Source organism: Silene latifolia, chromosome 6 (assembly GCF_048544455.1).
Source record: "Silene latifolia isolate original U9 population chromosome 6, ASM4854445v1, whole genome shotgun sequence".
NCBI lineage: Eukaryota > Viridiplantae > Streptophyta > Magnoliopsida > Caryophyllales > Caryophyllaceae > Silene > Silene latifolia.
Genome location: NC_133531.1, coordinates 98,191,285 through 98,263,373, shown reverse-complemented (window position 1 = coordinate 98,263,373; position 72,089 = coordinate 98,191,285).

Here is a 72,089-nt window from a genome sequence, read left to right as displayed (position 1 = left end):
TTCCTTCATCATTTAATCAAGTTATTGTTCCTTCCGAACATAGGAGGTCAGGTAGGGTTAGTCACCAACCCGATCGATACGTGGGCATCGTCGAGTTAGATGACGAATTGGACATCTTACTTTTAGAAAGTGATGAAACCGCAACCTACAAAGTTGCAATTTCTAGTCCAAATTCAACTTTATGGCAAGAGGCCATGCAATCCAAAATAAAATCTATACATGAGAATCAAGTATGGGACTTGGTTCATATGCCTAAAGGTGTGAGACCCCTTCAATGAAAATGGATCTTTAAGGTAAAGAATGGTATAGAAGGACATGATGATGTCTATAAAGCGAGGCTAGTTGCAAAAGGTTTCACCCAAGTTCATGGTTTACACTATGACGAAATCTTTGCCCCCGTAGCCATTTTAAGATCAATTCGGATTATGTTAGCGATTGCCGCATTTCATGATTCTGAAATACGGCAAATGGATGTCAAAACCGCCTTCCTAAATGGGTATTTAGAGGAGGATGTTTATATGGCACAACCTAAGGGTTTTGTACATCCTAAAAATCCTAACATGGTATACAAACTTAAGAGATCCATCTATGGTCTTAAGCAAGCATCAAGAAGTTGGAATCATAGTTTTGATCATGTTATAAGAGAGAATGGTTTCACTCGAAGTGTCGAAAAACCATGTTTATACATGAAGTTTAGTGGGAGCAAACTCATCTTTCTAATCTTGTATGTAGACGACATACTTATCATTGGCAATGATATACCAATGCTTACCCCAAGTAAGGGGTGGCTAGGGAATCATTTCCAAATGAAAGATTTAGGAGAGGCACAATGCATATTGGGTAACCGGATCTATTGAGATAGATCTAAGAGGATATTGGCCCTAAGTGAAGAGTCTTATATTGATAAGGTTCTTCAATGTTTCAACATGGACAAATCCAAGAGGGGTTTTATCCCGATGGGTAGTGGGGTTACATTGAACAAGTCTCAGTCACCCACAGAACCGAAAGATGTTGAACACATGAAATTGATCCCTTATGCGTCCGCCGTGGGATCAATCATATATGCCATGATATGCACTCGTCCCGATGTATCGTATGCTTTGAGCATGATAAGTAGATATCAAGCCAAACCAGGTGAGAGTCACTGGATAGCCGTCAAGAATATCCTTAGGTACATGAGAAGAACTAAGGATTCATTCTTGGTGTTTGGAGGAGATTCCGAGCTAAGTGTGAAGGGTTACACTGACTTAAGCTTTCAAACTGATAGGGATGATTTGCAATCCCAGGCTGGTTTTGTTTTCATGATTAATGGTGGTGCGGTTAGCTGGAAGAGCTTCAAAGAGTCGGTCATTGCGGATTTTACGACGGAGGTTAAGTACATTGCAGCATCTGAAGCTGCCAAGGAAGCTGTGTGAATTAGGAAATTTTTGGAGGAGCTAAGGATAGTTTCTACCGCCAAAGATCCTATCACGATCTTCTGTGATCATAGTGGTCCAATCTTTCAAGATAAAGAGCCCAAGTCTAGTAACAAGTCTAGATACGTACTTAGAAAATTTCATGTAATTAGAGATTTCATTGAAAGGAAGGAAATAACGATTTGTAAGGTTGTGACGGATGATAACATTGCTGATCGTTTAACCACGCCTTTATCGCAAGTTAAGCATCACCAACATGTTATCTCTATGGGTCTGAAACACATGCCAAGTTTGTATTAGATTATAAGATATGAAATGAAAAAATTTGTTTTTGGTTTATATATAATAATCGCATTTATCATTTGAGTTTCATTATTTAAACTCATTTATTTATTACTTTGTTATATACAAATGGGTTGTTGAGACAATATTGAACAACATTGAAGTGAACTCGATTGACATAGTATGCGCCCCTAGTTACTTATAGGAGGTGACATCTTGAAGTGACTAGAGTTTGATGTGATTCATGGCAAGTTCAAGTGCTATAGGGTCAAACGGGATGACTAGTCGATCACATAGACAGACTATATGAGACACTATGTCGGGCAGTGACCGCTTATAGAATTCTGGAAATTTATAAAGCCTGGTCGTGTCAAGAGCTACTATAGTATTCTTATGAGTCAATTCTTTTGACTAGAGACTATTCGCCCAACTTGGCACAAGTTTTTGATTGGCTTTGATTTATACTCTACGACTGTCGTAACTGAAGTCAAATGAGTATATTTTGGGTCATGATGAACTGAGGCTATAGGAAGGGAATAGTGTGATAGGAATTGTCCACCCCCTTGTCACGGTTGTTTGAAATCTGAGGGCCACTCGAAGAGTAGTGAACTGAAAATGCGTGGCCACGCTCGGAGGGTATCTACGGTAGATAATTCCGGTCAGACAGTTATTCTATAGATCGAGGAAACCACTCAAGATATGATCAAATGCAAGTACGACCTGCAAGACACCTTGCATTGAGTGGGAGATTGTAATAGGACAAGAGAATTGGTGACGCACACTTGTCTCGGACAAGTGGGAAATATTTGGAGTATGTGTCCTCAACAATAGTGCGATCACATCTTTAAAATCTGAAATTAAGAATACGTAAGAGATGATTCATTTATATAGTCAACTGATCAACATTAATTAGTAATGATTGGCTAACTAGAGTTTGACATTACTGTCGTTTGACGGTGGTGATCAGTTGATCCCTTAAGGTCACACCTATAGGACAATTCCCTTAATAGACTAGTTGATTAATTGTATATCGATACAAGTTAATAATTTCCTTAAATTTGAAAAGTTTATTTGTGAGTGAGAATTTTATATCTTATTGTAATATGATTAATTATGATTTATTTTAGTAATTAAAAGATTTTATTACTAAAATTAATTATTGTTTAGGAAACAATTGAGATATGAATGAATGCTTAATTATAATTACAACACGTTGTGAATTATATTAACATGACCCATTTTATTTATGTGATCAAGAATTACTAGACAATTTGTTATATTTAATTTAATTAATGTATACAATGATATTTATTTGATAAATATGCATTAAATTAATTAATAACATGTTACATACTACATGTGACTGTTGGAGTTAGTGTTCTCCATAATAGTGCGTTTACATAATAAATCTCATTAAAGGAATATCATCAGGATATTTAATTATTTGATCCTCGTCAGTTGATTAACCTAAATCGATAACGGTTGGCTGACTAGAGTTTGACTTTATTGTCGTGAGATGACGGTTATCAACTTACTCCTTTCGATCACACCTATAGGAACGAACCCCAATTGATAACTAATTAATTGTATGAGATACAATTTATTTAGTGCCTTGATTTATAGACTAAAAGGTTAGTCGATTATTTTTTAGAGAGATTTCGAGTTGCGAACTCGAGTCACGACAGTTATTATATAATTATGCGATAATTGAATAATAAATTTTGAGAGACGCGTGATAAGCCCATAATTATATTTGTTTTTATCCCATATCCGTATATTGTTAGTGTCGTGTTTCGCACTATTTGAGCTAAATTATTATATATTTGTAATTTCGATATTTAATTACTGATATTATTATTTTAAATCTAATGGAATTATTTAGTGTGTTTTGGTATAGCAGATTACAAGACGGAAGAGAATGGTTCAAAAGTATGACACGAGTACGTGTAAAACGGACCAAGGAACAAAATAAGAAATAAAGTATAGGAAATAAAGAAACACACAAGCAGGCACGTACGTAACAATTAATTCACGTTCGGCAGCCCATGACTTTAAAAATTGGGCGAGTGTGTTTGGGAATTAGACAAAGAAGCAGCGAAATAGACAAACACGAAAGCTACTGGAATACGAGGAACACAACGATGGAAACCCCAACTCCGTCTTGGATTCTCAAATTAAAATCTCTTCCCGTATTTCACGCACAAAATATATCACTTGACAAAATCTGATACCGAATCTCTCCAAATATCAATCCCAACTGAAGCTATAAATAGCAAGGCTTCCGTCAAGAGCAAGCGGCGGAAGCAATTACCCACATATTTCCCAGAAATTGAGCGATAAAGTGAGATGATCTTCTACCTAAACCAGGAGACGAGAGTAGAAGGAGAAGGTACTCCGGCGTGGTCTTAGTACACGGCAGCGTAAAGGCGGATTCTAGTTCAATTGGAGGTGCGACATCCGAAGGTTGTGCGACGGATTCCGGGCTATAGAATAAGTTCTCTTTACTACTCTTGTACCTAGTTTATGGTTTAGAAATTCGTCATATAATCTTAGTACTTTATACTGATATTTGTTATACGATTGATTTTGAGTAATTAGTATTTAAGTTTTACTATTTTAATGTCAAGAGTCAATCTTTCTCATAATTCGTTATCTTATTGTGATTTTTGATTGTATCGTATGCTAATTACGTAAGTTAGGCTTAGTTAAATTTGCGTAGTACCAGTAGCAACTCATTTGAATTGGTCTCTGCGAACTGGGATTGATTTATGTTTGAGGATAAAAACTTAGTCTATTAATTTCTAGGTAGTGACGATACCCAGGGACTAGTAGGGTTAATTATTCTTCGCTCGTAATGCGTCTAATCAGGTTTTTGGTAAGGTGCGACAGACTTACATTGATTGGTTAGTTAAGAATCAGCTTCGGCTTAGTTCAGGAAGATTGTAATCTAAGAGGATATATGGAATATTAGTTATCTTAAATTCCACAGTTAACCTATTAATTGTCTCAAGATTTTACGGTACCAACTGTTAGTAGATTGGACTAGATTAACTAAATTTGAATTATGTTGGGAACTTGTCTTTCACGTGCTTCATACTAGCTTCTTAGTATTTAGTTTTAGTTCAACTAGTTTTTATTAGATCAAAACTATAAACAAACTCATCCTTATTCGTACATATTGTTAATAGCCGTAAATATGTAAATAAATGGTATATATGTAAGCTAGTGAATAATAGTACTATATAGTTAATTAGGTTTTCCAGTCTCTCCGTGGGATCGACCCTACTTATCCTTTACTATGTTTCTATTTTTGAGGTTAAGATAGGTTTATAAATTATTAATTTGTATACGCTAAACGACTCGTACAAAATTTTGGCGCCGTTGCCGGGGATCGAACCTGGGTTACCTGCGTGACAGGCGGGAATACTTACCACTATATTACAATGACATATTTGCTGGTAGTTCACAAGATTGTGCTTGAGGCTGAATAGATGAGCTGATTTAGGAAGCTAGTTAGTAAGACGTTTGAGTTGCCTATTTTGGAAGGAGCTGACTGATATTTAAGATAACTCAAACTATGTCGAGCCACGACATTAAACTAAGCGCTTCTTGGAAGGCAACCCAAGCTTAATTTTTATTGCTTTCATGTGTGTGTAATATTTATTTGTGTTCTTAGTTACTTATTCGAGTCGGCTTAAGTGCCTCCCTGAGTTTCGCGACCTTTGTAGGGGGATGTTAATAGTGTCGGTTGCAAAAAAAAAAAAAAAAAAATTAGGTTAAGATTAAAAATAGTTGTTAGTATTTTGGGTATTTCGTTCCTTCATATTTCACATATCTTGGTCGAGTGATTCTATTTTGCAGGAATGAAGATGTACATGGCTCTTAAATTGCTTATGGATTGTTGATGAATAAGGGCACTGCTGCCTCCCTGCAAGCTCTAGTTTGAAGTCAAAATGTCATACTTGAGCTGAGACAATCACCTAGAGCACATACATTCTGAGTCTGAGCTAAGTACTGGAAGCTGGTTGTAAATGGCTGACATTGAAGAAACTTTAACAAAAAGCTGGCGTCTTGCTGCAAGTCACCTATAAATTAAATCTGCTAAGTACCTTTATCCCTCTTATTTTTATTCTATGTTTAATCTCATCGAGGATGATGTCGAGTTTAAGTGTGGGGGAGAGGAAAGCTAAAATCTATTAAAATTGGGTATATTTGAAATTTTTGCTGCTGCCCGGTCAGTGTTTTAGCATGAAATTTGCTTAGTCTTTGATCTGTATTGCTAAGAGTCGAGTCTGAGGATGTTTGGCGTTAGTTGTTGTTGCTGGAGTTTGTGCTGTGCTGATATTGGAGTCTGACAGGTTGCCATATATATTTTTGTTGCACTTTCAGGTGGTTAAATTTTTGGATATGTCCGTTATTAGGGGAGGTGCTGTCAAAATTTGGTCAGAAATTGCTATTTGACAAGTAAAAAAGACCTTGTTTTATTGGACTAACTAGACTAGGAGTCGTCGACGAGCTCTAATCTTAGAATTTTTGAAAAATACTAACTTCTAAAACTAATTTTACTAATATTGGTATACTAAAATAAACGTTTTGAAGTCGTGTATACATGAGTTTTTCCTCCATTTTGAACTTGGATTGATTAATTAAGTGACATACATATTTTAAGTCTCCTTTAAATTAAAATTATAAAGCACTTATTTCGGCTATCTTTATTACACTTTTCGTTGACTCTAGAGTGTGGGAGCGTTAGCCGGTCTTAACCAATTTACTTTCATAGGTGACTCCTCATGAGGGCTTGATCCGGTCGAGGTCGTCACTCATCCAATCAAACACATTTATAATACTCAACAAACAACTAGTTAGCGGTAAGTCGAGGTCGATCCATGGGACGGTGTGCTTTGGGTTCTAAGTCTATCTATCTCAATTTATGCCAGTGTCACGATTTCTTTGGGTTTGTAGTTGTGTCTAAACTAATGCGAGCAATATAGTAAAACAAACAATAAGAGGAAGGATGTAAACAAATGGTTAAAAATGCTAGGATATCATGGGGTCATAGGGGATTCATGGTGTTGATCATACAAACATGTTTACAATTATAAGCAAGCAATTAGTGTTGTAAGGCAACCGAGTTGGTTTATGTCTTACGGTTCATAGGAAGAGTTGGGTCCCGGAGCCGAATCGATTAGATTGTACGACACCTACAAGTCGACTTACTTTCCTCCTATTCAACTTCTATGCATGGTCTAACAAGACTCGAGTTGGTTTATATCTTACAAGTCAAGTTGAGTAGATAAGAGATGGTTGTAAATGCAAGGATTCATAGGCTTGGCATTTCATCAAACATAACATGTGCATAAAGTTGACATCACAACAAGCAAGCAATTTAATCATGTGAACATATTAGATTAAGCATGAATCAATCCCATGATGGTTTCCCTTAATTACCCACTAATCCTAGCTAAGTAACTACTCACTCATCATCATGGGAAACATGTCATTAATGGTGTCAATCATCACAACAAGTATGAACATGATGAAGAAATGAACAATAAAGATTAAAGAGTAAAGTAATTATACCAAAGTTGAGATGATCCAAATAATAAAGCAAAGAATAATAGAAGAAACTTGATTGATTGATGGAAGGTTGTCAATCTCCCAATAATAACCCAATAATCTTCAATTACCCAATAACAAACTTGAATAATAAACTTGAACAATAATTAAGGAGAGATTAATGTGTAATTTGTGGAAAGATTGAAGATTAATCTATTCTAATCTACTCCTAATCTAATCTAAAGAGGAATTTCTAATAAAACTTGATTATATTCTCATAAAACTTTTTTTTTTTATTATTACAAATGGGGTATTTATAGTGGAAATTAGGTGGATGCATTAGGGTTAACTAAGGGCTAAACTAGTAATTACACTTTTTAGATTGAGCAAGGAGGAGCCGGTATTTTTCGAAAGAAGGGCGTCTTTCACGGAGCTTTGAAGAAGACGAAAATGTGCTGGGATGGAATCCGGGCGGATTGATGTCGGGACGGGCGGATTGGTGAAGGGGAAGACGAGCGGATTCAGTTGAATCCGGGCGGATTCTGGCGGTGCAATCCGAGCGTCTTTGGAGGAAACCGCTCGGATTGTGCTGTGAGGAGACGGGCGGATTGGAGACAATCCGCTCGGATTGTTCTTCAGCAATAATTCTTCTTCTTTCCTTCCCTTTTGTTCACTTCCATTTTATTGTTGTGGGAGTGGTCTTTAGTCCTTGCTTCCTCTTCATACTAGTCCATCTAGTATCGTCAAGTAGCTTCTGAGTACGCACGAAAGACGGGAATTTCCGCCTTATTATCTCATTTTCTACAAAACATATGAAATGCGATAGAAAAGCAAATAGGAAGGTTTTGACGGATAAAATGGCCATAAAATATTATAATAGTATGCAAAATAGGCTCAATTAGGGGACTAAATGTGCGCAAATAATGTTCACATCAAATATCCCCAAACCGAACCTTTACTCGTCCCGAGTAAAGAGGTGAAAAAAACTAGACCTTTATTTAAACTAACCTAATAACATAACCGATATGAGACAATCAGCGGGTCTCACTCCGCCCCTTCAACTCACAACAAGACAACCATGAGGTAGGATGCCTTCTTGCAAGGCAAGGTGGGTCTTGCCAAAATGGTGACACATCCAATCATTAAGCACACAAAATCAAGTAATGGATGTATCTACAAAAGAATAGCCACTTTCCTCATCTAAGTGGCGGAAATTATCCACAAGGGAAGCAATTCAAGGGTACACACTCCTTCATAGATGCAATTTCTTCAAACTACTAAGCCTAGAAGGATACCAATAAATCACCTCCAAATTGTGTCAAGCTAGGGAACCTTTGTCCTCAATCGTTAAATGCTTTTGTCAAGAGTAGACTCCCTATGATGTTAGAAACACTGGAGGATCGCGGAATTCCCCCTCTTGCCTAGACAAGAAGAAGGGTCGTCCCCTCTCTACCATGCACAAAAATGGATACGATGGATAAAGGGATCGATAGATATTTGAGTTTCACTTTTGGAGTTTGCTTTTGTTTTTGTTTTTCCCCCCAATTTCTTGTGGCATATAACATTTGAGAACACTTTCTTTTTGCCATTTCTTTTTGAACATTTTCAAAGTCACCCCATATGTAGGGAGGGTGCCTTATTTTTGAAGCTTTAGGAGTCTATTTTTGCTCCTCTTTTCTTTTGATGCATTTTGCAAACTTTTTTCACTTTTCATTTCATTGAACTCAAGTTGATTTCTTTTTGTGCCCATTCCCTTTTTGATGACAAAATGTATGGTAAAACATGGATGAATGATGGATGCATGGTTTCAAGGGTCACCTTGGAATAAACGGTAGCCAAGGAGTTATCACACCACAAGGTACTCTTGACTAGGCCTTAATCCATGGGTCAAAGGATACTAGCATGACACATCCTAGGGTGTTTTACAAGTATTCTAACAAGCAAAGTCTTAAGAACAAAAAGCATCTACTAGGGCCTATATACACTTGTCAAGCTTCCCAAATAGACGGTTTCGCAAATTTTTTCTAACATGCAAACTACATGCCATGATGAAACTAATATTTATACATCCTAATGCATATGATTCTACCAACTAGTATGACATATAAACTAAATGCAAGTCCTAAGTTCACATTGTTTATACCGCATCAATCAAAATAAAGCCACATAGTCATTAACATAAAGAGGAAAAAAGAGATTGGAAAGATCATACCATGCGGTCTTCAATATCCTCATGTCTCGGATGTGGCGTAGTCAATCAATGTGAAAAAGGATGAACAAACACAATACAAAACAATATATACAAGTCTACACTACAAAGGAAATGAACTTGTTTTTGGATATTTCAATTTTTCAAATTTTTATGGTTTTTGTTTTTATGAAATTAAGAGACATATTTTTGTGATTTTTCGAAATTTATCAATTTTTATGCATTTTTGGAATATAAATTCCCATCCCCCACTTTATTTTGGACATTGTCCTCAATGTACATGTATGAGTAGGAATGAAGAAGAAATACATGTTTTTGGATTTTTGATTTTTTTGAAATAAAGTACAAATGCAATGATATGGTATGAATGAATGCATGCTCTAACTAAATGCAATTCTATATGACATATATAACAAATGAATGCAATCTAAACTATACTATACGATGCATGATTTAAACTATGGTCACTTATGATCAAACCTCCCCAAACCGATTTAAACACTATTTCTAGTGTAGAAATGAATAGGATTGGTCATTAGTGACTATGTATGAATTCTAGTCTATATGCAACTATCTACATGAATCATGTGAAATATATTACAATGCAACTATACTATATGAACTAACTAATGCAAATGCAAAATGAAATATAATACGAATGCAAGTGAAAGCTATACGAAAATGCAATGTATATACAAAAGAGAGGGAGAAAGATGGGTATCATACAAATGGAGGTGGTGAGGTAGGCCTCTTTCACTCGTCATCCTCATCATCTTGATCATAGCCATAATGATGAGAGCTCCCGGCTTGATCATACCCTCTTGCTTGACCCCAATACCCTCCTTGGTCAAATTCTCCTCCTTGCCCCGAGTACCCTCCACCTTGGCTAGAATGCCCTCCGTCCCCTCGACCCCAAGCTTGGTCCCCTTGATTTGGGAACAAGAGCTTCGGTTGTGCCCAAGAGGGCTTAGGACCATTAGGGTCAATATACCCTTGTTAAGCCATGTTATAGTATTGGGGGTAGAGGGCCAAGTAGTTGTCTTCCCTCCTTTCATGTACCCCTAGGTCCACTCTATTCATGAGTGCCATCAAATCATTAATACCCGGGTTACCGGGGATTGCCGGCCGAAATTCGGTATATGGAGTAGGGTATGGCGGGATAGGCACGTAGGAAGGTGGGCGAATAGGCCTTCCCGGTGCTCCACGAGGTATTTGGCGGTGCGGATCTTCCCTTCGAGGGGGATTGTCAAGAATTTGGATATCAAGGAGGTAGCTTGGTGGAGGAGAGTATGGACTCAATATTGGGTCAATGCCCGGTATCTTCCATCCTTCAAGGATCATTGAAGTGCATCCCTTGGTGTGCCACTCTACACTCCCATCTCGAGTGTAGTTACACCATCGGTGACTGTGGAAGATGGTGTGCTCATCAATCAAAGTCCTCCCCTCAAGAGGAATATAGGTTCCTCGGGCATTGAACCCGGGACAAAGGTGGTGGGCCAAAATGGTAATTAGACCTCCCATCACGAAGGTTTTTAGTTGGGTGGTCCCTTGAGCAAAATCATGGAACCTAGTAAGTATCTCAAGTGGCGTATTAAAGTTATAACGCCTCACCGCTCGAACATTCAAATAGGACTCAAGAAAAGTTAAGTCGATGAGAGTACACCTATCTTGTTCGTACCTCCCATTGATGCAACCGGCTACAAAGCGCTCGGTGAATCGAATCACCGGATGTTGGATGGCAAAGGTATAGCAACGCTTTATATGGGTAAAGTCCTTCCCGGAGATAGCCTTCCAAAGAAAGTCCACACCAAAATTATCGGGCTTTTCGGTATATTTGGTGGGTACTTCAAGACCGAAAACATAGGCAAATTCCTCAAGCGAAATACTATGGTCTAGGTTGCATAACCTAAACTCCATGCCCACATTGGTGTGGGTATTTGCCACAATGCGAAGGCTACTCAAGAATTCAAGGATGAGACTAAGGTAAGTCTCTTCATGGGCATGGAAAAGTTTCCCAATGCCAAGGCCATTAAAGAACATCTCGGTAGGGTACCTTATCTTAAGGATTTACAACACCCTAGTGTCTACGAATTGAGTGGGTTCGTACTTCTTACCTAGTAGCTTGACAAAGTTTTCACGGTGGTCGTCGGATTCAAAGAGCACCTCTTGAAAGTGGTTGAGTTGTTCAATCCCTCCCCTCATTAAGGGTTGGGAGCTCCTTGGTAGCACTATCTCTCACGGCGTTGAAGAAGTTGATCCCTTGCGCTTCTTCCCAATTGATTCAACCAATTTCTTGGCCTTTCCTTTGGTGTTCATCAATGGTGCCATTTTGATATTGGTGATGGGGGTGTTTTTGAGGATGGGAGGGTGATTTTGAGGATTGAGATGAGTGTTTTAGGGTTTGATAAGGTGAGGAAATGAGGGGAAAAGGGGGGTGATTATATAGAAGAAATAGGGAATCCGAACGGATAAGGGTGGGTCAAACCCGTTTTATCCGAAAGAACAGGGCAATCCGAGCGGATTTCCATCGGGACGGGCGGATTGTGGAAGAAGAAGACAGGCGTCTTTGCTCGAATCAGCACGGATTCTAACACAGCGATCTTTCTTGACTGAGAGGTGGGAAAAGACGGGCGTCTTGCGTTTGGGACATGCGGCTTGACTGGGACGGGCGTTTTGCTCAGAATCCGCCCGTATTCAGGTGCAGCACAAAATCTCGTTTCTGGGCGACACACGGGACGGGCGTCCCGTGAAGAAAACAGACGTATTGTCCAGGACGGGCGGATTCTGCCGAATCCGCACGTCTTCCTCTGCAACGTTAATTAATTTTTCTGACGTGGGCCCTGGTCGGGCGTCTTCTTCTCGATCCGGGCATTTTTCTGCCTCTTTTCTTTCTTTTTTCGTGAAATAACACACCCTTTTCACCGATTTTCTCTTTTTCCTTATCTTTTTCTGAAATTTGCTTATAAAACATGTAAGATGACTCTCTCTCTCTCTCTCTCTCTTCTCTCTCATGCAAGAAATTAAATGCAAATGAAATAATGTACAATATTATACAAAGTAAAGGGTCCAAAAATATCTTACAAATGGTGGTTTGAGATAGGACTCCACCAAACTAGTCCAATTTGTAAAAATTCTTATCCATAGAGCTCAAAGCTCTTAATAAAAGATCAAAAGCTTGTGAACAAGCTCCAAATAAGCACAAGTACGGGTTGCTCAATTTGAATATGAAATTTGGCCAAGGAAGCTTGTGAAAAGTTATTTTCCTTGCTTTGCCCTTAGCATTAGAGCTTTCCCGGTGCTTCAAATAGGTAAACCCATGATTCTTGTCAACACTAAGCATGAAGTGTGGTTCATTTTCATCCGTGGACTTCCACTTACCAACTTCTTCTTCAATTTTGGTGATGATGATAGCATTTCGATTTTCAATCCTTCCAAGTTAGAAGGAGAATTTTCATGACTTTGATGATTGGATACCATAGGAGTTGAGATTGCGGGTGCCAAATCTTCACAAGTAGCCTCGCGAGCAATTTTCTCCTTGAGCTTTTTCACCAAGTAGCTCTTGTAAGAAACTTTGGCCTTTTGAAGAAGGTCTATCATATCCTCTTCAATGATCATTGGCTCCATGATAGGTGTCAAGTGGTCTCCATGAGGAATAAAGGAAGGACGCTCTTCTTCATGATAGGGTATCTCAAATGTCTCAAGAATAGGCTCCTCAAGCAAGGTGATATTGTGAGTCTCTCCTCTAGGTTCATCATCATTGTTGCTATCTTCATATGAAGCATAGATGTGGGCTTCATGTAACTCCTTTTCCAACACCTCAACGTTCACATCAAAAGACACACTCTCATACTCACAAAGGTTAAGAGTATTTGGCTCATTTAATCTCATGTCTTCATCATCAAATACCATACTCTCATACTCACAAGAGCTCAAGGAACTTGGCTCTTCCCACTTCTCATCTTTCATATCAAAGGTCACTACTTCAAATTCGCATTTATGCTCAATGTCCAAAGAACGGTGGGGAGTGATTGCTTGGGATTCTTTTAATTGGGCAATTTGAATCCCTAATTCCTCTCTTTGGATAACAATGTCTTTAAGAACATTATCTTCTTTTCGGCTCTCTTCTAGCATTTGTTTGAAGAAGTTTTGTTGATCTCCCATCATTTGGAGAATCATGTTTTGAATGGGTTCATCTTTTTTGTTGTGGGTAGGTGTGAAAGTGGTTGTATTGTGGCAATTGAAGTTCATTGTGAAATGGGTATTGGGTGGGTGGTTGTTGTTGATATTGGGTGTGGTGATTTTGGTGGGAAAAATTGGGGTAGTGGTTAGGATTTTCGTTGTACAAATAATAAGGTAGGTTTGTGTTGACTTGCTCCTCAAACTCCCCATACCCATAGTCATACTCAAAGAATCTACCACATACTCCATAACACATGTCTTGAGTCATCATAACTAAGACAAGGAGATAACTACAAACATGGAAACTACACGAAAATGGTAAGAACAATCCTTGAGGAACAAGTTCCTCAAGGTGAAAGCACAATCAAAAATAGACAAACAAGTAAGAACTTAATCACATAGCACCATCCCCGGCAACGGCGCCATTTTGATCCGGTCGAGGTCGTCACTCATCCAATCAAACACATTTATAATACTCAACAAACAACTAGTTAGCAGTAAGTCGAGGTCGATCCATGGGACGGTGTGCTTTGGGTTCTAAGTCTATCTATCTCAATTTATGCTAGTGTCACGATTTGTTTGGGTTTGTAGTTGTGTCTAAACTAATGCGAGCAATATAGTAAAACAAACAATAAGAGGAAGGATGTAAACAAATGGTTAAAAACGCTAGGATATCATGGAGTCATAGGGGATTCATGGTGTTGATCATACAAACATGTTTACAATTATAAGCAAGCAATTAGTGTTGTGAGGGAACCGAGTTGGTTTATGTCTTACGGTTCATAGGAAGAGTTGGGTCCCGGAGCCGAATCGATTAGATTGTACGACACCTGCAAGTCGACTTACTATCCTCCTATTCAACTTCTATGCATGGTCTAACAAGACTCGAGTTGGTTTATATCTTACATGTCAAGTTGAGTAGATAAGAGATGGTTGTAAATGCAAGGATTCATAGGCTTGGCATTTCATCAAACATAACATGTGCATAAAGTTGACATCACAAGAAGCAAGCAATTTAATCATGTGAACATATTAGATTAAGCATGAATCAATCCCATGTTGGTTTCCCTTAATTACCCACTAATCCTAGCTAAGTAACTACTCACTCATCATCATTGGAAACATGTCATTAATGGTGTCAATCATCACAACAAGTATGAACATGATGAAGAAATGAACAATAAAGATTAAAGAGTAAAGTAATTATACCAAAGTTGAGATGATCCAAATAATAAAGCAAAGAATAATAGAAGAAACTTGATTGATTGATGGAAGGTTGTCAATCTCCCAATAATAACCCAATAATCTTCAATTACCCAATAATAAACTTGAATAATAAACTTGAACAATAATTAAGGAGAGATTAATGTGTAATTTGTGGAAAGATTGAAGATTAATCTATTCTAATTTACTCCTAATCTAATCTAAAGAGGAATTTCTAATAAAACTTGATTATATTCTCATAAAACTTTTTTTTTTTTTATTATTACAAATGGGGTATTTATAGTGGAAATTAGGTGGATGCATTAGGGTTAACTAAGGGCTAAACTAGTAATTACACTTTTTAGATTGAGCAAGGAGGAGCCGGTATTTTTCGAAGGAAGGGCGTCTTTCACGGAGCTTTGAAGAAGACGAAAATGTGCTGGGCTGAAATCCGGGCGGATTGATGTCGGGACGGGCGGATTGGTGAAGGGGAAGACGAGCGGATTCAGTTGAATCCGGGCGGATTCTGGCGGTGCAATCCGAGCGTCTTTGGAGGAAACCGCTCGGATTGTGCTGTGAGGAGACGGGCGGATTGGAGACAATCCGCTCGGATTGTTCTTCAGCAATAATTCTTCTTCTTTTCTTCCCTTTTGTTCACTTCCATTTTATTCTTGTGGGATTGGTCTTTAGTCCTTGCTTCGTCTTCATACTAGTCCATCTAGTATCGTCAAATAGCTTCTGAGTACGCACGAAAGACGGGAATTTCCGCCTTATTATCTCCTTTTCTACAAAACATATGAAATGCGATAGAAAAGCAAATAGGAAGGTTTTGACGGATAAAATGGCCATAAAATGTTATAATAGTATGCAAAATAGGCTCAATTAGGGGACTAAATGTGCGCAAATAATGTTCACATCAGGGCTTTAAGTTCTTGACCTCAATTCTATCCGGTGCCCGAGTGATTAGACCCTTAGGGGAACCCAATCAATGTATTGGGAGAATGCCTAATGACTTGTCCGGATGGGCGGGATCCATTGGTTGAAAGCTCGCTACAAGGGACACTAGATATATCCACGGGTACGGAATGTGGATGGTGGAGATTCAAAAGAAAGGAATTGAAAAAAAAGTCAAAACAGAAAAAAAAAATATTAAAAAAAAAAAGATTAAAAAAAAACGATGAAAATAAAATGAATGAAAGGAAAAGGGCGTGGACAATGTGATGTGGTTGTGGAATGTTGGTGGTAAGTTAATTGATGTATGACGGATAAACTTGAATGCTCGGGAGAACGATCCTCGTAATATGTACAAGAAATTAAATCCCCTTTCCCTAGGACCTTAAATTGCTGAACCTCTCCTCTACGAGTTGATAAACTTGCACATGCGCACGAAAATAGTTGGACCGAGGGTATTTCAATTGCATTTATTTATCATTATAATTTAGAAGCGGTTTAAAATACTTATGTTGGCTAATTAGTTGATTGTATAGTTTGGAGTGGAGGGAAAATTTGGTATATGTTGCTTTCTAATCTAACTACAAATGTTTTCCGTTGACTCACTAACTTAAATTAAAATGATTTCTAAAAAGGTTTTAGTTTGTCGTCGATAAATCTTGTCTTGGTTATGTCTAAAATCTTGAGGTTGATAATTTGCTTATAGCTCATGATTTGTTATTGTCGAGGGCGACAATAAGCTAAGTGTGGGGGAAATTGATAAGCCCATAATTATATATGTTTTTATCCCATATTTGTATATTGTTAGTGTCGTCTTTCGCATTATTTGAGCTAAATTATTATATATTTGTAATTTCGATATTTAATTAGTGATATTATTATTTTAAATGTAATGGGCTTATTTAGTGTGTTTTGGTATAGCAGATTACAAGACGGAAGAGAATGAGCCGAATGAACCGCTTAATAATTCAAAAGAATGACACGAGTACGTGTAAAACGGACCAAGGAACAAAATAAAAAATAAAGTATAGGAAATAAAGAAGAACGCAAGCAGGCACATACGTAATAATTAATTCACGTTCGGCATGTGACTTTAGAAATTGGGCGAGTGTGTTTGGGAATTAGACAAAGAAGCAGCAAAATTGACAAACACGAAAGCTACTGGAATACGAGGAACACAACGATGTACCGTCTTCGATTCTCAAATTTTATCTCTTTCCGTATTTCACGCACAAAATATATCACTTGACAAAATCTGATCCCGAATCTTTCCAAATATCAATCCCAACTGAAGCTATAAATAGCAAGGCTTCCGTCAAGAGGAAGCGGCGGAAGCAATTACCCACATATTTCCCAGAAATTGAGCGATATAGTGAGACGATCTTCTACCTAAACCAGGAGACGAGAGTAGAAGGAGAAGGTACGCCGGCGTGGTCTTATTACACGGCGGCATAAGGGCAGATTCTAGTTCAATTGAAGGTGCGATAACCGAAGGTTGTGCGACGGATTCCGGGCTATAGAATAAGTTCTCTTTACTAATCTTTTACCTAGTTTATGGTTTAGAAATCCGTCATATAATCTTAGTACTTTATACTGATATTTGTTATACGGTTGATTTTGAGCAATTAGTATTTAAGTTTTATTGTTTTAATGTCAAGATTCAATCTTTCTCATAATTTGTTATCTTATTGTGATTTTTGATTGTATCGTATGCTAATTACGTAAGTTAGGCTTAGTTCAATTTGCATAGCATCAGTAGCAACTCATTTGAATTAGTCTCTGCGAACTGGGATTGATTTATGTTTGTGGGAAATAATCTGTATACTTCCCTTAAACTAGAAGGATTATAACGAATTTAACAATGATAATCAATGGTCATAAACAAAATACATAAAGAAAGTATAAAGGATTTAGAATTAACCTTCGGTCCTAGCAAAATTGCTCTAAGAACAATATCAAATTTGATATTCGCCTATTAGTTGCACCCAAGACGATATGAGATATGCCCCTTGATTATGCTAGAAATCGATCTAAAAATTTTCTGTAAAATTTAGTTGTTTTTGTGTTTTTCTGATGAGAGAGGAGGCTAGGTCAAGAAAAGGAATTAGAGTAGAAATAATTCTATCCCTTTCTTTTATACAGACCGAAATTTGGAGTCAATTAGGAAAAGAAAAAAAAATCCTTCCTAATTTTCGGCCAAACTGACCGAAATAAGGAGTATATTCTTCTTATTTTTGGTCTTTCCAAAAATATATAATATGTGTTGAATTGTCATCTAGTGAGGATCGAACCCAAGACCTCTTGGTTTGTGTACCCTCACTATTACCACTATGACACATTCATCTTGTTGATATTAAATATAACTGATTATATTTAATTACGAATTAACAGATTAATTCGTCCAAGCTAACATTATATACATTTAATTAAATATAACTTATTATATTTAATTTACTTAATTGATTAATTAATTGTCTCAACTAATATTATTTAATTTTCATTAAATAATTATCTCATCAACATATTGACTAACTTTTTAGTCATATTGGGCATCAATGTGATTATATTTCTATAACCACATTTCTCAAACACATCCTATAGGTGTGACCTTTAGGGACCAGTTGATCACCGCCATCTGTATGATAATAACGTCAAACTTTCTAGCAAGCCAACCGTTATTAGGTAAACGTTAATCAACTGATTAAATATACGAAGTATACCCTTGTGAACCTGTAAGAGATTTACAAATGTTATCACACTAATTTGTGGAGGACACAAGCTCCAACTACCTCCCACTTGTCCTCACAAGTGTATGTGCGATAACCGATTCTCATATCCTATAAACTTTTTCCCACTTAATGTAAAACAATTTGCAAATCAGAATTCACAAAGGTCGTATTTTACAAGCGATCATTATCAAGAGTGGTTTCCCCGACTAGAGAGTAACTTAACTGATAAACGAATCAACATTCGAGAATGGCCATGCATTTTAGTTACAACTCCTCGAGTGGCCCTGAGAAATAACTATACCTGATAAGGGTTGGATATTTTCTTCAACTCGAATCCTGCAGATGTAAGCACAGTATGAAATGACCCAGAAAAAAATCTACTTAGCCTCCAGTTACGGCAGACCGTGAGAAAGAAACCAAAGTCACCCAAAAACTGCCTTAATCTCAAAGGACAGTCGATAGTCAAAAGAATCGACTCTAGGAACACAATGGATGTCCTATCCATGACCTGGCACCAAATGTTATTAAACATTTAGGACTCCATTACGTTGTCACAAAAAGTTGTCCTATGAGGTATCGTCATAATCTCGCATCTGTGATCGATCAATCAACTGTTTGACTTATGGCTCGTTGAACCCACCATCAATCGACTGCACAATATAATAGCCGGAGTTATCAGCTCACATTGGCAATTACGGACCAAAACAAATATAATGTAATTCAGTTCACTTTGTGGCGTTCAATGTTGTCAATACAATCCACATGAAAAACAAAATATTATATATATAAAACGATGAAGTTATAAATAGTATATGAAAAAGATAATGTATCAAATCCATAATCAAGTACTACAACTCAGGAACATGTTTAATTCCCATGTAATTAACATGCCCTACATGCTTATCATAATTCAACGGTTTGGTGAGAGGATCTGCGATGTTATCATCCGTCGCAATCTTGTCAATCACTATCTCTTCTTGCTCCACATAATCACGGATCAGGTGAGCTTTCCGAAGTACATGTCTAGATTTGTTGCTAGACTTTGGCTCCTTAGCCTGGAAGATGGCACCTATATTGTCACAATAGATGGTGATCGAGTCATTCGAACTAGGAACTACCGAAAGCCCTTGTAAGAATTGACGCATCCATATCGCTTCCTTTGCTGCCTCCGAAGCGGCATAGTACTCGGATTCAGTAGTAGAATCTGCTACAACACTCTGTTTGGAACTCTTCCAGCTCACCGCAGCACCATTAAGAGTGAAGACGAACCCGGACTGAGATTTTGAATCATCTCGATCCGTTTGGAAGCTAGCATCTGCGTAACCGGTTGCGCATAGCTTAGTATCGCCTCCATAAGTCAATACCCAATCCTTAGTCCTCCGTAGGTACTTGAGGATATTTTTTACTGCTATCCAGTGTGTTTCACCTCGAGTCTTTTGGTACCGACTCGTCATACTCAATGCATATGCCACGTCTGGACGTGTGCATATCATGGCATACATGATCGATCCTATTGCAGATGCATAAGGAACACGACTCATGCGCTCAATCCCTTCAGGCGTCGTGGGTGATCGAGACTTGCTCAACCGCATCCCGTCGTCATAGGAAGGTTCCCCTTCTTGGAGTTGGTCATTTTGAACCTCTCAAGAACCTTATCCAAATAAGACTCCTGACTAAGTGATAACGTCCGTCGTGATCTATCTCGGTAGATACGGATTCCCAAAATGCGCCGTGCCTCACCCAGATCTTTCATCTGGAAATGGTTCTTCAACCATTCTTTAACCGAAGACAGGAGAGGTATGTCATTCCCAATCAAGAGTATGTCATCGACATACAATATCAAGAATACAATCTTGCTTCCACTCGACTTGATATACAAGCATGGTTCTTCGACCGATCGAGTGAAACCATACTCTTTTATCACTTGGTCGAAACGATGATTCCAACTCCGAGAAGCTTGCTTAAGTCCATAAATGGAACGCTTAAGCTTTCATACTTTCTTAGGATGCTCAAGATCTATGAAACCTTCGGGCTGCACCATGTACAACTCTTCCTCCAAATAACCGTTTAAGAAGGCGGTTTTCACATCCATTTGCCAAATCTCATAATCATGAAATGCGGTAATCGCTAAGATTATCCGAATGGAACGTAGCATGACTACAGGTGCAAAAATCTCATCATAATGCAACTCTTGCACTTGAGTGAAATCTTTTGCCACAAGTCGTGCCTTATAGATATCTGGTTGCGCGTCTACAGAACGCTTTATTTTGTAAAGCCATTTGCACTGTAGAGGTTTTACCTTTTTAGGTAAATCAACTAGATCCCATATGTTATTCTCATACATGGAGTCCATCTCGGATTGCATGGCTTCAAGCCATAGCTTTGAGTCGGAACAGGTCATAGCACCTTTATAGGTTGCGGGTTCATTACTTTCTAGAAGTCAAACGTCATTCTCTTCGACCATACCAATGTATCTGTACGGAGGATGAGAGTCTCTACCCGACCTCCTAGGTTCCTCAGGAGTATTAACCGTATCATCAGTTGGAGGAACCACTTCCTCCATCCGTTCCTCGGTCGTTGGTTCTGGAATCTCCGACATCTCGAATGTTCTATTACTCGTCTTGTTCTCGATAAATTATTTCTCTAAGAACGTCGCACTAGCCGCAACAAAGACTCGATGTTCGGTAGGCGAATAAAAGTAATGACCAAATGTTCCTTTTGGATAACCTATAAAGTATGTCTTAACCGATCGCTGGCCGAGCTTATCCTCGTGTCTCCACTTGACATAAGCCTCGCAGCCCCAAACCCGAATAAAGGACAAGTTAGGGACCGTTCCCTTCCACATTTCATATGGAGTCTTGTCGACAGCTTTAGACGGACTTCGGTTAAGTATAAGAGCGGTGACAAAGAGCATAACCCCATAATGAATCGGCACTACCGTGTGACTCATCATGGATCGAACCATATCAAGTAAGGTTCGATTTCTCCGTTCGGACACACCATTCAATTGAGGTGTTCCAGTTGGAGTTAACTGCAAAACGATTCCACAGTCTTTCAGATGTTGATCAAACTCATTTGAAAGATATTCGCCACCCCGATCTGAACGGCGTGCTTTAATCTTTCTACCCAGTTGGTTCTGTACCCTATTCTGGTATTCCTTGAATTTCTCAAAGGACTCACTTTTATGCTTCATTAAGTAGACATATCCGTATCTACTCAAATCGTCCGTGAAAGTGATAAAATATCTATAGCCATATCTAGCGGTAATTGACATAGGTCCACATACGTCCGTATGAATGAGTCCTAATAGGTCACTAGCGCGCATTCCAACACCTTTGAAGGAAATTCGAGTCATCTTGCCAATGAGACATGATTCACACGTGCCATATGTAGAAAAATCGAATGCGGGAATAGTCCCATTATCGACGAGTTTCTTCACGCGTTTCTCATTTATATGTCCCATTCGACAATGCCATAGATAGGTTTGATCTTTGTCACCAACCTTTAATTTCTTATTATTCATGTGTAATACTTCCGTGGTTTGATCTAAGATATAAATTCCATTCATGGAAAGCGCGCTTTTTGCCATAAATCATTTCATTAAAAGAGAAAATACAACTATTATCCTTTATTGAAAATGCAAAACCGTCTTTAGCAAGTACGGAAACAGAAATAATGTTCTTAGATAAACTGGGTCCATAGTAACAGTTATTTAAAAATAACTCAAAACCACTAGGGAGTTGGATTACATATGTTCCCTTCGAGGCAGCAGCAACTCGTGCTCCATTCCCGACTTGCAGGTCCACATCACCTTTTTCGCGAGGTATGATGTTCTTTAGGCCCTGCAAATGATTACACAGATGAGAACCGCAACCAGTATCTAGTACCCAAGTTCCGAAACTTGCATGGTTAATCTCAATCATATGAATATAAGATGACATACCAACAGGAACGACGCGGCCTTCCTTGATGTCCTCACGGTAGACGGGACAGTTCCTCCTCCAATGTCCAGTCTTGTGACAATGGTGGCACTCTACGTCACCACCCTTGCTCTTTGCCTTGCCCTGTGAGCCACTAGTCTCACCAGGCGCACTCTTACCGTTTCCTGGCTTTTTGAACTTTGGCTTACCTACAGCTAGGTCGCCATGAGCCTTGCCCTTACCTTTACCCTTGTTGGAAATCGTGAGAACATCCTGCTTCATACTCCCACTCAATTTCATATCCTTCTCGGTCTGTACGAGAAGGGAGTGTAGCTCATGAGGACTCTTTTTCAAGTCATTCATGTAGTAGTTCGCCCTGAAAAGGGCAAAACCATCGTGAAGAGAATGAAGCATTCGGTCAATGACAATGCTCTCACTGATGAGTACGTTCTTTATCGCACCCGCTTCCATAACGAAGTCACTATAAGCGAGTGACTCGTTGACTCCTGCATTGGGGCCTGGGTTGACCGGTATTGGCTTAGTTAAGTACTTGAGCTTACCGTCGGCAATGGCAGCATTCCGTAGTGCCGCCTCCCAGTCCGCAAAGTTGGACCCATCATTCTTCAGTCGTGTGGACTGATTCATTTGGTCCATGAATACTTTTAGCCAGGATGAACGATCTAGTGTGGCACTAGGCATTGCGTTATTTCCAGCCATTTGTTGTAACAGTATAATCGAAAATAATCGTGTTCTACACTTCGAAAGAAGAATAAAAATAATAAGCATGTGCATCGTTTTCATTTTAAATCTAATGAACTAATGTCATAACGCGAAGACTCAAAACATTTATACAATTGACCTCCCTCAAGAATTATATAAATGATCTCAAGACTCAATTCTCTGTAAATTGATAAGCTAACCTTTTAGCTAATTCTACCGTTAGAATTCTTGGTCGATAAATTTCTGTAAATTCTATCTTTAGTCCATCATAATTACGAGAAACTCTTCGGACTATGATGTTGAGGTAAACTAAGTCAACACAACTACTTACCCAACGTAGAAGGGGTCATATTAGGCCTACCGACGAAGATGGGATTCATAGATGTTTGCCCTTATAAAGACTAATCTCAATTTCCGTTTTAGAGGAAGATCCCATCAACTTTATTTTAATTCATTTTAAAGTGAACTATAATCTAGCATGCGAGAATGATTAAACAAAGGTGATGGCTTAAAGACTGTGACATCTGCATGTCCATGAAAACTAACATACAACCTATATGAGTCAATTTTCATGCATTTTAGTAGTAGGTGGTTTGGTTTTAGGCGGAAAATGATGCATAAACTAACATGTGAATGAAAAGCAATAAGAATGAAAACGTAAAAACAAACAGTAAAAGTCCTAGTGTGGCCTATCCTATCAAAATGAACAATAAATACAAGTTTGGAATCCATCCTTGGACCCGAGAAGCTTGTCTTGATGTTCCATCTTGATCCATGTAGTGGGAGTGAGCTTCAATCTTCATCTTTAGTCTTCTTTGAAATTACAATAAATAAAATTACATAATTGACCTAATTATTACATTCTAATTTCAAAACCCAAAACTGAAATAAAGGAGATTCGAGATCTCTTAATTACATAAAAATCATGTTTCCTTCATTACGAAAACATAATTTGACTAAGGCCACACTAAGTATTACAAATTACAACCGATTGCAAAAATAAATACGTAAATAAAATTCATTCATTCGATTCATTCAACAAAATTTAAAAGCATCAACTAAAATAAATTAAACATGCATAACACAATTCCTTAATTATCTTAATTAATTTACCCAAACCACCTATTTAAATTAAATTAAGTGACAATTCCGCAATTAATCACATTAATTTCATTCTTAATCCATATTAAACTTGTAATATTAATTCTATCCGTCAAAATTTTAAACTGCTTTAAAATAATTCGGTATCTGTAAATTGTGAACCGATTCACAATAACTAATTGGCCAAAATAAAAAAAAATAAAAACAAAAACAAAAACCAATTATAATTTGGTCTCGGCTGAAAAATAAACAAATTTTTTTTTTTTTTTTATAATTTCAGCTCCACACGGCTGGGAAAAACAGCCCCCCTTTTTTTTTTATTCGGCAATTAGGAAAAACAAAAAGAAAAAAAACTTTCAATATTTTTTTTTTTCGGCAATAAGGCAAAAAAAAAAAACAAGAAAAAAACATTCCTTTTTTTTTCTTCTCGGTTTACCAAAAAAACAAAAACAAATTTTTTTTTACGGCAAACCCTAAAAAAACGTCCTCCCTCCTTTTTTTTCTTTCTTTTGCGGCAATATGCCCTAAACAAGATTTGATGACAAAGTTGTTTACATTTGCTATTAGAACATGATTAGCATATGAAATAATAAGCATGATTAATTTATATGCCAAAAACTATATAGCAAAAACATTCCTTTTATCATAAACATGACAATTCCATTTAATTTTAACTTAATCTGCATTAAATCAAAACTACCAATTCTTCATATGATAATTTTAACTGATTATAAACTATAATATGAAAAATAAAATGGAAAAATATCATCAAACTAAAAGAAAAAAAAAGGCAGGAAAAAGAAAACAAATTCGGCAAAAAAAAATTTTTTTGCCGAACCCAAAAAAAATTTCGAAACCCTAAAATTTTACCGAAAATCCTCATTATTCACATACAAATTTATGAAAATCATCAAGATTAAAAACCGTGGCCTAGTGCTCTGATACCACTTGTGGGAAATAATCTGTATACTTCCCTTAAACTAGAAGGATTATAACGAATTTAACAATGATGATCAATGGTCATAAACAAAATACATAAACAAAGTATAAAGGATTTAGAATTAACCTTCGGTCCTAGCAAAATTGGCCTAAGAACAATATCAAAATTGATATTCGCCTATTAGTTGCACCCAAGACGATATGAGATATGCCCCTTTATTATGCTAGAAATCGATCAAAAAATTTTCTGTAAAATTTAGTTGTTTTTCTGTTTTTTTGATGAGAGAGGAGGCTAGGTCAAGAAAAAGAATTAGAGTAGAAATAATTCTCTCCCTTTCTTTTATACAGACCGAAATTTGAGGTCAATTAGGAAAAGAAAAAAAAAATCCTTCCTAATTTTCGGCCAAACTGACCGATATAAGGAGTATATTCTCCTTATTTTTGGTCTTTCCAAAAATATATAATATGTGTTGAATTGTCATCTAGTGAGGATCGAACCGAAGACCTCTTGGTTTGTGTACCCTCACTATTACCACTATGACACAGTCATCTTGTTGATATTAAATATAACTGATTATATTTAATTACGAATTAACAGATTAATTCGTCCAAGCTAACATTATATACATTTAATTAAATATAACTTATTATATTTAATTTACGAATTGATGATTAATTAAATGCGAACTAATATTATTTAATTTTCATTAAATAATTATCTCATCAACACATTGACTAACTTTTTAGTCATATTGGACATCAATGTGATTATATTTCTATAACCACATTTCTCAAACACATCCTATAGGTGTGACCTTTAGGGACCAGTTGATCACCGCCATCTGTATGATAATAACGTCAAACTTTCTAGCAAGCCAACCGTTATTAGGTAAACGTTAATCAACTGATTAAATATACGAAATATACCCTTGTGAACCTGTAAGAGATTTACAAATGTTATCACACTAATTTGTGGAGGACACAAGCTCCAACAATGTTTGAGGGTAAAAACTTAGTCTATTAATTTCTAGGTAGTGACGATACCCAGGGACTAGTAGGGTTAATTATTCTTCGCTCGTAATGTGTCTAATCCGGTTTTTGGTAAGGTGCGACAGACTTACATTGATTGGTTAGTTAAGAATCGGCTTCGACTTAGTTTAGGACGATTGTAATCTAAGAGGATATAGGGAATTTTAGTTATCTTAAATTCCACAGTTAACCTATTAATTGTCTCAAGATTTTACGGTACCAACTGTCATTAGATTGGACTAGATTTAGATCTAGATTTACTAAATTGGAATTATATATGTTGGGAACTTGTGTTTCACGTGCTTCATACTAGTTTCTTAGTATTTAGTTTTAGTTCAACTAGTTTTTATTAGATCAAAACTATAAACAAACTCCCCCTCCCCCCCACCCTCAATCGTACATAATGTTAATAGCCGTAAATATGTAAATAAATGGTATATATGTAAGTTAGTGAATAGTAGTACTATATAGTTAATTAGTTTTTCCAGTCTCTCCGTGGGATCGACCCTACTTATCCTTTACTATGTTTATATTTTTGAGGTTAAGATAGGTTTATAAATTATAAATTTGTATACGCTAAACGACTCGTATCAACGGGTTTTAGTTAATTATTTGTTAATTCACTAAAACTGTACTAATTGATTAATGTGATTAATATTAGTACGTAAATAATCTGTGTAGTTGTACAGGTATATTTACGGAGTGTTTTGGACGAAATTAACCGGGTAGCATTTTAACATAAAACGGTGTTTAAATAAATTTACACGTATTTGTGCGGCAAATAAAAGAACGAAAATGGACCCGTAAATGCGACGTTGGACCGTGTAAATGGAGTGTAGTGGATGATTATAAACATAATCATTTCACTTTGCTTGTTTTTCTTCTATAAATCATCTTATGATCATTTTCATGTGATATAAGATTGGACAGAAATTAAAACAAGTCCACTCCCTCACTCCATCTACTCCCAACCGGTTTTCCCCCTCCTGTTATATCAATTTTTGTTCATTTTTTCCACATTCTTGTTCACTTGTATTTTGCATGTGAATGAAAATTTTCTATCTATCTAAAATAATAATACATCACTTACTAAGCTTATTAGTAATAAAAACAAAATAATTACTAAGATTGTTAGTAATATTCACATATTATCAAGAGTTGAATTTTACTAGTATCTAGTTAATACTTGTAAAATTATTTGGGTGTAGTTCTTGGGTGCTACTTGAAGGAGACTTTCTTTTTGAAGGTTTTTCTAGGAGGATCATCCATCTTTATTTAGCTCAAGAACAAACTAGATAGGTCATCTAGTTTGTGCCCATTTTACCATCAAAATCAAAGGAAATTGTTTTTTCCTTAATCTTTAATTTTATGTTTTGATATTTGCATGCATGTTACATAAATCACTAAATTAACATATTATGAGATAATTTGTTATTAATTAGAGATTATAATGAGGATCTATGATCTTTCAAGTGGTATCAGATCTAGGCTTGTAATTTGCATGTTGATTTTAAGCATATTAATAAACTATGAGATAATTTATAAAAACTCAAAAATTGTTTTAGAAGCGGTTTTAGCATGAAACCTTTTGGGCATGCATACCTATTGATCTCAAAAGGGTTGTGGTAAAATTTGGTGATTTATGAAGTTATTTTGCTATTTTTAATGATTTTTGGTAGAAAACCGAGTCAAAAATGCCGTATTTTGGTTAAGAGTTAACTAAAATAGTTAATAGTTGATTCGGGTCATTAATGTAACACCCCCATACTCCGAGTGCCTTACCAGGACCACTCAGGTATGAAGACATCACCATCTCGGTTGCCCGAGGCATGATAATCAAATAGACAAAACAGAAACAACATTTATTATAAGTAGTTTAATGAATAAGTACAATCCTCGAAACCAAACTGAAAGTACAATACATTATTCCAAACTAACTGTTCTCAACTGAAATGTAAATAAAACTAAACTACAGCGGAAGACTCTATCGTCATGTCGTGGCCATCCCAGCTATCCCAGTACTCATCTCAATACCTGCTCAATATCTGCTCACCATCCCCGAATGGATCACCGCAGGTTTACAAAACAACACCGGGGTCAGTACTAATCACACAATCAATATAGATAACAACAATAAGACAACCAGACAAACTGAACCGCACACACACACACATCCAACCAACCGTCTCAATCACCGATCGTCCCTTTGGACCACCGCCGATGGGGGACCGCAGCCGTTCCACCTAAGCCCCGCTCATCGTACGAGCGATAACCCTGCTCATTAATGTGCACATCCCTTTTGTGGCGGGTTCCATGATAGGCGAAACTAGGCGTGAGATCACTCCCGCAAGTGACCCCACTCAGCGAGAACGCATCTCGAGAACCATCAACAACCACAACCACAATCACAATTACAATCACAATCACAATCATCATATCAAACAACTAATTACAAAGACATCACCAATATCCCATTATGGGACTAATACCGAGTAGGAAATCCTACCGGAGAGCACAACACGCAGACGGTATCTACAAATTTGTCTCAAAACGCCTCTTCTATGAACTCTCCTCCTACCATACAACACATAGATACTACTATTCAATTACTATTCATAAAAACCCCCAATTCCTAAATTAGGGTTTCACTAATCTTAACAAAACATCATATAAATTACATTAAAAGCTTACCCTCGACGCAAGGAATCCAACGACACGAACTACGATGCAAACCGACCGTCCCGAACTCCGGAATTGTCAAGAACGCGATTAGGAAGAAGACAAGTTGCTTTCTCTCTTAAACAGGTTTTAGGTTTTGTAAAAAGTGATTTAGAACAATGCCGAATATGTTTATATACCTTAATCGCGTAATTAACAAAACCCGTGAAAACTCCCCCGATAAACCGGACACTCGATCGAGTACCCAAGGTACTCGATCGAGTACCCCCCTACTCGATCGAGTGCCCCAGCTACTCGATCGAGTGCCCAACAGGTCAGAAACTATTTATCTGCGCAACTTGCCCTTACTCGACAGAGTAAGGGCTACTCGATAGAGTACCCCCAAGACTATAAATACGGAGTATTACAATTAAATTTTTATGGTGTTTCCTGCATATTTTCTACAGATTGTATGTAAAATTTCGAAGGTTGGTTTGAAGTTTTGCATGTTTATTGATATTATGAGATAATAGTCGATAAAAGTGAAATAAATTAATCATATACGCGAAACATTTGTTCCTCCCTTGATAAATTTATTTACATTTAAAAGTTAAAAGTTAAATTTAAAATGTATTTTCACCTTATCTTGATGTTTATTGGTTTTAGTGGCTAAAAACCGATAAATATCGATCTTTTTTTTCATAAAATTTTATCCGAATTTTTGAACAATTTCTCTAACATTTTGGTGTTTTTGGGAGTGTTTCAGAATATCAAAAAAACTTTTTCAATATTTTGTAATATTTTCAATTATTTTGGATTTATTACTTAAAAGTTATGATTTTACCTATTAAATTAGCAAAATATCACCAAAGCAAACTAATTATTCATCATTAAATTAGTGAGGACTACTTTTGAGGTCCAAAACAGTTTGGACAATTATTTTGGACTTACATGAGATTTAAGAGTTGATTATTGATTTTCACAAGTTAAAAATGGATTAAATCCACAAAACAGAGATGGATACCTACGATTGATAGATAGGGTGATTTTGTCATCATTTTACAGCATTTTTAAGCATATTTATTTAAATTGAATGAATGATTGTCATTGATGTAAAGTATTTATTTTGTTGTACCTAGTATGGCCTAGTTTATTTTAATCGTTATTACTCGAAATAAATGATAATAGCGATTTGTTTGTAATTAAATATGATCTCGTATCGTCGGTTTGTAATTAATTAATAGTTTTATTTTTTTTATTAATTAATGTATAATAGGATTAGCTATGTAAGTTAGATTGTAATAGTTATTCTTACCGGCGTTTCCAAAAGACGGATTACATCAAGACGGAATCTATTTTTGGAAGGTGTTCCAAATCCCACAAGAAGAAGCCACTTTTGGAATGAAGAGGCAAGGGACCAAGGAGTTGGTTTCCGATATGTAATAGTCTAGTTTTTATTAACTAGGTGGTCATACTAGGATTATTCATATGCTTGCTTATTTTATTTTCGCGCATGCCAAAATCGCCTTTCACATGCATTTTATTTTCGCATTTGTCAATTCACGTCATTTACATTCACCGACTTAGTTCACTTATAGGGAACTTATGACTAAATTGACAAGATCTCTCACATAACTAAAATTGAGATTAGCCTTACCAATTAGCAACACCTATGAATCCCTTGTTCATTAGAGCCACGCTCGCCCAAGCGGGGTGTTCTCTTTTTACCTTGGGTAAGTAGGGTGGTAAACTGTTATAATGTGCCAAAACGGGTTGGACTCAACGGGTTATAAGACGGTCTTGTATTCTGGGGCTAATAGATGGATTTAAGAAAATTCAATAACCAAGAGTTTTAGAGGTAGAATTAGTCATCCGTTGACTTACCGAATTTTCACGAGTATGAGATGTTTCGCCCAAGCGATGCTCATTTTTGTTTAAAATTTGGATCTTGAAATCATTTATATAATTTAATGGGAGATCATTATATAAATGTTAAAACTTGTTAACATGTTTTCACAAGTATTTTAAAACAATGGATGTTAATTTTTCCTTATTTGTTGTAGCATTTTAATTCGCAATGGGAACTTCTTTAACTCCATCGACTACTTAACTAGGCAAAGATTCTTGGCTAAGGTCCGTAATGGACAAATGTATCTTAAAAGATGACGAGAGTAACTTTCTTTAATGGGAATCCAACATCAAAAGCGCCGCGTTGTCCGACAACGTGCTCACTTACTTGATTGATGCTCCTCCCATCGGGCCCGGTCCAAGGGCTTCATCGGCGGTGCGGACCGCCTATGATGACCATTTTAGGATGTCGAATGATATCAAAAATGTGTTGATACGGTCGATGTCGCCAAAGCTCAAGCTTTCATGCATTTCATTAAATGCGTACAAGATATTCACTCGTATGATTAGTATGTTTTCACAAACACCTAAAATCCGTTAATACGATGCGGCGGTACGTTTCTTTGAAGCAAAGCTTGATAGGAGTCAAAAGGTTGGTCCTCTTGTGCTAAAATTGGTTGAATATGTCGACATACTAGAGCGTCTAGGGTGTAATATTCCTAAGACTCTTGTGGTGGATCGTATCCTCCACTCACTTAACACCAAGTTCGCCAACTTTAGGGTAAACTACAACATGAATGACATAGATAAGAGTTATCATGAAATTCATGCACTTCTCACCCAAGCGGAGAGGGATATGGAAGCTAGTGGGAATGAAAAAGGAGATGTTCTAACCATGAAGTTAAAGAACATGTCCCTTGGAGTTAAGAAGAGAAAGGGGAAGGAAAAGTCTTAATTCAAGAAATCGTCAAAAAAACAAGACAAGGGAAAGGGGAAAGCCGTTAAGAATGGCAAACCCAAGGCAAAAGGTGTCAAACTCTCCGAGGCAGAATGTTTCAATTGTAATGGGAAGGGCATTATAGGAGGATTCGTCCCAAATACTTAGAGGATCTCAACGAAGGGCGTGTGACGCCAATTGGTATGATTTCCTCTCTCTATGTGATAGACGTTAATTATGCTTGCACTTCCACTTGGGTACTTGATACCGGATGTGGCTCTCACCATTGTAATCATTTGCAGGGTTTAAGGGACGTGCGAGCACTAGCAAAAGGTGATGTGGATCTCCGCATAGGCAATGGAGCTAGAGTAGCGGCCGTTTTCGTGGGGACCTATGTGGCCGTTTTCGTGGGGACCTATGTGCTCACTTTAGCTAGTGTCTAGAGTTGTATTTAAATAAGTATTATTTTGTACCAACTTTAACCAAGAACATTATCTCCATTCCCGCGTTAGACGCGGAAGGTTTTTGTTTTATGATTAAGGACAATAGTTGTATTTTTTCATTGAATGATGTGGTTTATGGCAAGGCCATTTCAATTGGAGGCATTTATGTTTTAAATGATGTAAATAACGTTTATCATGTGGAAACTAAAAAGCTCAAAACGGGTGATCCAAATGAATCCTACCTTTGGCATTGTCGTTTAGGTCACATAAACGAAAGACGTATTAAGAGACTTGCTTCATCAAAACTGCTCAAACCATTTGATTTCGAATCTTATGGTATATGCGAGTCTTGCCTTTTAGGCAAGATGACTCATACACCTTTTCCAGGAAAAGGGACACGAGCTAGTGAGGTTTTTGCTCTCATATATACGGATGTGTGTGGACCATTAACCATAACCGCTAGAGGAGGTTTTCACTACTTCATTACTTTTACTGATGACTAGAGTAGATATGGGTATGTCTACTTGATGAAGAATAAAAGTGAAGCTTTTGATAAGTTCAAAGAGTTTCAAAATGAAGTAGAGAAGCAATTGGATAAAAAGATTAAGACCCTACGATCCGATCGTGGTGGTGAATACCTAAATTATGAATTTGATTCACACTTAAAAGATTGTGGTATAGTATTACAGTGGACTCCTCCTGGGACACCACAACTAAATGTTGTGGCTGAAAGGAGAAACGGAACATTACTAGATATGGTTCGGTCTATGATGAGTCTAATCGAGCTTCCTAATTCGTTTTTGGGTTTTTCCCTCTTGTTTGATCTATGATGAGTCTAGATAAGGCCCGGTTGGTACTGCCTTATGATCCGCTCGGATCACTGGTGAGACGCTTCGATCAGGGTGTCGTGGGACGCTCATCTTGGGCACAAGATGCTCGGATATTGCTCCTCAAAGACACCCGGATTGTGCACAATCCGCTCGGATCCTGGGACATAATACTTTTCTTCTTTTTGCTCCTCAACAATCCGCAAAGATCATGTCGGGGATGCAAGGATCCTTTCACCATTGCCCATTTCACTTTATTATATACATAGGCTTTCTAGTAATGTCTTCTCCATGATGCTTGGTCATTAGATGCCATTAATTTAGCTCCATTTTGCCTCATGAATGCAAGCTTAGCGATCCTTTCCTACCAAGGACACATATCCTCAAAGTACGTAAAATGGGAAATTAAAGATAAGAAATGAGCCAAATAAGTTCTATAAAGCATAGGAACAAGGTTAATTCGGGGACTAAAAGTGCTTAAATATGAGTCACATCAAAGTTCTTGTTGGTCGTGCCACTTTGCCAAGTTGCACTATTGACCTATATACCCTATTTTCTCGCCTTATCTTGTGGTTTTTGACGTAGAACTTTGTTCTATGGCATAAGGGGCGTATGTTAACCCATGTTTTACATTAAAAATCGTTGACTAAATCTTATTTACTTCTTAAAGGATGGTTTTTGGGTTTTCTGCCATGTTACCAGGTTTGTTCTTACTGGTCATTTGAGTCATGTTTGTGGGCTCTCATCTATTGTTAGGAATGATGTCTTCTTATGGTAGTGTAATTGTTATATACTAGCTTGACATTCTATATGCCACTCTCGTACCGTTCTGCCAAGTTTTGTATGATTGTTCTCTTTCCTCTCCTTTCGCGCCATTCTGCCGAATTCAGGGTGCTCAACTTCCGGTCTATTGCATCGAGTGTTGGTTTATTACCGCCTTCTTACCCGTCCGAGGTAATCGGGAGATGTTACCATCATGGTTTTCCAAGGCAGTGTAATCGGGATTACAAATAACAAATATTATATATATATATATATATAAAGACAATTTTAGTGAATTACAAATAAATAAATGAATAACAAATGTGAACTATGACATATACAACTCGACTACTGATGTGATTACTATTTATGCACTTTTAGTCCCCTAACTAGCTTAGTCCCTATGCTTTCTAAGATTGTATTAGGGACGTTTCTTGTCTTTAGCCCCCTTTTGTGCATATTTTATGAGGTATTGCGTCTTTTGTAGGAAAAGAACGCAAACCTTGCCTAAACGGAGTGAAATGGAGCTAAATTAATAACATATAGCGACCAAGCATCGAAAAGGAGACTAACACTAAAGGCCTTAGTCAATAAAACAATGAATTGGGCAATGACAAAGGATCCCCACGACCCATGAGGGACCCCCACGGATTGGAAGACAGCTAAAATGAGAAGAAGAAGCAGAAGAGCAGCTCACGACGGGCATCCTGATATTGACCCGGGCGTCCTGAAACATGGACGGGCGTCCCTTGCTATGGGATATTTGTCTTCGAGGCCAGGTTGTGCGTCTCCTTTCGGGGAATTGCAAGGCATTGTACATTAATTAAGGGGCCTAATCATAATTTAAAGCCCTAGTTAACCTAATCCTTGAATCACTTTATTTACCCTCTTTATAATTAATAGAGGGTTAAGCCGTCTTAGTGGAGGCTAAGTTCCCTTAGTTTACATTAAGCGTTCTTAGAAGTATATTACAATAGATTATCCTTTAATCATTCCACAAGTTGCACTTTAATCTTTCCTTAATAATTCGTTCAAGAATTCGTAGATCTAATTGGGTAATTGGAGATTATTCGATCTTGTATTGGAGAATTGACAAATCTTCATCATCAATCAAAGTTCTCTTCTATTATTCTCTCCTTTCAATTTGCTCATCTTCAAACTGGTATAATTTCTTTACTCTTTACTTAATTATTGCTTATTGTTTTACTCTTCCACCATGTTTATACTTGTTAAGATTATTGACACCATTGTTAACATATTTTCCATGATAATGGCGTGAGTAGTTTTCAATGTAGGACTAAAGGGGGATTAGGGTAGTTAATCATGGACTAGATCTATGCTTAATAAGTTCATATGAATGCTTTCTTATTGTACTTTCAACTTAAGCACATGTTATGTTTGGTTAAATGCTTGATTGACAACTTAGTGAAGATGCCTCATTTCTACACCTCCCGCCAACCACCCAGTGATAATTGAGCCACATGTTTGATATGCGGAATATTTATGACAGTCCATAAGTTAATCGTCAAGTGATAACTCAAACACTCAAGTCAACCCCTGGTCGTCATCTACGCACCGGTATGGTTGTTTTGACAGTAATTAGAGTTTATTTGGAGTCTGGGTCAAAAATCGCTTCATTTTCTAAACACCGTTTAAATAACGAGATGGAATATTCCGTAATGTTCTAGAATTCTCTAGATATTTATTCCTAAGTAAAAGTAATATTTTATGTAAATATCTACCGTATTATTATGTTGCATGGAATAAGGAAGTGTTAATCTACCGAAATTCCATAATAAAATGCGGAAATCTTTCTTGCTGAGGAGGAACCACTGAAGAAACGACGCAGTAAGTCATGCGCCTCTTCGAAGGATTTCAGTGGTTGCTGCGCCTCTTCTCCAGCCCTCTTTTCGCATTTTTCAGAATATTTTCGTGATTTGTTTCCAAATCCGTGTCATTCCTAAACTCTTCCATATGTTTAGTATAAATAAAAGCTTTCGGCCTCCATATTTGGCACCCGAGTGTTCCGCCCCCCCCCCCTCTCTCTCTCTGCATTCTAGATAACGCTATTGCCCTTCGATGACTACGTGCTTCATCAATCGACCACGTAAGCTCAGATCATTCTGAGTCCCAGTCACGTTGCATAGACCGACCAATTTAACCAACTCCACATTTAATCAACCTAATCAATCTACTAAATACTCTAACGAGGGCACTTTCCACGCATATTCGAGTGTAGCAATCACTAAACGATAACTTTAGTTAATCTCGTTTCGTCAAACATGTAAGTTTGAGGGTATAAATCCCATTTTATTATTGTACTTTTTTTATCAATTAATGTAAATCTATATCAAAAGCACGTTCGAAAACCGATTTAAAATCCACCTTTTAATGCCGTTTTTATGAAACAATAGAGGTCAGACATCGAGAAGAAACACAGCAGCAACTGGGCCTTCAAGAAGGATCGCAGCGTTGCTGCGCCTCTTTCAGAGGCTGCTTACTGCTCCTGCTCTTCTTCTTCTTCCTTGACTTCCTGCAAGGTTCCTACTTTTCTTATTCTTTCATTTTCCTTTGTTTTCTTTTCTTATTTCAGTACATAAATCATGTTTTAACAACTCCCTTTTAAGTACAATGCTTAATTCGTCCTTATTCCCGAGTAAATCAATACTTGCGGGTTTTTGCCGTTTTAATTTAAATTGATTCTTTGGGGTTTCGAATTGTTCGTGTCGAGGTTCTGGAATCTTAGTTTGATACCTAAGTTTTCTTCCGAGTTTTATTTGCCCAGTTTCGTCTTAATTTAACCTCAAGTTTCGCTTTTTTTGTATTTCCAACAGGAGTTCATCGTATAATCATGATCATGTAACCCGCTGTGATTTCTCGTTTTAATTCGTTTTATGACTTGCCCAGATACATATGTTGTAGTAAGTGTCCCCGACAATAATGCGATCACAATTGTCGATCATGATGATCACATGTTTAAATCTCATTTTTAAGAATTCATGAGGGAAAGTAATATTTTATAGTCAACTGGTCCACACATATCGGTAATGATTGGCTGACTAGAGTTTGACATTATTGTCATGCGACGGTGGTGATCAGTTGATACCCTGAGGTCATACCTATAAGGTAATACTCTTAATTGATTATTTAATTAATCGTATGCCGATACGAGTTAATTTAATTGCTTAAAATTGACGGATGATTTTGTGAGTAGTTTTAACGTGTCTCATTGTAATTCGATTAAATTAGATACGGTCTAAGTAATCGAATCCTATATATACTTAAAGATTAACACATCTCCGAATTCTCCCGCTTAAATTTCCCACCTAAGTGATATTCTACTAGACAATATTTGTTTCCTAATTAGTTAGTGTTGACTATCTATATCTACTACTATTAAACAATATTTATTTCCTAATTAAACAATATTAAATGTATAACGTCATTTATTATTTAACATTTATATAAATAAGCCTAATAAAATATCTCATTTAAATCTTCTACCCTTTTCAAAATAGAGGTAAACTGCATTAGTTTGATTAATTATCAAAATCTTTAATATCTGTATCTAAAATACATCAAAGTCTCTATTATCTATATCTAAAATACCGCGCATTTGCACGGGTAGCTACACTAGTTGTTTTATTACTTAGATTAAATTATTATTTACGAAACAATTGAAACAAGTTGAATAATTTATTATAAATACAAGTCATTGTAATTTATAATTCGATAAACCACTTTGGTACAAGTAATCAAGAATTATTAATTAAATTTTGTATGTGACACATTTTATTAATATGTTGATTTTTAATATGTTAAAAATACACTATAGTGTAACATGTCATGTAACCTGTGACACATGACAAAATTGACAAATGACAAAATAAAATGGACCTTCCATTTTATGTGTGTGCGCCGAAAATTGGAGGGATTATTAGAGTTTATATTGTGTTGTTTATTTTAAATGGAAACACAATGATTACACTCTACATATAGCCATGCATACCTAGTTTAGCTTGGGTAGAATGTGAAGCTCATGCATTGGCCTTCTTCCCTCCCCCCAACCGATTTTATGCATAGAAAAGCCGAGGGCTTTTGTATAATTGATTCAACCATTCACTACATAATTTTCTAGTGTAAGAAAATTAAATATTCTTTACATATTTGTGAAACAATTTTATAGAAAGAAAACTCATAAAAATCCTCTCCTCTCTTGACCGAAATACAAGAGAACAAAACACCATTTTGTGTCAAAGTTTAAGCTTGTTTTAATTAATACTAGTCTTATATTAATTAAAATAATTAAGGGGTTACCTTGGGTATAAATCCTTAGGAGAGATTCTCAACTTGAATCTTATTCTTCCATTTTGGAAAGCTCAAGAACTAGTAAGTAGGTGAACTTACTAGTGCCCATTTATCCGAAATAATCAATGTAAGAATTGATTTTTCTCCTTATACTTTGTAATAGTTTTGTATGCATAAGATCCGATTTAATTTTATGACTAAATTAAACTATCATACTATGAATATGTAAACATATGAGATTAATGAATCCCAATAAGTGGTATCAGAGCACATGGTTGTTGCATGAAAAATCGGGTTTGTTTTTCGAGTTAATTAGTTAACATATAAAACTTGTTATTTAGGATTTATGACGATAAATCATGAAATAATTTTGAATGTTAAAAGTTTCTGGTCCTAAATGGATTTTAGGTCATATGGGATGATTTATGGATTTTATTGTTCATTTTATATATTATTGGCATTAAAATGTGATTTTTATGAGGAAAATGTCATTTTTGGAAGAAAAATAGCTAAACTTCGAATGTTTAAGTGATTTTTGGATATGTTTTCACATATATTATCTACTGTTTGCATGTTAAAGTTCATGAAAAACTAAGTTATTTTGCATATAATATGGATTTTATAAGTTTAAATCGAATTTAAAGGGTTTGTTAGGTTAATATGAATTATATTTCGAATCTGGTTATGGAAATTTTATATGTTGTCACATGCATTTTTACTCAGTGTGTGTAAAAATATTAGACGAATTGAAATTTTTGTTCGTGATTTATGGATTTTTGAGTAAAAATTCAATAAATAGTGACGTAAATTAGCCTATAATGTTAAAACATATTTCATGACTAAAGAAAAACGTCATATGCTGCATTTTATCCCATATTTTTGATCTAAAAGTGAAAAGTTGATTAAAATTATTTTTCTCATATTTTAATGGTCATATTTGATAAAACCGACAAACCGAAACGATGTTTTTCTCGAAAAACTTTTCGAAATTTTTAACCTAAGTTTTGAACATTATGAGTGTCTTGGTATTTTTCTAGAATGTTCATGAGTTTGAATTTCAAAATTTGAAATTATTTGAAATTTTTATAATTAAATTTGGAGTTTATAGTATAATATTGTATTTTTGGGTCCATCATGAACAATATTAAGAAATCAAGATGAATTATTGTCAAAATGTTAGTGAAGAATAAGTTTTGAGTCCTAAGATGGTTAGGGTAATTAACTTGAACATAAATATGAATTTATGTAATTTTTGTGATTTTAACAAGTTTATAATCACGCAAATCCATAAAAACCGATAAAATATACGATATTTACTCTTAAAAGGCGATTTAGCATAAAATTAAGCATGTTCATACATATTATAATGCTGCATTTTATTTATGATTGTCATATATTGATTTATATAATTTTTGAATTATGTAATTTTACTTAGTATAGCCTTAGTTTTTAATTGGTATTACCCGAAATATATGGGAATATCGATTCTGTTGTAATTATTGTGATCTCGTATCACCGTTTTGTAATTTAATAGATTTTAATTTTTATTACAAATGTATAATAGGAAATTATGTAATTCTATTTATTATTTTGTAATTTCCCGGAGTTTCAATGAAGACGGTGTTACCTCGAGATGCGTGCCAAGACCGAAGTTCAAGGGACCAAAGGAGTTGGTTTCCAAATTTGTAATAGTTTATGAGATTTACTATTTTAGGAAGGCCATACTAGGACTTTATATTTATGCTTTGCATTTTATTTATATGTTTGCATGCATCGCTAAATCGCAATAACTAAAAATGCATTTCATTTAATCGAGTCATCGACCGTGTCAATTATAATTATCGTAGTTCACCGCTTTAGTTTACTTAAAACGTGATAGATAATAAATTGACATGACCTCTCACTAAATTAATAATTGAGAAATAACCTTACCAAATAGTAGAACCCATGAAGTACCAATTTCATAAGGAAGTTGAGCCGGCTTTACTGTAATAAAAACCTTGTTACATTGGTGAAGTGGGGTAGTAAAATGTTATTACATCGAAATTTGGATTGAGCTCAACGGAAGTATTCGTGACCATGGTCGCATGTGTTCCGGGCTAAATATAAATATTAGAGTAATTTTATCGACCGAGAGTTCTAGAAGTAGAATCGATTAAAGTGTTAATCCACCGAGTTATAATGATAAGGGATGAATCGGCTCACCGTGCCCGAGTTAATTTAAATTTGGATCTCAGGATCATTTATTCTAGTTGGGTAGAGGTTACTAGATAAATGCAATAAAACTTGTTTAAATTATTTACGAGTATTATTATTAAAACGATAAATGTTTTACTCCTTCTATTTTGTTTTGTAGACCGCTTTTATTTCTCAATAACAAATGGCCGCACCAAACACCAACGCAAACACTCTCACTAATGTTTCATGGCTCCGATCCTTTATGGATCGATGTAAATTTGAAAAGAATGGGTCAAATTTCTCCAATTGGGATGCCCAACTCAAATTAGCCGCTCAAGGTGACGACAAGCTTCGTTACCTCATTGAGGCCTCTCCTCCCGAACCTAATGCTAGGTCAAGTGCCGCCATTAGGGAAGCATATGAAGCTTACCACAAAAAGTCCGCCGTAATCAAAAATGTATTGATATTTGCTATGGAGGCGGATCTTCAAAGGAGAACCTTTAAGATGGGCACCGCCTATGAAATCTACACTAAGCTTGTGACAATGTTTTCACAAACATCGAGGATCGTCCAATATGAGGTTGTAATACTACGGTTTTCTATGTCTATGGGTACTCTATCGAGTGGGCCTTACTCTGTCGAGTAAGGGTGTTTTGCATTTTAAACAGTTTCTGAACTGTAGGGTACTCGATCGAGTAGCCTTGGTACTAGATCGAGTAGGCGGCACTCGATCGAGTATCTCAGCTACTCGATCAAGTAGCTCGGTTTACGGGTAATGTTTTGTCGGGCTTTGTTAATAATGCGAATAGGTATATAAAGCTTTCCGTCATCAACACTAAACAATTTTATCAAACCTAATTACTTCAAAAGAGAAAACAAACTACGTTCTTCGCATCAATCGCATTATTGGCAAATCCCGGAGCTTGGAAGGTCGGATTTCACCTTTCTTTACATTCTTGTGATCCTTGCGTCGAGGGTAAGATCTACGTACCGATTTTATAGTATTTTATTAAGGTTTTTTAAACCCTAGTTTGGGGGTTTGGGGGTTTTGTTGTCTTTTATGATTGTTAGTAATTGTATGATCATATGTTAGGAGGAAGATTCATAGAAGAGGAGTTTTGATAACAGCTGTTGAGACCGTCTGATTGTGTTGCATTCCAGGTAGGGTTTCCCTACTCAGTATTAGTCCCATAATGTGTTGGTGGTGATTTGAGATTGTTGATTGTTATCATACGAGTATTGTGACGGTTGTTGGTTTTGATTGCTGTTTAGTAGTTGTGATTGTTTGTATCTGTCTGTGTTATTCGGGGTGCGTCCATGGCTGAGTGGAGTCACTTGCGGGAGTGGCTTCACGCCCATTATTCGCCTTCTGTGGAACCCGCCACAGAAGGAATGTGCACATTAAGGAATTTGGGTTTATCGCTCGACGGAGATGAGCGGGGATTTGGTGGGTACGGCTACGGTCCCCCACTGACGGCATGGAGTGACCTGTTGCGATGGGCACTCTGGCAGGGCTACACACTTTAGTGTGTAGTCAGTATTGTGGAGTTGGTGATGGAGTTCGGAGTATATCTGTGACAATTGAGCTGTGCTGTGTGTTGTTTGTTGAGTTATGTAAATTGTGTGATTAGTACTAACCCCGTTTATTGTTTTAAAAACTGTGGTGATCCATTCGAGGGTGGTGAGCAGTTATTGAGCAGGTATGATATGACGCGTATGGGATAGCCGGGATAAGTCATCACGTGGCAGTTAGAAGTTTTCCGCTGTGTCAGACGATGTTTTATAGCTTTGATAGTTTTAGCAAAGAGACCGTGCGAGAATCTTGTATTTCGATTTAACGAGTTTTTGATTTTGATCATGTAATCACTTTAAGCTATATTGTTATTTAAATTATGTTTCGTTATTGTCATTTGATTATCATTGCCTCGGGTAACCGAGATGGTAGTACTTCCATGCCTTAAGTGGTCCTGGTAAGGCACTTGGAGTATGGGGGTGTTACTCAAGGCTAATTATGTTTCGTTATTTACATTTTGTAACACCCCCACACTCCAAGTGCCTTACCAATACCACTCAGGTATAAAGATGTTACCATCTCGGTTGTCCGAGGCAATGATAATCATAAGACAATAACGAAACAGCATTTAAATAGTATACCTTTAGTGAATAAAATACAATCCAAAACCAAATACCAAAATACGGTTACATGTTCTCAAAACCAACTGTCTACTCAGCTAAATGAAATGTTTAATAGACTAATCATGCTACAGCGGAAGACTCTATCATCAGACGGTGGCACATCCCAGCTATCCCATGTAACTCGACTCATACCTGCTCAACAACTGCTCACCATCCCCGAATGGATCACCACAGTTTTTAAAACAATTAAATTGGATCAATACTAATCACACAATTTACGTAAAGCAACAACACAGTAAACAAACAACTCAATCATCACATATATACTTCGAGCTCCAATACCAACTCCACAATCCTGACTACACACTAAAGTGTGTAGCCCTGCCAGAGTGCCCATCGCAACAGGTCACTCCACGCTGCCAGTGGGGGACCGTAGCTGTACCCACCAAATCCTCGCTCATCTCCGTCGAGCGATAAACCCAAATTCCTTAATGTGCACATCCCTTCTGTAGCGGGTTCCACATAAGGCTAATAATGGGCGTGAAGCCACTCCCGCAAGTGACTCCACTCAGCTAGGGACGCGCCCCGAAGAACAAAGACAGATACAAACAATCACAACTACTATCAACAACCAAATCCAACAATCGTCACAATACGAGTATGATAATATTCAACAACCACAAAACACCAACAACACATTATGGGACTAATACTGAGTAGGGAAACCCTACCTGGAAAGCACACAGTCAGACGGTATCAACAGCTGATATCAAAAGGCTTCTTCTAAGAATCCTCCTCCTAACATACAATCATACAATTACTACCAATCAAGAAACACAACAAAACCCCCAAATTCCCAAATTAGTGTTTAACTAACTTTAACGAATTACTATAAAAACAATATGTAGATCTTAACCTGGACGCAAGGATCACAAAGGTATAAAGAAAGGTGAAATCCGACCTTCCAAGCTCCGGGATTTGCCAATAATGCGATTGATGCGAAAAACGTAGTTTGTTTTCTCTTTTGAAAGCAATTAGGTTTGTAAAAGTGTTTAAAGAAAGTGACGGGAGTAATTAAATATTAAATCGCATTATTAACAAAACCCGACAAAGGTGATATCTCCTTTGAAAAAGGTCACCAAAGAGGTGTCAGTGAATTATACTCAAACTGTTATATTCCCTTCATGGCAAATATACCGACACAACATAAAAAGGTATAAAAAGCTCCTAAATACGCTTCACGATCATCTCCTACCCCCCCTAAAAGAAACAAGGGTACGTCCCCGTAACCATATATACCTGATCAAAAAGAAAAGGATAACGCTCTCTCATGGCCTCCTCTGCCTCCCATGTAGCTTCCTCAGACTCGTGGTTAGACCAAAGGATCTTAAGCAAAACTGTCTCACCACTCCTAGTGTTCCTAACCTTCCGGTCAAGAATCTTTTTAGGCACCTAATGATATGACAAAGACTCATCTAGCTCTAAGCTCTCTGCCTCTAACACATGTAAAGGATCACTCACATACTTCCGCAGCTGAGATACATGAAACACATTATGCACTCTCTCTAACGCAGCTGGTAAAGCCAGACGATATGCAACATCTCCAACCCGCTCTAAGATCTCATAAGGCCCGATGAACTTCTGACTCGGCTTGCCTTTCTTCCCAAATTTCATAACCCCACGCATAGGAGACACTTTCAGAAGAACCTTGTCCCCAACCTGAAACTCTATATCCCGGCGATGTAGATCTGTATAACTCTTTTTTCTATCCTGAGCTGCTCTCATCCGTTCCCTGATCAACGTAATCTGCTCAACCATCTCATGTACCATCTCTGGTCCTAGAACCACTGCCTCAGCACTATCGTCCCAACAAATCGGACTCCTACATCTCCTCCCATATAAGGCCTCGAACGGTGCCATACCAATACTAGTGTGATAGCTGTTGTTGTAAGAAAATTCTATCAAATCCAACCTCTGTTCCCAGCTACCACCAAAGTCCATCACACAAGCTCGCAACATATCCTCAAGGGTCTTGATTGTTCTCTCAGTCTGACCGTCTGTCGCAGGATGAAATGCTGTACTCATCTTCAAAGTTGTTCCCAAACATTCCTGCAAATCTTTCCAAAACCTTGAGATAAATCTCGCATCTCTGTCATATACAATGTCCTTAGGGACTCCATATAACTTAAGCATATTCTTCCGATAAGCCATAGCTAATTGTGCCTTATTCCATGTATCTTTCATTGGCACAAAGTGAGCTGACTTGGTCAGTCGATCCACTATTACCCATATCATGTTGTTATCCTGTTGACTCTTTGGCAAACCTCTACCCGATCGAGTCCGTTTAGGCACTCGATCGACTGTGTTCTGGGCAGTCTGCTTTCATGTTTTGAGGTTTTAGTGCGTATGTTTATATCTACCCTTTCTTATATAGTTTCAAGATGTCGCCCAAGAGAAACGCTTTGTATGCGAGAGCTGAGAGCATGAACATCGTGAAGGAAAAGTAGATCTATATACTAACATACTCATATATGTATTAATTTAATTTGTCATAAAATTCAATGGTGGAACTTATGCATGCAAACATTAAAACAATATAAAGAAGAAACCATCATCTTACATTGTGATTTTCGGATTTATGGGCACAAGTGAGTTCACTTACTCACTTGTTCTTGAGCTCTCCAAATGGAAGAACAAGGATTCAAGTATAGAATCCCTCCCAAAAGCATATACCCAAGGAAAACTCATAATAACCAATATTATTTAGAGCTAGTAATAATATTAGTTTTACTATAAAATTGACACAAAATAAATTGTATTTTACTCTTGAAAATTTCGGTCAAGAGGTAGTGTTTTGTGTGTTTTATTTCTCTAGAAATCTCATAAGATGTAGAGGGCATATCAAATTTCTTACACTAGAAAATTAGATAGGAGGAATGAATAATGATAATGTATGAGAAAAGCTCTTCTCTCTTTTCTTTGGAGTGGCCGAAAAAATGCTTGGGTAGGATGCCCAACACTTTTCATTTGTGCTCTTCACAAGAGACTAGGCATGCAAGCCTACTACCTAGTGTTATGATTGTGTTTTCATTTAAAAATAAACAACACAATGTAAACTATTTACACACCCCCTTATTTTCGGTTTTGGGCATAAAATGGGGAATCCATTTTATCTTTGTCATTTGTCAAATTTGTCACATGTAACATGTTACATGACATGTCACAATGTAATGTATTTTTAACATATTAAAAATCAACATACTCATAAAATATGTCATTTACAAAATCGACTAGTAATTCGTAATTACTTGTACCAAAAATGTTTCCAAATTATAAACTACAACATTCTGTATTTATAATAATTTATTCATTCCGTTTCAATTGTTTCTGTAAACAATAATTTCATCCAAGTAATAAAATAATTCGATTACTTAGACCGTGTCTTATTTAATCATATTTACAATAAGATACGTAAATTATACTCACAAAATCATCCGTCAATGTTAAGCAATTTAATTAACTCGTATCGGTATACGATCAATTAAATAATCAATTAAGAGTATTTCCCTATAGGTATGACCTAAGGGGATCAACTGATCACCACCGTCGCATGACAGTAATGTCAAACTCTAGTCAGCCAATCATTACCGATATGTGTGGACCAGTTGACTGTAAAATATTACATCCCACATGTATTCTTAAAATGAGATTTAATAATGATATTTAAATCATGTGATCGCACTATTGTTGAGGACACATTTCCCAACAATCTCCCACTTGTCCTCGACAAGTTTGCGTCACCAATTCTCTTGTCCTATTACTATCTCCCACTCAATGCAAGGTGTCTTTCAGGTCGTACTTGCAAGTGATCATATCGAGAGTGGTTTCCTCGATCAGGAGAATAACTGATTGACCGGATTTATCTATCATAGATACATTCCGAGCGTGGCCATGCATTTCCAGTTCATTACTCCTCGAGTGGCCCTGAGATATTGTTTTAACCCTGACAAGGGGGTGGACAATTCCTATCGCACTTATTCCCTTCGACTAGCCACAGCCATCATAACCCAAAATATGCCCATTTGACCCCATTTACGAAGGTCGTAGTAACACAAATCAAAGTTAATCAAATCGTGCCATCTTAGGTGAATAGTCTTTAGTCAAAAGAATCGACTCATTAGAATACTATAGTAGCTCTCGCCATGACCAAGGCTATATAAATTGCGAACTCTATAAGCGGTCATAAGGCCCGACAAGGTGTTCCTAACAATCTGCCTATGTGATCGACTAGTCATCTCACATGACTGTATGGCACTTGAACTTGCCATCAATCGCATCACACTCTAGTCACTTCGAGATGTCACCTCATACAAATGACTATGGGCGAATACAATGCTAATCCGTGTTCACTTTAACGGGGTTCAATTGTCTCTACAACCCGTTTGGATGTAACAAAGTATAATAAAAGAGTTTTAAAGTAAAACTCGAACGACAAATGTGATTATCACATATGAATAGTCAATGCCTGATTACATTTTCATATTCTATAATCTAATTTGATCTTGTACGTAGTTGTTCATTTCAATTCAATTGAAATGACATGACTCATCATGTTTAGCCTTTGAGAAGGCTTTGGTTAGTAGGTTTTATCAACTTCTTGTACCTTACTCAACCTTACTACATACTCGTTTTCCTTTGTAATGTATACATTTGCATTACAAAACTTTCTGAGTACGTGTCGAGATCCAATCAAGACATAGGCCCTCTAACCTAAGAATAGCTCCCTTTGTTTTCACGAGTGTGCGGGACTCATCTTTCTTGCACATCTCATGATCGCAAGTGTACTCAATTTCCGTTATAAATATCTCTCATTGTTCTTTATTGCCTAGAACGATTCTAGAAAATCTACTTCTTAATTAACATTGCCACAATGGTATCTTAACCATCCTAATGTGTTTTGATTATGGTTTTGTCGGAAACCATGCGCAATCTCAATTGTCAATTGTCACTTGTGTAACACCCTTACACAATATTGCATCATAAACACTTTGCTTTACTTCCTTAATGCTTCTGCAAGCACTTAAGGGTAATCTTTATAGCTTACTTGGTAAAGATTACTTAAATTCGATTTTGAAAACAATTCATCATACTCAAAGCATATGAAGTGTTATACATCATTACTCATTTAATTGATCCGGCAGCGGAAGCAAATGGAATCAATCAAATATGTTCAAATTAATTGAACTAGTCATGAATCTTATCAACATAAGACTTCTTATTGACGCTAATATCATGTGGATTTATCTTCATAAATCCGGATATTCAAGATGTATTATAATACTCCAAAAGTCTTAAATCATTCTCAATGATCAATATGTCATCCACATATCGGACTAATTAAAAAATTTCGTAACTCCCACTAAACTCCATGTATAAACACAACTTCTCGACTTATCGAGAAATGTTTAATCACATGATCAAAATGTTGATTCCAACTCATTGATGTCCTACTTAAGATCCTCTCTTAAGTTTCACATTATCTTAGGATTGCAAGAATCTATAAAACTTATGACATGTATTGAATACATTCCTTCTATTGAAGAAGTGGGTTTTAGATTAACTTGTTGTATGCATATCCTCATAATGAAACACAATCCCTAAGAAGATCCAAATAGACTTAATCATTTCAATTAGTGCAAAACCCTTTGCAACCAATCTTGCTTTGAAATATCTCTTTATTAGTGCAAAACCCTTTGTCACTAATCAAGCCCTTTCGTTTCGGATTTTCATGGCTCTAAGCCTTGTATTGAGTTGTGACTTAAACACTCTTATGTAAGTCATATGTTCATTACATTCTAGAAGTAATCAACTTGAATCAAACAATTTCTTTTGTAAGTTATAAGCTCTTTACTTTCTTAAAAGTAGCATGAATTCATCATTTTTAACAAGTGACGAATTTAACCTCCTAGGTTTTAAAGAAACAACGTCTTACACAAAATGTCTCATGTAGCCAAGAAAGACCAGTTTCTTGCGACATAACATTCTTTGTGGCATTCTTTGTGGCTCTTGAATAATTTCTCCCACTCTGTCTTCTAGAAATAAACTTGTATTTTAGTAAAGATGACTTCACGAGCCGCAAACCCGTCGTACTCGTGATAATTGAAAAGGGAAAAATGAGCATTTGTTTCTTGTGAAAACATACAAACATGGTACCCTAACCATTTCATATCTCATATGATTCGATTTAGTGGAAAAATAATTTAGACAAAAATGATAAAATCCCCAAAAGGATCAAGTAACTCAATGTAACTTGATTGAAATCCAAACCATATCGAATAGCGTTTGATTTCTTATCTAATCACACATTATTCCATAATGCGTGCTAAGAGAGATTAACTTGTGATACTATATCACATTTCCTTTGGCTTATATCAAGGTCTTCACTTTGATAATCCCATCACGACTAAATCGTGATTTTTGAACACTTTGAAATTCTTCAAAGATTTCTCTATTTACCTTATTAAGTGAACATATTAGCGTCAACTTAAATCATTGGTAAAAGAAAATGATCAACCTATTTTGGATCGATGATTTACAACCTCGATCTCCTTTTCAACCAAAAGGCACGAGACATCTTGCTTTGAATACAAGATACGCATATACCATTAACAATCTAATGGTTTCAAGAGTACTCGATAACTCTTTGCGTTCATCATTCCAAAATTTAAGGTTTAATCTTGAGTTACCAATTTGAGTCTTACATCATCTACATGATATATCATTCTAGTTTGGTTTAGAATATACTCACTTTGATGATGGGCTAGCCATACATCAAATCGTGGTGTATAGGGTCACAAAAGTGGAAACCTCTTTTGTATCTTAACAAGTTTATATTCTTATTTAGAGTTTATGCACTTAATAGTCACAATTAAGTACAACTTTAAATCCAAAAACTAGATTGAGTACACAATTACTCTATCTCTCGACATTATTGTTGCTAGTCGTCATATTCTTATCATCCCATGTATCAAACATAATGATGAAAACCACCACCGGTTTCTAATATTGACGAAGTAGTACTAGCAAAATTTATGTCAATCATATAAACATTTAAAGAAGAAGATCCCATTAGATGTTCCACAACTAACTTGTTGATTCTTCAATAATTTGGGGTAGTTTCCTTTCTCGTGTCCAACATTTAAGGCAATGGAAACTTTATCGGTCGGGATTGATAGGTTTAGTATCGTCATTCTCAACAACTTTACCTTTAACATAACCTTGTATCAATTCCATTCTAATTTTACTTCTTTAACCTCGTCCTCATCTTAACGGTTTAAGAGAATGCTCCCACTCATTTCAATGAGTCTTTGCTTTGAGAAGCAAAATTGAATTCATGAAGATTACTCTTCATTTGTTCGTTTTAGTCTTAAAACTTTCATTGAAGTGGTTGCGTTATTTTGGTCAATTACGAATTCTGAAAATCTAATCACCAAAACAATTTATCGCTTCAAGGTACTTAATTCAATTAAGTATATGAAACATAATCCATTGTAAGTAGAAGTGTTAGTCAGGAATCAAAAACCTGTTTGATAATGAATAACTTTAATCTATACTCTTTACAAGAGATCCTTAGCAATGGTTCGTTTGAGGTTTTAGAAGCAAATTCAAATTTGTCTTTAGTTACGATATTTTAATGGAGATTTGAATCAAAAACGAAATGATACCGTATATGAATTGTGGTAAAGAAATAGAACAATAATAACAATGGAATAGTGGAAAACTTAACATTTATCGTTTTATTAATACATGTAAACAAGTATAGCATTTACATAGTGACCTCTACCCAACTATGATAAATGATTCCAAGACCCAAATTCATATTAACTTGGGCACGGTATGGCCGATGAAACCCTTATCAATATAACTCGGTGGATTAACGTTTTAATCGATTCTACTTTTAGAACTCTTGGTCGATAAAATTACTCTAATATTTATCTATAGCCCGGAACACATGCAACTACGGTCGCGAATACTTCCGTTGAGCTCAATCCAAATTTCGAATAAATGTGTCCATGATCCAAATCCACATCAACTTTGGCACGGTATGGCCGATGAAACCCTCATCAACATGCATTCGGTGGATTAACACTCATCACCCACTTCCCCTACGTAACAAGGTTTGTACCCCGGTAGGGCCGAGTGCACTCCCTCGCGAAATAGGTTTTCATGGTTTCTACTATTTGGTAAGGCTATGTCTCAATTGTTTATTTTAGCGAGAGGTCATGTCAATTTATTATCTATCACGTTTTAAGTGAACTAAAGCGGTGAACTACGATAATTTTAATTGACACGGTCGATAAACTCGATAAAATAAGGATGCATGTTTTAGTTATGGCGATTTAGCGATGCATGCGACATAAAATAAAATGCAAAGCATAAAATAAATAAATCCTAGTATGGCCTTTCCTAAAATAGAAAAACTATTTAACTATTACATATTCGGAAACCAACTCCATTGGTCCCTTGATCTTCGGTTGTGGCACGCATCTCGAGGTAACACCGTCTTTATGTATCGCCATTCTTGAAGAAATCCGTCTTTGGGAACTCCGGAATGAATAAAATTACATAATAAATTACATAATTTCCTATTATACATTTGTAACTAAAATAAAATAAATCTATTAAATTACAAAACGGTGATACGAGATCACAATAAAATTACAATCGAATCGATATTCCCATACATTTCGGGAAATACCAATTAAAAACTAAGGCCATACTAAGTAAAATTACATAATTCAAAATTACATAAAATAAAATTATGACAATCATAAAGGAAAATGCATCATTATAATATTTATGATTATGCCCAATTTTATGCTAAATCGCCTTTAATTAGCCAATATCGTATATTACTCGGTTTTTACGGATTTGCGTGATTTCAACATTTTATAATCACAAAAATTACATAAATTCATATTTATGCATAAGTTAATTACCCTAACCTCTTAGGACTCAAAATTTAGTCTTCACTAATAATTTGACCATAATTAACTCATATTTATAAAATTGTTCATTAATGGACCAAAAATTACAAAAATAAGCTATAAACTTCAAATAAATCACAAAAATTCAAATAAATTCAAAATTTGAAATTTTAAAACTCATGAACATTCTGGAAAAATACCATGATACTCATAATGTTCAAAAACTTAGGTTAAAAATTTCGAAATTTTTCCGGAAAAATAATGTTGCGGTTTCTCGGTTTTTTAATAAAATAATCATAAAACATAGAAAAATTATATTCATTAACTTTTCAATTTTATATCTGAAAAAGATAATAAAATGAAACATTAGACGTTTTTCCTAAGTCATAGATTATGTTTTTATTAATTTTACACTAATAATGTCACTATTTATGCTATTTTTCTTCAAAAATCCATAAATCATGCAAAAAGACTTCTTTATAGCCAATTATTTTACACACATCTTGTAAAATTGCATGTGACAACATATTAATTTTCTATGACCAGATTCGAAATTTAACTCATATTAACCTATTTTTCACTTAAATCCAAATTTAATAATGAAAAATCCATTTTTCGAGTATAAAAACTCATAAAATTATGAAAATTTCCAGATCATCTAAAAATAATATATGTGAAAACATATCAAAAAACCACTGGAAAATTCGAAGTTTAGCTAATTTTCGTCCAAAAATGACATTTTTACTCATAAAATCACATTTAAATGCCATTATTGTATAATATGAACAATAAAAATCCTTAAAATAACCAAAATATCCTAAAACATTTTAGGACCAGAAATATTAACATGCATGGATTAATTTCGTGATATCTCATAATAACACAAATTTTACAAGTTTTATATGTTATTCTTATAACTCCGAAAAACTTTTAACCGATTTGCATGCAAACAACCGTGGCTCTGATACCGATTGAAGGAAAAGTAGATCTATATACTAACATACTCATATATGTTTTAATTTAATTTGTTATAAAATTAAATGGTGGATCTTATGCATGCAAACATTAAAACAATATAAAGAAGAAACCATCATCTTACATTGTGATTTTCGGATTTATGGGCACAAGTGAGTTCACTTACTCACTTGTTCTTGAGCTCTCCAAATGGAAGAACAAGGATTCAAGTCGCATATACCCAAGGAAAACTCATAATAACCAATATTATTTAGATCTAGTAATAATATTAGTTTTACTATAAAATTGACACAAAATAAATTGTATTTTACTCTTGAAAATTTTGGTCAAGAGGTCTTTTCCAAGATTGATTTGAGGTCGGGGTACCATCAGGTGATGATTAGAGAGGTGGACATACCAAAGACAGGTTTCACGTCGAGGTATAGCCATTATGAGTATGTGGTGATGCCGTTTGGGTTATCTAATGCACCGGCTGTGTTTATGGATTTGATGAACAGAATCTTCAGACAGTTTTTGGACAAGTTTGTGGTGGTGTTTATCGATGACATCTTAGTCTACTCCAAGACTAAGGAGGAGCATGAGGAGCATTTGAGGATTGTATTGCAGACTTTGAGGGAGCATGAGTTATATGCTAAGCTGTCTAAGTGTGAGTTCTGGTTAGAGAAAGTTGCTTTTCTGGGGCATGTGATCTCTAAGGATGGGGTAGCTGTGGATCCGGCAAAGATTGAGACAGTGACAAAGTGGGAAGCACCAAAGAATGTTGCTGAAATCAGGAGTTTCTTGGGCTTAGCTGGATACTACAGACGATTCGTGAAATATTTCTCCAAGATTGCTAGACCTATGACAGCTTTGATGAGGAAAGAGAACAGGTTTCATTGGGATGAGAGTTGTGAGACGGCGTTCCAAACATTAAAGGAGCGTTTGACCACAACTCCTATCTTAGCATTGCCTGAAGGGATCGAGAACTTTGAGGTGTATACAGATGCCTCAAAGAATGGGTTGGGATGTGTGTTGATGCAGAACGGTAAAGTAATTGCCTATGCTTCTAGGCAATTGAAGCCTTATGAGGAGAACTATCCTACACACGATCTGGAGTTGGGTGCAGTGGTGTTTGCTCTCAAGATATGGAGATATTACCTTTATGGGGCGACCTTTAAGGTATTTTCGGATCACAAGAGTCTTAAGTACATCTTCACACAAAAGGAGTTGAACATGAGACAGAGGAGGTGGATGGAGCTGATTGGCGATTATGACATGGATATTATCTACCATGAAGGGAAAGCCAATGTCGTTGCAGATGCTTTGAGTAGGAAGAGTGTACATTCTTTGTGTACAGCTCTATCTTTGATGAGCTTGAGAGATGAGGTGGGGAAGTTTGGGATACATATAATGCAGAGGGGGGATGCCATGGGAGATCTGACAGTGCAGCCTGATCTTTATGATGATATTCGAGGTAAACAGGCGTTGGACCCTAAGATGGTTGAGTGGAGAGCTGGATTAGAGAAAGGGATAGTGTCTCGGTTCTCTATTCATATAGATGGTAGTTTGACGTTTGATGGTAGGTGGTGTGTCCCTAATGATGAGGAGCTGAAAAAGACAATCATGATAGAGGCACATTGTACACCATATTCAGTACATCCAGGTGGTGACAAACTGTACAAGGATTTAAAGAACACGTTTTTGTGGCCTGGGATGAAGAAAGAAACAGCTGAGTTTGTGGCCCGTTGTTTGACATGCCAGAGAGTTAGGGGAACAGCGACGACCACAAGGTAAGATTCAGTGGATTTTATCGTGGGTTTGCCGAAGAGTCAACAAGGTAACAACATGATTTAGGTAATAGTGGATCGACTGACCAAGTCAGCTCACTTTGTGCCAATGAAAGATACTTGGACTAAGGCACAATTAGCTATGGCTTATCGGAAGAATGTGCTTATGTTACATGGAGTCCCTAAGGACATAGTATCTGACAGAGATGCGAGATTTATCTCAAGGTTTTGGAAAGAGTTGCAGGAATCTTTGGGAACAACTTTGAAGATGACTACAACATTTCATCCTGCGACAGACGGTCAGATTGAGAGAACAATCAAGACCCTTGAGGATATGTTGCGAGCTTGTGTCATGGACTTTGGTGGTAGCTGGGAACAGAGGTTAGATTTGATAGAGTTTTCTTACAACAACAGCTATCACACTAGTATTGGTATGGCACTGTTTGAGGCCTTATATAGGAGGAGATGTAGGAGTCCAATTTGTTGGGACAACAGTGCTGAGGCAGTGGTTCTAGGACCAGAGATGGTACATGAGATGGTTGAGCAGATTAAGATGATCAGGGAACGAATGAGAGCAGCTCAGGATAGGCAAAAGAGTTATGCAGATCTACATCGCCGGGATATAGAGTTTCAGGTTGGGGACAAGGTTCTTTTGAAAGTGTCTCCTATGCGTGGGGTTATGAGATTTGGGATGAACGGCAAGCTGAGTCAGAAGTTCATCGGGCCTTATGAGATCTTAGAGCGGGTTGGAGAGGTTGCATATCGTCTGGCTTTACCAACTGCGTTAGAGAGAGTGCATAATGTGTTTCATGTATCTCAGCTGCGGAAGTATGTGAGTGATCCGTCACATGTGTTAGAGGCAGATAACTTAGAGCTAGATGAGTCTTTGTCATATCTTGAGGTGCCTAAAAGACTAGGAGTGGTGAGACAGTTTTGCTTAAGATCCTTTGGTCTAACCACGAGTCTGAGGAAGCTACATGGGAGGCAGAGGAGGCCATGAGAGAGCTTTACCCTTTCCTTTTTGATCAGGTATGTATGGTTACGGGGACGTAACCTTGTTTCTTTTAGGGGGGTAGGAGATGATCGCGAAGAGTTTTTAGGAGCTTTTTATACATTTTTATGTTGTGTCGGTATGTTTGTTTTGGTCGAGTCGGGTTGAGTTTGGGTTAGTAACATGTTTTATGTTGAGTTTTGTTTTGGTTGTTGAGTCGGGAGTGTAGTAGTGTGTGTCTTTGTTTTGTTGTGGCTTGAACTTCGGGGACGAAGTTCTTTTTAAGGAGGGAAGACTGTAATACTACGGTTTTATGAGTCTCTGGATACTCTATCGAGTGGGCCTTACTCTGTCGAGTAAGATTGTGTAGCTATCCAGGTAGGGATTCCCTACTCAGTATTAGTCCCATATTGTGTTATTGGTGTTTTGTGGTTGTTGAATATTATCATACTCGTATTGTGACGATTGTTGGATTTGGTTGTTGATAGTAGTTGTGATTGTTTGTATCTGTCTGTGTTCTTCGGGGCGCGTCCCTGGCTGAGTGGAGTCACTTGCGGGAGTGGCTTCACACCCATTATTCGCCTTCTGTGGAACGCGCCACAGAAAGGATGTGCACATTAAGGAATTTGGGTTTATCGCTCGACGGAGATGAGCGGAGATTTAGTGGGTACGGCTGCGGTCCCCCACTGGCGCCGTGGAGTGACCTGTTGCGATGGGCACTCTGGCAGGGCTACACACTTTAGTGTGTAGTCAGGATTGTGGAGTTGGGATTGGAGTTAAGAGTATATCTGTGATGATTGAGCTGTTTGCTTACTGTGTTGTTGGTTTATGTAAATTGTGTGATTAGTACTGACCCCGTTTATTGTTATAAAAACTGTGGTGATCCATTCGGGGATGGTGAGCAGTTGTTGAGCAGGTATGAGTCGAGTTACATGGGATAGCTGGGATGTGCCACCGTGTGACGATAGAGTCTTCCGTTGTAGCATGATTAGTCTATTAAACATTTTATTTAGCTGAGTAGACAAGTGGTTTTGAGAACATGTAACCGTATTTTGGTATTTGGTTTTGGATTGTATTTTATTCACTAAAGTTATACTATTTAAATGCTGTTTCGTTATTGTCTTATGATTATCATTGCCTCGGACAACCGAGATGGTACATCTTTATACCTGAGTGGTCCTGGTAAAGCACTTGGAGTATGGGGGTGTTACAAAATGGTGTTATATAGGAGTTTCGGGACAACATGATTAGCCTTGACTTTTGAGGAATTAAAGAAAGTAAGAAGTTGGTAGAATATCTGCATGATATGAGATTTTGGTGGAGAGTTAGATGATGATACAATTAAGGATAGTATTGGGAAGAATGTTGAGGTAATTTTGTTGATGGATTTGATGTTCGTTATTTGGGATGTTAACCAAAGATAGGAAATAAATCGTGATGATTTGAGATGAGTGTAAGAGGTTTGATGCCCGGACAGTGGTAGTGTTATGGTTTGTGACTAGTGGTTAAGGGTGATGTTATATTAGAAAGGTAGCAATTCTAAAGAGGTTGATTTTGCGGAGACCAGATTGATATGTATGGTTGTGAGAGAGTATAAGATGTAGTTATATGAGCCAGTTGTTGGTAGTTGAGTATTAATAGTATGGTTACATTTGGCAGGGGGTGATGGATATGCGAATGGGAGAACATGTTATGAGGGGCATACGAGTTAAGCTCGAGTCAGAGGTAACTTTTATCAGGTGGTAACATACGTGATCAGGATTGACGGGTTGGATGTGATTATGGGTCTATGTTATATATAAATGTTCGTCTGAGGTTCTGACCTCACAAGAAGTGGTATGGTGTGATAATTATAAAGTTGTTATCTGAATGTTTTGTAATACATGTTGGATACGATAACGTAATGGAATTATGTTTAAAAAGGTAATGATTTGACTGCTTTGGCATGGCTAGTTATGCTTGTATATATTCATGATATATTTTATTCCGTGAAAAGGTATGGATAGTATGCATGAGATTCTTGTCTGTTACTCCGTATGATATATGGTGTTGTGATCTAGTAAAGTAGTCTTGAGTAAGTTTTTCTTGTCCGAGATGCTATATTGAGTCAGTGTTTATGGGATTGTATGTGGTTGTGATGTCCATCCATGTGGTGGTTTTGCCTCGGGTGGTGGTTCGGGCACGGTACTTCATATTTTGATACGGGTGTTTTCGCGCTGCGGTGCGGCTGTTGGTGGCGGTGTTGCGATGCCGTCACCAGTTGTGGTGGAGTAGGTGGGGTGATTATGATATGAGTTTTCGAAAGTACATACCAGATATACATAGATTGGTATTTTGTTTGCTGTTGTTCCTTGTGAGTTTCGGTTGGACATGTAGACTGTTGTTTTGTTTATTGATGTTTCTTACCAGTTTCAGCTTGGGTGTGAGGGTAGAGTATGATATGGAAGGGAGTTGTGTATGTTTTTGCTGCCAACATGGTATAACGATATTCTGTTGATGGGACACAGTGTGAGTGGTTGTTACAGTAATTTTGATCTTGTTTTAAGATAAGGCATTGGTAGACATAGTAATGGCAAGTGAATAGTGGAACATGTGTCGTAATGATCTGAAAGCTGCAGGTGGTCCATAATCTTTCATTGGGACAGTGAGTGTAGGGTGTTGGGAATTAGTGTCATGTTAAGTTTTGTATGAGTTTTGCGGTAATGAAAGAAAAGAATCTGAGAATCTAGTGTGAGTGTATGTAATAATTGTGGGTCGTGAGTTATGAGTATGGAAATGGTGCATGTATAAAGGATTATGTCGTTTTGGCGGTAATAGGGAACAAGTGAAGTTTTGGTTAAGCTAAGGATTTCGTGGTATAGGTTAGGTGGTGTGACGAGTGAAGTGAAGTATGAGAGTTGTTTAAGTAAGAGAGCCTTAGATATATGCATGGCGAGTGTTTAGATTTTAGGTGGTTATCTTTGACATGCGGTGGTGATGAGGATCATGAGAAGATATAGCTAGGATTTAGTATTAGTGAGTTACGAGGACGTAAAATTTATCTTAAGAGGAGTAGGATGCGATAAAAGTGATTTTGATGGGTGTGCATATGGTAATATATTTGGAAGTTTGAGTCTTGATAAAAGATTGATTCATGTTGTGGTTGATTTTGTTAAAGGTCATGGTCGTGCTTGTAGTATTGTGATGCTTCGGAGTGTGAGAATATTTTTTATAGTGCTGACAGTTGGATGATGATGTATATAAGTTCTATAGTGTTGACAGTTGGAGGATGAGGTTATGAGTGTCAGTAAACTTCGAGGACGAAGTTCCTTTTAAGGGTGGTAGAATGTAACATTTCGTTTGACGTCTATGAGCGTCTTGATATTGAATTTGCTAGTGGATGATATAGTACGGAGCTAGCAGCGTTTGTGGACGGTAATTAGTAGTGTATGGAGTTAGTGTCGAGAGAGGTATAATTGAGTTGACACGATATCGTGAGCCATGTTGTGGAGGTAGGAATAGTTGGTGGAGTTGGTGTTACGAGTTCATGTTTGGTAGGTTGGAGTTTCGTTTTGAGTTATTAGTTGCATTGTTGTGTCTAGATCGAGTTAGTATGTTTGTTTGTTTTTGAGTATGGGTTGAACTTCGGGGACGAAGTTCCTTTTAAGGAGGGAAGACTGTAATACTACGGTTTTCTATGTCTATGGATACTCTATCGAGTGGGCCTTACTCTGTCGAGTAAGGGTGTTTTGCATTTTAAATAGTTTATGACCTGTAGGGTACTCGATCGAGTAGCCTTGGTACTCGATCGGGTAGGCGGCACTCGATCGAGTATCTCAGCTACTCGATCGAGTAGCTCGGTTTACGGGTAATGTTTTGTCGGGTTTTGTTAATAATGTGAATATGTATATAAAGCTTTCCGTCATCAACACTAAACACTTTTATCAAACCTAATTACTTCAAAAGAGAAAACAAACTACGTTCTTCGCATCAATCGCATTATTGGCGAATCCCGGAGCTTGGAAGGTCGGATTTCACCTTTCTTTACATTCTTGTGATCCTTGCGTCGAGGGTAAGATCTACGTACCGATTTTATAGTATTTTATTAAGTTTCTTTAAACCCTAGTTTTGGGGTTTGGGGATTTTGTTGTCTTTTATGATTGTTAGTAATTGTATGATCATATGTTAGGAGGAGGATTCGTAGAAGAGGAGTTTTGATAACAGCTGTTGAGACCGTCTGATTGTGTTGCATTCCAGGTAGGGTTTCCCTACTCAGTATTAGTCCTATAATGTGTTGGTGGTGATTTGTGATTGTTGATTGTTATCATACGAGTATTGTGAAGGTTGTTGGTTTTGATTGCTGTTTAGTAGTTGTGATTGTTTGTATCTGTCTGTGTTCTTCGGGGTGCGTCCCTGGCTGAGTGGAGTCACTTGCGGGAGTGGCTTCACGCCCATTATTATACATGTGGAACTGCCATAGAAGGGATGTGCACATTAAGGAAATTGGGTTTATCGCTCGACGGAGATGAGCGGGGATTTGGTGGGTACGGTTGCGGTCCCCCACTGGCGGCGTGGAGTGACCTGTTGCGATGGGCACTCTGGCAGGGCTACATACTTTAGTGTGTAGTCAGTATTAAGGAGTTGGTGATGGAGTTCGGAGTATATCTGTGACGATTGAGCTGTGCTGTGTGTTGTTTGTTGAGTTATGTAAATTGTGTGATTAGTACTGACCCCGTTTATTGCTTTAAAAACTATTGTGATCCATTCGGGGGTGGTGAGCAGTTATTGAGCAGGTATGATGTGACGCGTATGGGATAGCTGGGATGAATCATCCCGTGGCAGTTAGAAGTCTTCCGCTGTGTCAGACGATGTTTTATAGCTTTGATAGTTTTAGTAGTAGACCGTCTGAGAATCTTGTATTTCAGTTTAACCGTTTTTGGTTTTGATCATGTAATCACTTTAAGCTATATTGTTATTTAAATTATGTTTCGTTATTGTCATTTGATTATCATTGCCTCGGGTAACCGAGATGGTAGTACTTCCATGCCCTAAGTGGTCCTGGTAAGGCACTTGGAGTATGGGGGTGTTACAGAGGCGGCCTCGGCATTCTTTGATCTCGACTTCAAAGAGGGCCAAAAGGTTAGCCCTCATGTGCTCAAATTGTTGGAGCATGTCGAGATATTGAAGATTCAAAAAGTTGAAATTCCCAAAGAACTCATCATTGATAGAATTCTTCACTCCTTAAGCAAAGTCAAAGCATATGTGCAATTCCAGGTGAATTTCAACATACAAGATAAGGATGCGTCTCTTGAGGAGTTGCACAAGTTACTTGTGCAAGCCGAAAGGGACATGGGGCTAAATGCTAGCTTCCCTAAGAATGTGCTCAATATAAGCAATAAGAGCAAGGAAGCCTTCAAGAAGAGTGGCAAAAAGGGCAAGAGGCAAGCTCCTATGAAAACCAAGGCTAGAACTTTTGAAGCTAGCACTTCCAAACCCAAGAAGGGTCCCCTTGACAAGTGCCATTATTGTAATGGCATTGGACATTGGAAGAGGAATTGTTCCAAATATCTTGGTGACATCAAATCTGGAAAGATCACTCCAGTAGGTAAATGACTATCCCTTCTTTTATGTTTCTAATTCAAATTTAGTATTTTGATACAAGTTGTGATAATGTATCCCCGTTTTATTGTATTTAGGGCCTCCTCCAAGCAACAACAAGGGTAAGGAAAAGCAAGCTTGAGATTTCGTGAGGGAGCTAGGAGTAGCCACCCATGAAGCTTGGCTTTATTTGTTGTCATTATTATCATGTTGTATTTTGAATTTCTAGAACTATTTTAATTTCCTTGTTTGACATGGAAATTTGTTTTCATCCTTTGAACAATGGTTGTAATTTTGGATTAATAGTGACTTTGTTTGCAACCCAAGTCACTACGTTTATCGTATTTTTAATTGTTCTAAAATTCATATTTATATGCTTGACATAGAAACATATGAATATCTACTTAAAATTGATGAAATAGACATTTATAATGATAGATTCATTATATGTCCATAAGCTTGGAGTTTGTGTACGATCGATTATAAAGTGATATTGAGTTCATGAACTCACTTAAGGGAAACCTAATATCCTACATACACCCATTAAATCTTTAAAATCAAATGAGTCTATTAATCTATGTGATATCTCTCCTTCTTCACCGAAACATCATTTGTGTCACAAAAGCTATCTTTTGAATATATAGTGTATATATTCTAAAGATAGAGCGGGAGTAATATTAAGACACAAAGAATGATTTGTATAATTTGTATACTGTAGATGAGATCTACATAAGGGAAAAATAATTTGTATACATTATTAATTATGTATACATGGATCCATGTGAAAAAACCAAAAGAAGATGTTCTTAGGGTAACTACGTGAGGAGACCAAAAGAAGATGTTCTTAAGGAAACTACGTGAGGAGACCAAAAGAAAGTACGTAATGGAACATGACTAATGAAAAGACTTAACATAAAGATTCTTGTTTGGTTATGATCAAACTAAACAATAAGATTCAAAGTTAAGTTTCTAATAAAACGAAATACATCCTTCAAATAAATGAGATTTATGATTAAGAGTTGCATAGAAAGACATATCGATGTCGATAATAGCTAAGTTAATGGTTAACCATGCTAAAGTAATTGCTAAACTTCATAAAAATAGACAAGTTATACGTCTTTTGGAAATGAATATTTTGAAAGGGACGTATGAACTCCATGTTAAATTTTACTTTTAGTAATGACATTGCTTCGCTTGAATAGGTTAGAGATTAAAATCTCTTTCCATTGTTAGAGATCGAAACCTCTTTCCAAAATAAGTATTTTGAAAGGATATGTTGATAACATATGTGGTTTTATCATAACAACCTAGCAAAGCAAATATGATTTCAATTCAAGAAATGTTTCGATTGAGTGGTCAAACACAAAACATGTGGAATTGAGTGGGAGTTTGAAATTGTCATGTGTAGACATGAGATTTAGTGGGAGTTATCATCCTCCATGAATTTTACAACTTATTACTCATTGAGAATGAAGAGCATATACTATCTTTGATAAAGAAAGCACTTAAGTTTTCAATTCTGGATGAATATGGACTAAGATGAATCCAATTAAAACATGGGATGTTGGATTGACACTAAGATGCGCACATCAAATCAACTAGATACGTAGGTTATTCGTATTGATGAAGATGGAATTACCATGAGATGGTCATGGTCATTCATTGAACCTAAGAACTGTTGACTACGTGATTGAGATCAGTAATGTTTCTGCCATTAGAACAATCATGCACATGTCCTAAATAAGTCATATGCTTAGAGCATGATGAGTCATTGGTAAGCCATATAAGAATCGTCATGAATTCTCGAGGAGAACAAATGAACTATTCTAGAGTTTGGAAGAACAATCAGTTCTGTGATAAGAAGTTACACATGCTGGAGTTTCCAAACGCATAAGGATTTATGAAAATCCTAAGTCGAGTACGATAAGAGAGAAATAAGAATTTGGAAGGATACTTAGTTGTGGTAATAAGTTACACAAAACTAATATTTTTCTAAAAGGGAAGGATTTGTGAGAAGTCCCAGACCTATCATCTTGACAATTGTTGCAGGATCCTACAAAACATATACCTAGTACATTGTGAGTTGGTGGAACACTTGACTAATGCAAGTTGTATCATCCACCATAATCCAAATTGCTGGTTATGTGATAACAACAAAAGGGTTTGTTGCAAGTTTAAAGACCCAAGGTCTAGTTTGAAGACTAGACATGTGCTTGGTAGAGTTCATGCTATGAGAGATAACATGAAAATAAGGGAAATCACAATTTGAAAGGCTGAGCACGTGGACACATGGTGTGCTAAACTTTTATTGCATCAACAAGTGTTAACACACTTGTAAGTCATATAGTAGTAATATGGTATTGACTACTCAAATGAAATGTCTACATTTATCGTTTGAGTTATCATTAACTCATCTTGTACTTTGGTACATCCAAACGGGTTGTAGAGACAATATTGAACCCCGTTAAAGTGAACCCGGATTAACATGGTATTCACCCATAGTCACTTGTATGAGGTGACGTCTCGAAGTGACTAGAGTGTGATATGATTGATGGCAAGTTCAAGTACCATAGAGTCATATGAGATGACTAGTCGATCACATAGGCATACTGTTATGAACACTTTGTCGGGCCTAATGACCGCTTATAGTGTTCTGGCAAATTTATATAGCCTGGTCGTGGCAAGAGCTACTATAGTATTCTAATGAGTCGATTCTTTTGACTAAAGACTGTTCGCCCAAGGTGGCACAGTTTCAGAGTAACTTTGATTTATGTTCCTACGACCTTCGTAAATGGGGTTAAAGGGTTTATTTTGGGTTACAATGAGCTGTGGCTAGTCGAAGGGAATAGTGCGATAGGAATGGTCCACCCCTTTGTCCGGGTTAAAGCAATATCTCAGGGCCACTCAAAGACTAATGAACTGGAAATGCGTGGCCACCCTCGGAAGGTATTTATTGTAGATAATTCCGGTCAATCAGTTATTCTCAAGATCAAGGAAACCACTCTCGATATGATCACTTGCAAGTACGACCCGAAAGACACCTTGCATTGAGTGGGAGATAGTAATAGGACAAGTGAATTGGTGACGCACACTTGTCGAGGACAAGTGGGAGATTGTTGGAGTAAGTGTCCCCGACAATAATGCGATCATGATGATCACATGTTTAAATCTCATTTTTCAGAATGCATGAGGGAAAGTAATATTTTATAGTCAACTGGTCCACACATATCGGTAACGATTGGCTGACTAAAGTTTGACATTACTGTCGTGCGACGGTAGTGACCAGTTGATACCCTGAGGTCATACCTATAAGGTAATACTCTTAATTGATTATTTAATTAATCGTATGCCGATACGAGTTAATTAAATTGCTTAAAATTGACGGATGATTTTGTGAGTAATTTTAACGTGTCTCATTGTAATTCGATTAAATTAGATACGGTCTAAGTAATCGAATTGTTTTATTACTTAGATTAAATTATTGTTTACGAAACAATTAAAACAAGTTGAATAATTTATTATAAATACAAGTCGTTATAATTTATAATTCGATAAACCACTTTGGTACAAGTAATCAAGAATTACTAATTAAATTTTGTATGTGACACATTTTATTAATATGTTGATTTTTAACATGTTAAAAATACACTATAGTGTAACATGTCATGTAACATGTGACACATGACAAAATTGACAAATGACAAAATAAAATGGACCTTCCATTTTATTTGTATGTGCCGAAAATTGGAGGGAGTATTAGAGTTTATATTGTGTTGTTTATTTTAAACGGAAACAAAATGATTACACTCTACATATAGCCATGCATACCTAGTTTACCTTGGGTAGAATGTGAAGCTCATGCATTGGCCTTCTTCTCTCCCCCCAACCGGTTTTATGCATAGAAAAGCCAAGGGCTTTTGTATAATTGATTCAACCATTCACTACATAATTTTCTAGTGTAAGAAAATTAACTACTCTCTACATTTTTGTGAAATATTTTAGAGAACGAAAACTCATAAAAATCCTCTCCTCTCTTGACCGAAATACAATAGAACAAAACACCATTTTGTGTCAAATTTTAAGCTTGTTTTAATTAATACTAGTCTTATATTAATTAAAATAATTAAGGGGTTACTTTGGGTATAATTCCTTAGGAGAGATTCTCAACTTGAATCTTATTCTTCCATTTTGGAAAGCTCAAGAACTAGTAAGTAGGTGAACTTACTAGTGCCCATTTATCCGAAATAATCAATGTAAGAATTGATTTTTCTCCTTATACTTTGTAATAGTTTTACATGCATAAGATCCGATTTAATTATATGACTAAATTAAACTATCATACTATGAATATGTAAACATATGAGATTAAAGTATCTTAAGCAGCAGGACTGGCACACCTACAGCAGCTGGTGTTGCCTGGTCCTGGAAAAGTATTTGCAAAGTCAAGGAAATTATGAAGGCTGGTTATCAGAATGATCAATGGTCTGCTAACCTGAAGGGGTACTCTATCAGAGAAGGGTATGAATGGCTTAGAAACAAACAGCCTAAAAAAGAATGGGTTCAACTGGTCTAGAATAAGTGGAATTTACCAAAGCATGCTTTGATTTCGTGAATGGTCATGAACCAAGGTCTTAATGTTAAAGCCAAATTATTTCAGTTTGGCTGATGTCCTAACAACAGATGTTGTATCTGTGATCATGAACTTGACACACAGGAGCATCTCTTTTTTGATTGTCTATATAGAAGACAGGTGCTGACCTTAATTGAGCAGTGGTGTGGTTTTAAAATTGCAGTGGATTCTTATGCTACCAGTGGTAGGAGTGCAGGGGCAAGACTGAAGATGCATGTGAATTATCTCATTTGGTCTTCCTGCTTCTACCATATAGGGAGTCAGAGGAACAATTAGAGAGTGAACTTGATCCTTACTAGGCCCGAGACTCTGGTAATGCAGATTAGGGAGGATGCCATGAGAAGGATCAGGTCAAAGTTTGGAAGGCCTGCAGTGAATGAAGAAAGGACTTGGCTTCAGAAATGGGGCATTGTAGTCTAGAATCTGGTGGTAGCTTGCTCTAAGTGATGGCTGTTAGAGAGTTGCTTTTAATTTGCATATGCTATCAAGACTCTCATGTAATTGTACGTGTTTGATATATATATATATATATATATATATATATATATATATATATATATATATATATATATATATATATATATATATATACTCACATTTCACCAAAAAAAAACATATGAGATTAATGAATCCCAACAACATATAATCGGTTAAAACACTTCAATTCGAGTCTAATATCAATAATTCATCTTAAATCTACCAACGAACGATAATAGTGTTGTGATTTTGACTTCACAGCCAGAACCCATCTTGAGAACAGACGCATAAAGTGCTGCACCTCTTCCTGAGAATGCAGCAGATGTTGCGCCTGTTCTGGGTTGGTCTCTGCCTCTGAACTCTTTGTTGTTTTGATGTAGCTCCTAATTACGGTTTAAATCAACTATTATTCGTATTATCACCTCTAATCTGATGTATTTTCATATTTTAATTCTAATTTTATTTTCCTTTTATTTTACAAAATAAATTTCTTCTTCGAAACCCCGTCTTTGAGAGTGCTTTTTAAGTCGATCAAATAAACCTTGTAGTTTTTGTAATTGTAATTCATTTATCGTAATTGTTATTTATGTATGATTTAATTGTATGGCATTCACATGTATTGAATCTAACATTTACTCCGACCTGACTGTTTGCCAAAACACGTGTTAACCAACATAGTCTAATTTCACATTCTAGGATTAATCCATGTTTGTTGCATTGCATGCATTACATCGACGACATATCAAATATGAACAATTTCTCTAATCAATAGTAGAGGCCGATATCGAAGCGGACGGGATTAGGTGTTCGAATTAAAGAACTTCCTAATACGTACCCTCATTGCTTACTCCAGTTATCCCTGGACATCCGTGTCCATTGGCATCTCGAGAGTCATTCTAGACATAGAATGCTAAGGGTAACGAGTTCTTAGTGTTCATGTCATTATTTTGTGTCTTGACATGGCATGAGGTATTTGAACGGTTTCCAATTTTTCCACAATAAATTGATGGCGACTCCACAAATGCAGACGTATTCAACTTTTCACCGGTTTCAATGCGTCACAAATCGGTAACGGCTCATGACGTGCTTTGGAAAATCAAGGTTCTGTGGGAGACGTGCCACCGCCTCAAAACCAGACAACATGCGGGTACACGCGGCGCGGGTGGCCCATCTCTACACTTAGCATGATTCACATATCTTTTCAATAAGACTTGTAAGATATAAGCTAACTCAAGGCTTGTTAAACCATGTATATAGTTGAATAAGGAGAATTAAGTTGTTGTATGTTTTATAAAGTTGTGACCGACTCGGCTCCGAGACTCAAAACACCCTAGGAATTGTAAGACATAAACTAACTCGATTCCAACAATAAAAATTGCTTGCATCTATATAACTCATTTATGCAATTTTACCATGATTCCCCTATGATCCCATGACATCCTAGTGTCCTTTAATCATTTGTTTACATCTCCATCTCTATTTACTTGCCTTTTTTTTCATTTGATTACATTCCTTGTCATAGTTTAGAACACAAACTCAAACACCAATAATTGTGACACTGGCATAAATTGAGATAGATAGACTTAGAACCCAAAGCACATCTTCCCGTGGGTCAACCTCGACTTAACCACTTACTAGTTGTTGATTGACAATATAAATGTGTTTGATTGAGTGAACAACGACTCGCTCACCATCAAAATGGCGCTGTTGACGGGGACGGTGTTTTGTGATTAAGTTCTTATTTGTTTTTCTATTTTGAATGTGCCTTAACCTTGATGAACTTTTTCCTCAAGGTAGTTCTTACCGTTTTGTTGTAGTTTCCATGCTTGTAGTTGTTTCCTTGTCTTAGCTATAATGATGGCTCAAGACTTGACACATGGACTATGTGGTTGATCTTTTGAGTATGACTACAATGGGTATGGGTGGTTTGAGAAGCAAGTCAACACAAACCTAAATTACAACTCATACAATGAAAATCCTAACTACTACTCCAACTTTTACCACCAAAATCGCCACATTCAATATCCACAACAACCACCCTCCCAAGACCCACTTTACAAGCAATTTCAAATGCCACGATATAACCAGTTTTACACCCACACACAACAAGAAAATGAGCATGAGTTTGACATCGAAAATGCGGTTCTCCTAATGATGAGAGACCAACAAAATTTAATCACACAAGTGCTAGAAGAAAGTCAAAATAGGAACAATGCTCTTTAAAGCATTGCTACCCATGGTGAGAAGTTACCAAATCAAATTGCCCAAATAAAATCAACCCAACCAAACACTCCTCATCAACTCTTGAGCATTGTCCATGAATGTTAATTTGAGTAGATAAACTTTGATGTAGAAGGTATGAAGCTGGAAGCACCAATTTTCTTGAGCTCTTGTGAGTGTGAAATTGTGGTATTTGACGAGGAAGATATGAGGTTGAGTAACCCAAATACTCTTAGCCTTTGTGAGTATGAGGGTGTGATGCTTGATGTAGAAATTGAGTTTATGGAGAAAGAAGCCCATGTTTATGATTTGTACGGAGAAAGCAAATATGACAAACCTATGGAAGAAGATGATGAGAGAAAGATGGACTCAAATGATGAATGGAGTTATGGGATTTCCTTGCTTGAAGAACCCATTCTTGAGAGGTTTGAGGATTACTTCAATGGAGAATAATAATACCACTTCCTTATTGATAATGAAGAACTTCTCACACCCACTATGGAGCCCATGATAGATGGAGATGACATTATGGACCTTCTCCTGAAAGTCAAATCGTCATACAAAAATTTCTTGGTGGAGAAGCTCAATAATAAAACTAACTGGGAGCCTATTTGTGAAAACTTGGCACCCACAATCCCAACTCCTAATTTACCCCATCATCGATACTATGAGAGTTCAACTTCTATCCTTGGAGAATTGATTAGTCTAAATATTTTCGCCATCATCAACTTTAACACGGGTAGGAGCAATCGGAAACCCCCCTATGCCAAGAATCTCAAGTATGCTAGTTGAAAGAGTCGGGAAGGCAATCGTGACAAAGCAAAGGCGAAGGGGAAAAATTTCAAAGAGAGGGCCTTCATGGATTGGCCATATTATATTTTGAAATGGTTCAAAACGTTATCATGCTTACTTGAGGACCATTCACAAGCTTTTGAATGCCTTTTGAGAGCATTGAGCTCCATGGATAATGAAATTTATCATATCACCTTAGTTTGGTGGAGTGTTATCTCAAAGCACCATTTGTAATATACTTTCCTAAGCATTACATTGCATTGCATACTGGTGGTAGTTGCATTTTAGATTCATAATGTTACATTGCATCCTTTAGTCCTTACATAAGAGTTGTGAGGGAGAGTTCTTATCTACTTCTTAAGCCATTTTCAGGAAAGAGCACGATGGTAAAAAGGGATCACAAGGGGAGCAATGGAAGGCTTAATTTAAGCCTCAATTTCGAAAGAAGAGGCAGGACACCCGACCGTCGAAGAGGGACGCGTGAGCCGTAGCTCAAAGGAAACAACGAAAAATGTCCTGACACGAAAGACCCGCGACCTAATCATAGGACGCCTATCCTATTCTGAGGGACGCTCGAGCCGACTCCAGGGTGAACGGGTCACAAGAGAAAAAACACAGGGCTGAACCACGGCACGTCCAAACCTAACCCCTGCCCAATCATCCCCGCATGCTTCATTAATATATCACCCCACCATCCCTATTCCCTTATCTTATCATCAACACAATCAACATTATCATTGATGCGTGTCATTTATATGATGTTTTACATCTCTTTTTACACGCATTTCAGAGCTCATTTGTTTAGTTTATGCTACATTTCTCCCTATTTCCGTCTACTTCCGTATTTTGTGCTTTGTTGCAGAAATGTGAAGAATCCGACGGGAAATCAAGCCAAATCCGTCCCCGAGTAAGCTGCATTGTAAATGACGTGAAGAAATTGCTTAAGGAACGAGCTTGGTGCGCGATCCAAGGCCCAAAAGACAAGTCCACGTAGAATAAAGAAGTCAAGTAGCAAGCTAATCCGATCGACCATCCACATCGGCCGATCGACCACCTATCGGGTTCCGAAGCTACTTGTTTGAGGAGCGATCGATCGACCACACGAGTGGTCGATCGACCATTTCGATTCCAGATTTTAATTAAAAGATTGAGAAACTCAAGGCCCGTGAAGTTTAGGTTTTAGGAAATAGTTGTTGCGCTTATTTGCTATATAACGTAACATAACTTTCAGTTTTTATCATCAAGTTTCATATCACATACAAGACTTTTAGTTCTAGCTTATTTCCGAGTTAGGGTTTTGGGTTATCGACTTTAACGTTGGATTTCTGCCTTTGCTCTTAATCTTTCCTCTGAAATTCTCGGTAATCATTCTGCTTTAATTCCATTTATTTGTTTCGCTTTTTCATTAGTATTAGAATTGCTAGATTTGTGCCCAAAGCCAATTATTGTTATTGTTATTTACTATCTATTTCAAATCATGAATTCAAGACCCTATTGTCTTAGTTTATTGGTTGTTTTTACCTTCGTCATGAGTAGCTAAACCTATAGTGCTAGGATGTAGGCAATTTATGGCTAGGCGGCAATAGGTTAGACACGGATTTGAACCAGCGTGTCGTCGATCGATCGACATTGTTGGTCGATCGACCTGACCTTGTAAGGATATCTTCGTTTTAATTGTTTTTAATCTTGATATCGACGAGTTGAATGCATGCGACCAGTTAGATACCTATTTTGTGACCGACCCATGAGACCGAAAGGTAGGGTAGGTTATTTGACCGTCAATTAATTCGACTAAACTGTGCTAAAGATCGAAAGATAGGTATAGTTTAGACCATTAGTCACTTTTCAGGACGAAAGTTAGTATTAGTGACATTAGGGACCTTTAGCGAGATCGAGAGATGCTATTTGTTAGGAGTGGACCGAGAGGACCTCTTATTTCCCGCCTTACCTGTGTTTGATTCGGACCGACCTAGTTGCCGCCGCCAAGCTCGTAATGACCCGACCATCCTAGTACCTTTCTTTTATCTGTTTAAATCATATCTTTAGTTCATTTTCTTCTTATTGTTATTAGTTATAGACCAATTCAATCAACCCCCATAATAGTTACCTCGATCGATCATAGAACAACTAGAATTTACAACGCCTCATGCGGATCGACCACTGTTACCACTAGCCTAGGTTAGTCTTAATAGGAGATTATAAATATTATCTTTGGTACTCACAAATGACGGGTATCAAATTTTGGCGCCGATTTACGGGAGGCAATAGTCCTAATTTTAGTTGTTTTTATTTTTTAGTCTTTCTTAGTTTAAGGAACATCCGTTCCTTAAACTGTTCTTATATTTTGTTGTAGTTTCCTCTTATGCGCAGGTCTCAGGGTGGTCCATTACCGCCGTTTGAGAGATTGAAAGATCTTTGCACGTTAAGAGGAGATTATTTCAAGAGCAACAGCTGGAAGGGCCAAGTTCTCATTCTAACTTTTACGAGAACGAGTACATTCGAGGAAAATCCACCTTCTTCACCCGTTTCTACATCTTGGTAGAGACGATTACTTCTCCAGAAATTTCAGTCATGGCCGAGGAAGCAAGTATAGCTAGTTTTTCCGAGCCGACAGCCGCCGACTTGTACAAAGGGTTCGAATTACCGGGAGAAGCTGGGGAAATTCGAACCAAAGCCCGCCTACATTACTATGGTCGAGAGAAACCAGTTTGGGGAGCGCAAATGAAGATGCGACTAAGCACATGGAGACTTTCATTGACTATGCGCAGCGCCATTCCCCACCAGGTGGCGTGACCCAGGATCAAATCAAGGAGACCATGTTCATCTTTTCCCTTCGTGATGCCGCAAGGGAATGGTATAGGGATTTGGACAAGACCGTTCGGAGATCACCGATTGGAATACACCGGCATTAGCGTTCTACAAGAAGTACTTTCTGCTTCAAGGACGATCGCCATTAGAGCTCAAATTACGGGCTTTAAACAAGGGCCAGATGAGAATTTCCACGAGGCATGGGTCCGATTCAAGAAGTTGGTGCGGACCATACCGCATCATGGGATTGCAAAGTGGAGTTTGTGCAATCATTTCTACAATGGGTTGTACGACGATCAGAGGGCCATTTTGGATGTCGCCAATGGGAGATTCGCTGAAAATTTGGGAGCAACCAAAGGGTGGAAGATCATTGATGATCTCGCTACCCACAAGGCCGAGTATGGGAATTCGAGAGGGAACCAGAGGAGAGCCGCCGAGTCTTCCTCTGTTGTCGCACTTGAGGCTCTTACCGCAAGATTTGACAAATATGAGCTAGGAGGAGTCTCTAAGGGTGGGATATACCAAGTCAATTTGTG